The 72,089-nt window shown below is 31.6% G+C and overlaps 2 protein-coding genes, 1 long non-coding RNA gene and 1 other non-coding gene across 5 annotated transcripts; 2 read left to right on the top strand and 2 right to left on the bottom strand.

Moving 5' to 3' along the window:
- Positions 1-24,609: 24,609 nt before the first annotated feature.
- TRNAG-GCC (transfer RNA glycine (anticodon GCC)) lies at positions 24,610-24,680 on the top strand. The gene has a single exon. It is a non-coding gene; the product is annotated as a tRNA-Gly (tRNA).
- An 8,073-nt stretch (positions 24,681-32,753) lies between these two features.
- Positions 32,754-35,124, bottom strand: LOC125854966 (uncharacterized). Its single transcript, XR_007445438.1, has 2 exons — positions 34,982-35,124; positions 32,754-32,912 (listed from the first exon to the last, which is right to left on the bottom strand). It is a non-coding gene; the product is annotated as an uncharacterized LOC125854966 (long non-coding RNA).
- Positions 34,966-46,797, top strand: LOC125854964 (villin-2). 2 transcript variants are annotated; one of them, XM_049534576.1, is made up of 22 exons: positions 34,966-35,124; positions 35,308-35,407; positions 35,486-35,554; positions 35,633-35,869; positions 35,967-36,144; positions 37,170-37,302; positions 38,756-38,915; positions 38,991-39,138; positions 39,212-39,312; positions 39,399-39,557; positions 40,234-40,302; positions 40,377-40,445; positions 40,537-40,674; positions 41,716-41,844; positions 43,044-43,191; positions 43,288-43,298; positions 43,390-43,530; positions 43,614-43,739; positions 44,369-44,431; positions 45,000-45,294; positions 45,637-45,839; positions 46,316-46,797. In XM_049534576.1, the coding sequence occupies exons 1-22, from the start codon at positions 35,069-35,071 to the stop codon at positions 46,427-46,429; spliced, it is 2,847 nt and encodes a 948-aa protein (XP_049390533.1). In that variant the 5' UTR covers positions 34,966-35,068; the 3' UTR covers positions 46,430-46,797. The 2 variants fall into 2 exon arrangements, with proteins under 2 accessions (XP_049390533.1, XP_049390532.1); XM_049534575.1 differs by having other exon boundaries at positions 45,634-45,839.
- A 13,477-nt stretch (positions 46,798-60,274) lies between these two features.
- On the bottom strand, positions 60,275-61,914 carry LOC125854956 (uncharacterized). Its single transcript, XM_049534567.1, has one exon. It carries the CDS (start codon positions 61,865-61,867, stop codon positions 60,398-60,400), a length of 1,470 nt encoding a protein of 489 aa, XP_049390524.1. The 5' UTR covers positions 61,868-61,914; the 3' UTR covers positions 60,275-60,397.
- Positions 61,915-72,089: the final 10,175 nt, after the last annotated feature.

Raw genomic sequence — 72,089 nt, 5'->3', positions numbered from 1 at the left:
TATAATTAATGATAAGGGTAAATTAGGAACTAAGTACAAAATTATCAATTGATTTCATAAAGTAGACAAGTGTTGTTGCACATCTCAAAATAATATAGTGGACAATTATTGTTGAACGGAGTGAGTATTAATTAGACTGTCAAAGAATTATTATTTTTTTATGGGAAAATGCATAAGTACCCCCCAGCCTATGCCCAAAATCCCTGAGACACACCTAACCTTTACTAAGGTCCTATTACACCCCCGAACTTATTTTATATATAATTTTCTACCCCTTTTCGACCTACGTGGCATTATCTTGTGGGCCCAGCGTGTGTTGACAAATTTTTCAAGGATAGTGCCACGTAGGCCGAAAAGGGGTAGAAAATTAATTAAAAAATAAGTTCGAGGGGGTAATAGGACCTTAGTAAAGGTTAGGTGTCTCAGGGATTTTGGGCATAGGTTGGGGCTACTTATGCATTTTCCCTTATTTTATCATAAAAATTTTTAAAGTTTTTTTGAATTATTAACTATTGAGACTTATAATATATATTTTTTTTGTAATTTTAACCTTTATTTTATTAAAGAACTTTGAAAGAATTGATTTGGAGAAGGGCAACTTTGTCATTTTTGTGTTTTATCCCGGGATTAAAATGGTTCACGTACATATTCTTTATAGTTTCGGTGATCCTTTTCTTCATCTTTTTAACTCGTTTTTTCGATCTTAAATTTTGTATACAGTTAAGTATTTCACGTAAACAAAATTGAAGGAGTACAATTTACTTTTTTTCGTATAGTTTAAATGATTCTCTTGAAATCATCATCACCAATTTTTTTACATCTCATGAAAAGTATAAAAGAGAGAAAAAGAGTATTACTTATTGGTTTTTTGAAGTTATTAATTTAGCGATGGCTCAACATAATTGAAGGTGTAAAGTGAAACTTTAACTAAAAATCTAAAACCTAAACAAATTACTAAAGGTACGTTGTTAACTCATGTTATTTCGAAAATAAGACATACAAACAATATGAGCAAACAACAGAAATCTCAATACAACACAATTCAATACATATATATGTCAATCATCAGAATAACTACACACGGATATATGTAGTTAATTGTTTATTCAGAAAATAAGACAAATAGCATGTTATAGTTCGATGATCGTTAATGTTTCCCTCAACAACAAAATTCACAATTGGTGCACCCACAACCTATGCAACAACCACACATAAGTTGAGGCAACATTTTTCTGGACATGATATGATCATATGAAGAAGAAGAAGCAGCACTACTAATTGCAAAAATTATTATCAAAATTGTAACAAAAAGAAGTATAGTTTTTCTGTCCATAGCAAATGTATATTGTGCAACTATGATGAAATTGAGACCTACAATTTATAGTTTGTGTGATATCCCTTCTTGTATTTATTTAATTCATATTTTCTTTTATAAGCAACCAACTTGATTATAGTTTAATTAGAAAAGTTAATGAATTTATCACTTAGTCAACTAAATTGTTGTTTAATTAACAAGTTGATGATTTAATTAGCAACCACCATGTTGTTGCACATGAACCACGCACCGTCTCACTTGAATACTTATATTTAAAGGGACAACACATAAGTACCACTCTAGACTATAATTGAAATTTCAGAGACACGTCTTGACTAAACTAAGGTTCTATTCCCCTCCCCCCTCCCCCCCCTCCAAACTCATTTCTTTTGTAATTTTATACACCTTTTTAGTTTACGTGGCATCCAAACATCTCCCACGTGACTCAACTATATGGAATCACAGAATGTGCCTAAATCAAATGGTGTATAAAATTAAAAAAAAATGAATTTGGGGGGTGGGGGGAGGGGGGTAATAGACCTAAACTCATGGTCTAAGGGTTCAAAAAATGAGTTTAGGGGGTTAAAAATTAATGAACTTTTACATATTGAAGAGTGCCCAAGTTCAAAAGTTGAACATCAAGAGTTATTTTTTATACATTGTCAATTCAATATATATACACAACTTTAAAGGTTATTGAACCTATTGTAGATCCACCTTTGTATCATATCATCTAACATCTTATTTGGATGGTTATTATCTATTGTGTTTATCTTATTACTTTAAATATAATATTAGTTTCGATTGTTATCTAAATTTTATTCATCGAATTATTAAATTCGTTGATATGTAACGGTAAAAAGTGTTATTTTAATTGATTTGGTATTATTGTATCATTACCTTTTATTTTCCATAACGTACCCTTAACTATTATTTAGTAATTTTAATTTATCATTTATCTTACCTTTTTATAATAATCTACCTCATACCATACTTTTTCTTTAGATTGATGGTGTATAACATCATGAAACGATGGAAAACTATACAATCTATCCAAACAGTGTATTCATAACAAAAATATATATAGTATAATACAATATAATATAGGGAACGAGGTCTAAAAAATAACCGAACTTTGATCGAAAATCCCAAACTTTGGACATGACCTATTACCCCCTTCACTATTTAATAGTGTATTTTAAATATATATATATATATATATATATATAAGTGTTCAGCTGGACAAGTTACTATTTATAATGATGCAATATTTATAATGTCCACGTGGGCACCCTATATATCTTTAATAGTGCAGGGGGTAATAGGTCATGCCCAATGTTTGGGATTGTTACAGCAATTTCTATCAAAGTTTGGATATATTTCGAACCCTTTTCCCTACAATATAATACAACATGATACATTATGAAACAATATATAACAACCATCCAGATAGCTACATGTGCGTAGTTACTTGTTTATTCATAAATAAGACAAACATATTATATGAGAAAAATATAGGATTCTTAGTGCAACACGATCCAATACGATACATTATGAAACGATATATAAGAACCATCGAGATAACTACAGGTATGCAGTTGACAATTTATTTAGAAAATAAGATACACAATATGATCAAAAGACAAGAGTATCAGTACAACAAAATACAATATGATACATTATTATAAAATAAGACAGACGGACAATATTCAACAACTATGAAGATAACTACATATTGGTATGTATAGTTAACTATTTATTTAGAAGAAAAAAATAAGACAGACAACGTGTTACAGATCAAGAACCGTTAATGTTTCCCTCCATCACAACAAAGTGCACAATTTATGCACCCACATGGTAATTTAGAAAGTTAATAATAGTTTGAGCAATTTGTCAACTAAATTGTAGTTTAATTACTCTTCATTATTTATTTTTGTAACTCCCACGTTTTTCTTTTCATTATTTTCTTAAACATCTTGCTCAAGCAAACTTTTAAAATTATTTATTTGTGAGGGGGTATTTTATTTCATTTTTGAGTATTAACTCTCATTACTTACTCACACAACTATAAATAAGTAACGTTTTTATTTTTTTTTATTTTTTTTTAAAAAAGACATTTATTCTATACTCTATTTTTTGCCCGCCCTGAGGAGGGCAAACACTCTATTACAAATAATAATGTTTTCATCCAGCACAAGTAGTAATACAATCTATTTGTAATTATAATTTACAGTGTTATCATACGAGATATTATGAAACGATATGTAATAATAACCATACATCAAGATAACTACATGTACCACTACATTAAAAATAATCTTTAGCAGTAATTATTAATTAATGGTAATAATTTAATTATCATTAAATATGTTCTTATATAGGTGATTAGCATTCTTTGTAAATGTCCTTAAAGTCTATAGTGACATTGGATCCAATTACAATTAACTAATACCAATAAAAACCTTAGAACTCTTTGTTAATGTACATATTTATTGCCGCTAAAAGATATTTTTGTTGTAGTACTGTATATGCATGTAGTTAACTGTTATTTAGAAAATAAGACAGACAACCTATTATAGATGATAATGTTTCGATCCAGTACAACAAGTAACACAATAAATCTATAACAACGCTACAATATTATACATTATGAAATGATATGTAATAACAACCATACATCAAGATAACTACAAATATGTGGAATTAACTGTTATTTTGAAAATAAGATGGGCGACCTATTATGGACAATAATGTTTCCATCCAGTACAACAAGAAACACAACCCATCTATAACAATGTTATAATACGATACTGTTNTGTTGGTTTTGGAGCATTTTAATATTATACAATTATAGTTAAGATGCACATTCCATTTCCAGAATGTTAGTCTCTTTTGCATTATCCTTGGAACAATGTATTAGGAGGCTTAATTACATTGATTGTGCCGTTTCTGACATTTTCATTTGGTGCACATTATTGTGCCATTGTGCAACTCTACATTCTGCCCGTTAGTGGCATTCTTCATTCTGCCCGTTAGTGCCATTGGATGCACTCACTTTATTTCACACTTTATTCCCCATTATTCTTTATAAACTATGTAACTTCTAAGACCATTATCTCCACTATTTACTACCCCATTATCTTCCTATTCATTGCTAGGAAGACTTCTTGTAGTATAAATAGTGGTGGTCTTCATTTGGTTTGTTACACACAACATATAAGAAAAATATAGAGTGAAAGAGTTAGTCAAAAAGAGAGTTCTTATTAGTTGAAGGGAGGTGTTCTTTTTGTGAAGCTTTGGACTCAACTCTTGTCCAGAGTTGTTGAGTTATATTTTGTGATTAGGCTGTTGTATCCTGGAGGGGACAAGTCAAGAAGGACTACTGCTGGACCAGTGAAAATATTTGTTGCAGGGGGCTTGAATCTCCTTAAAGAGAGCGAGATATCCGCGCCTCAGCCTGAAGAGATTTATTTCTTCATTTTTATTTTCAATTGTAATCTTGTATTTTTGTTATGTTGTAAGTTTTCACTAACAATCAAACTTTCCATGTCATTGCTTAGGTGCTTGTTTCAAGCCATATAGGGATTTAGTAAGTTTACATACTTTGCTTTCTTCGACCAACCTAAGAAGAAAAAATTCAAGAAAAAAATAGTGGGGGTCAAACAATTTTTAAGGAGAATTCATCATGGCTACAATTGAAAAAAATGTGGATGTCAAGATGGGAGACCTTAACAAGCCATTTCGGTTCAATGGTAATCATTTTAAGAGATGGAAGGGTAAAGTACTTTTCTACTTAAGTCTTCTCAATGTTTCTTATGTGTTAACTGAGAAGAATCCTAATAAAGTAGACATCACCTCTATGAATGATGATGAAACTATTTCTCATCTAGAGAAAGTGGAAAAGTACGATGGTGATTCCTATAAGTGTCGGTATTATATTCTTAATTGTCTTTCTGATCATTTTTATGATTATTATGATAGAACTTACTCTAGTGCAAAGAAAATTTGGAAAGCATTGCAGAGTAAGTATGATACCAAAGAGGCTGGAGAAAAAAATATGCGGCTAGTAGATTTTTTCATTTCCAAATGGTGGACAACAAATCAGTGGTAGACCAAGCTCAATACTTTATAATGATTGTTGGTGAGCTAAGGTCTGATGAGGTAAAAATTGGAGATAACCTTATTGTTTGTGGCATAGTAGATAAACTTCCACCTTCTTGGAAGGAATTTCAAAAAACTATGCGCCACAAACAAAAGGAAACCTCTCTTGAAACCTTGATAATGAAAATCCGCATGGAAGAAGAGGCAAGGGGCCAAGATGCACTTTTACAAACAGAAGAGAACAACATCACAACGAAGGTAAATTTAATTACTTCAAATAATGCTACTCCTGAAACTCACAAAAATACTTCTTTGAAGCCTAAGAAGAAAAAATTCAAGAAAAATAATGGTAGACCTCCCAAGAAAAATAATGGTGAAAATAACCAAGCACAAAATCAACAAGTTCAAGACAAAGGACCGTGCTTTGTTTGTGGCAAGAGTGGGCATATTGCTCGATTTTGCAGATTCCGGAAACGTGGTCCTAACCCTCAGGCAAACGTTACCGAAGAACCTTTTGTGGCGGTGATTACCGACATAAACATGGTTGAGAATGTTGATGGATGGTGGGCTGATTCTGGTGCAAACCGTCATGTCTGTTATGACAAAGACTGGTTTAAGAAATATACTCATTTTGAGGAGCCCAAAACCATCATGCTTGGTGATGCTCACACTACTCAAGTGCTTGGAAAGGGAGATGTCGAATTGTGTTTTACTTCTGGAAGGGTATTAACTTTGAAAGATGTACTTTATACTCCTTCTATGAGGAAAAATTTGATGTCTAGTTTTCTTCTTAATAAAGCAGGCTTTAAACAGATTATTGAATCTGATCAATATGTAATAGTGAAGAAGGGTATTTTTGTGGGAAAGGGGTATGCATGTGATGGGATGTTCAAATTGAATGTTGAAATGAATAAAACTTCTACTTCTGTTTACATGCTTTCTTCTACCAATTTTTGGCATGCTCGTTTGTGTCATATTAATGATCGTTATGTTGGAATCATGAGTAGTTTAGGATTAATTCCAATGATTAAAAAGAATTTTGAAAAGTGTGAGGCTTGTAGTAAAGCCAAAATCACTAAAAGGCCTCATTTTCAAGTTGAAAGAAAAACTGATTTGTTAGAATTAGTTCATACTGATATTTGTGAACTTGGTGGAATTTTAACTCGTGGAGGTAATAGATATTTGATCACTTTCATTGATGATTTTTCTAAGTTTACATATGTTTACTTGATGAAAAATAAAAGTGATGCGTTTGAAAATTTCAAAACTTATCTCCATGAGGTTGAAAATCAGTTTGGAAGAAAAATAAAAAGAATTAGAGGTGATAGAGGCCGTGAATATGAGTCAAATGAGTTTAATTCTTTTGTTAGATCATTGGGAATAATTCATGAAACTACTCCTCCTTACTCTCCTTCATCTAATGGAGTAGCGAAAAGGAAAAATAGAACTTTGGTTGAATTGACTAATGTCATGCTTATTGAGTCACATGCACCTTTAAATTTTTGGGGTGAAGCTATTTTAACTGCTTGTTATGTGTTGAATCGTGTGCCTCATAAAAAATCTAAATTGACACATTTTGAATTGTGGAAAGGTTACAAGCCAAGTTTGGGATATCTAAGAGTTTGAGGTTGTCTAGCCTTTGTGAGGCTAATGGATCCCAAGATTACAAAATTGGATAAGAAAGTTTCTACTTGTGCTTTTCTTGGTTATGCTTCAAATAGTACAGCCTATAGATTTTTTAATCTTGAAGATAATATTGTGATAGAATCAGAAAATGCTATTTTTCATGAAAATAAGTTTCCTTTTGATTCTAAAAATAGTGGGGGTCAAAAGATTGAACAAAATATTTTGTCACTATCTAGTTCTTCTACTTCTACTTTAAAAAATAAAGAAAATGATGATTTTGAGTTAAGAAGAAGTAAAAGAACTAGAGTAGAAAAAAATTTTGGTCCTGATTTTTATGTGTTTAATGTTGGAGATGACCCTCTCACTTTGAAAGAAGCATTATCTTCACATGATTCTATATTTTGGAAAGAGGCTGTAAATGATGAAATGGAATCACTGATTTCTAATAAAACTTGGAAGTTAGTTGATTTACCACCGGATTGTAAAACTATTGGTTGCAAATGGGTCTTAAGAAAAAAAGTTGAAACCGGATGGATCTATTGATAAATACAAGGCTGGGCTAGTTGCAAAAGGTTTTAAACAACTAGAAGGCCTAGAATTTTTTGATACTTTTTCACCGGTAACAAGAATTATATCCATAAGACTTTTAATTGTTATGGCTGCAATTTTTGATTTGCAAATTCATCAAATGGATGTAAAAACTGCTTTTTTAAATGGAGACATAAATGAGGAAATTTATATGGATCAACCCGAGTCTTTTGTTGAAGCAGGCCAAGAAAGCAAAATATGTAAACTTACTAAATCCTTATATGGCTTGAAAGAGGCACCTAAGCAATGGCATGAAAAGTTTGATTCTTGCATGATTGAAAATGGTTTTAAAACAAATGAGTGTGATAAGTGGATATATCATAAGTCTTGGAATAATTCACATGTGATTATTTGCCTATATGTTGATGATTTATTGATCTTTGGCTCTAACATGAATGTTATTGATGAAGCTAAAAATATTCTTAGAAGCCATTTTGATATGAAAGATCTTGGTGAGGCAAATTTTATTCTTGGAATAAAAATAACAAGAACATGTGATGAAATTTTCTTTGACCAGTCATATTATGTTGAGAAAATTTTGAAAAAATATAACTTTCTTGATTGCAAGCATGTTGCTACTCCTTTTGATTCAAGTGTTCACTTATTTCCTGTTGAAAGTGAAAATGATGTAATAAATCAAAAGGAATATGCTAGCATAATCGGAAGTTTGAGTTATGTGGCTGATTGTACTAGGCCTAATATTGCATATGCAATAGGAGTACTTAGCAGGTTTACAAGCAAGCCAGGTAATGAACATTGGCATGTTGTAACAAGAGTTATGAGATATTTCATTGGAACACTTTATCAGGTGATTCATGTTCTACCACTGGTTATGTCTTTACTTTAGGTGGTGGTGCTGTTTGTTGGAGAACCAAAAAGCAAACTATAATTGCTAACTCTACCATGGAGGCTGAACTAATTGCTTTAGCTTCAGCTAGTGAGGAAGCGAATTAGTTCAGAGATTTATTATTTCAAATACCCTATTTTGAAAAACCAATTCCTCCTATTTTAATTCATTGTGATAGCACCGCTACGATTGGTAGAGTTCAAAACCGTTATTACAACGGTAAATCCAGACCTATAAGGAGGAAACACAATAATGTAAGATCATATTTGACAAATGATACCATTAATGTTGATTATGTCAAATCTTGTGATAATCTTGCAGATCTTCTTACTAAGGTCGTAACAAGAGAAAAGGTTTGGAGCACATCGAAGGGGATGGGATTGAAGCCTACAAATCCTTGAGTCATATATGAGGAAACCCAACCTGGAGACTAGAGATCCTATAACTAGGCTCAAAGGGAAAAACTAATCATATGATGATTTATTGTGAAAAAATGCACTATCTTTTTATTTCCCTCCCTATGATATGAGTGCATTGTTTCCTGTAGTTTGTGAAGGTTGAGTTGATAAAACTCTTAATGAATATCTGTAGCCCGTATGGGTGGAGTGTTAAGCTTACAGGAGCACTCTCGACAGATTTCACCTATGTGATGTGTGGAAGTAGGTCACTTCCTATGAGAATTGGGCTTATTCTCAAAAGCACTCATGAAACCGGGATAGCACATGACCATAACGTGTTGGCTTTAAAGCTCATGTCAACACCTTGATTATTATGTGTGAGCAGTGATCTTTTATTTTCCTTAAGCAGTCATAGTTCAAGTCTGAGACCACTACGACTCAGGAGTAAAAGTTATTGTTTCACTAAGTAGAGGTTCAATGCAGAGCACACCTTCATTATGCATAGTAGTCTTCCTTCAGTTGATAGACTCTCTTATCTAATATTATAATGAGTGGGGGATTGTTGGTTTTGGAGCATTTTAATATTATACAATTATAGTTAAGATGCACATTCCATTTCCAGAACGTTAGTCTCTTTTGCATTATCCTTGGAACAATGTATTAGGAGGCTTAATTACATTGATTGTGCCGTTTTGCAACTCTACATTCTGCCCGTTACTGGCATTCTTCATTCTGCCCGTTAGTGCATTGGATGCACTCACTTTATTTCACACTTTATTCCCCATTATTCTTTGTAACTTATTTAACTCCTAAGACCACTATCTTCACTATTTACTACCCCATTATCTTTCTATTCATTGCTAGGAAGACTTCTTGTAGTATAAATAGTGGTGGTCTTCATTTGGTTTGTTACACACAACATATATGAAAAATATAGAGTGAAAGAGTTGATCAAAAAGAGAGTTGATCTTATTAGTTGAAGGGAGGTGTTCTTTTTATGAAGCTTTGGACTCAACTCTTGTCCAGAGTTGTTGAGTTATATTTTGTGATTAGGCTGTTGTATCCTGGAGGGGACAAGTCAAGAAGGACTACTCTGGACCGGTGAAAACATTTGCTGCAGGGGGCTTGAATCTCCTTAAAGAGAGCGAGATATCCGCGCCTTAGCCTGAAGAGATTTATTTCTTCATTTTTATTTTCAATTGTAATCTTGTATTTTTGTTATCTTGTAAGTTTTCACTAACAGATACATTATAAAATGATATGTAATAACAACCATACATCAAGACAACTACAAATACGTGAAGTTAACTGTTATTTTGAAAATAAGATGGACAAACTATTATAAACGATCGTTAACAAGACACAACTGCTGCAAAATTCTTCTTGACATGTTGTGATCGATCATATGGAGAATTAGCAGAGATAGAGTAGCTGCTAATTGCAAAAACCATTATTAAAATTGCAGCAACAAAAAGTATTGTTTCTCTATCCATAGCAAATATACTATGCAACTATGTTGAAATTGAGAGCTACTATTTATAGTTCATGTGATGGTCCCTTCTTGCATTTATTTAATCCATATATTTTCGAGAATTGAAGTCTTAGCATAACTGGTAAAGTTAATTGTCATGTGATCAGAAGGTCACGGTTCAAGTTGTAGAAACAGTCTCTTGCAGACTACATGCAATAAATTCTTATGATTTGATCTTTTTTCCAATCATGCTCATACCGCAAGCTTTGTACACCGAGCATCTCCTTTTATATTTTTTCTTAAGCAATCAACTTGGTTATAGTCTAACTAGAAAGTTAATGATAGTTTACTCACTTAGTTTAACCCAAAGATCTCGAGTTCAACTGTCTGAGAATGAAAAAAATTATGTTGGGAGTGTCGTTCTTAGAAATAAGCCATTGAATGTGTGAATCCAAATTTTATTGAGCCTCAATACGAATACCGAACACTAAGTTAGAAAAAAAAATTGTAATTTAATTAGCAAGTTGATGAAGTTCTAATTAATCAAGTCTTAGATCTATCAAAGATCTAAGTATATTTTTACTCAACCACTTGTTGTTGCACATGAACCATGGACTCACTTGAAAACTTTCACTTTTGACATTTTAACAGTTTTTTTTTCTATTAGACACCTTAATCTTAATAATATATTATTGATTAACTTTTTAAATATGTCAATAAATTTAATTTAAACATTCAAAAATTATGATCTATTTTGATTGAGTACCTGAATATGTGATAAATTGTTCTTATTATAGATATTTTCAACTTAAATTTCAAAAAGGATATTTTGATATGCACATTAAGTTATTTCGAGATTATTCTATTTGAAAGGTGAGATAAATTAATTTCAAATTTGATATTGAATAAAATGGGATATCTAAAATTACTAATTTGATTAATAATTAAAAAAATTATCATAGAATATCTCATCTTATCACATGTATCAATATTACCGAAAAATTCAAAGTCACATATTAGATAATTACATGTAAATATTTTAATCCACACCTTTAACCGAGTATACAAAGTTAAATTTGTAGTTATTAGTAATGATGTCAATAAAAAGGAGGACTCAACGGTCTCTTTCGACATCTTTTTAGAGTAATATATGGGAGTACAAGCTAGTGTTACATATGGGCAAATAAAAAAAAAAGTGCATTTAATAATGGAGTGATAAGCATCTGATACTAATATGACGTATTGATTCGAATATCATAATTTTAAAATTTTACACGAGTGGAGAGGATTCATGTACTTAGAGTGCTTTTTTAGTCCTCAGTACTTTTTACATGTTAAACTTTAGTATTTGAAATACTAATGTAATATCAAGAAAAAAAAATATGCTTGATGAGCATTTCAAGTAAAATAATGATTTTCACTCTCATAAAGTCTTGATTTTTGTTCATTATATATTGATACACAAATATGCTTATCATTAACTCTTATCAAGTAAAATATGGTATATAGACACAGGCCCATCAGTACAAGCCCAAATTATATGCATGGTGACCTACAAAATTTTGCCATACATTATTAATAGTTGATTTTTGATTAGTAAATCCCGAATATCATATCGACATTTATTAAGTCGAAGTTTGATTTATCAAATCAAATTGAATTTTAAAATTTTGATATTTATTTTCAATAATTGATTATTAAATTATTGAATTTGAACTTTGATTACATATTAGGCATTTGAGAAAAATGAACATGCACAAAAAAATTCCAAAATCGAAGATGGAAATGTCTAATAGAAACACTTTATTATATGTTTATGTGCTCAATTGAAACACGTCATGATTTAAGCGTCCAAATGAAATTTGCCGATGAGTTTAATTAAAGGTTTCCTTGATAGCCTAATATATACCAACCAAAGTTATGATGAAATGAAAAAGTATACTTTCATCTTAAATCAAAAGTTTTAGATTTGAATCTTGCATATGAATCATTTTTATTAGAAAATCTTCCTATATAAAATTTTCTAACATGAATCTGAATTTAATCAAATACTAATACCGATACAAAAGCCGAATAGGAAACAAAATAAATGGTGTCATTCATGACGGCATCAATAAACCCAAAATTCAAAGCTAGCTTGTAAATCCATCTATTACTTACATTTAGTAAGCAATTTATTTTCAAAGAGATTGGGGCTGGACCCTTCAAGTCTTCTAACTACACCCAATAAGTAGTTTAGTGGTCATGTTTGAATAATCAACATCAGGTTGAAAAAACAAAATTAAAACTTGTTAATGTTTATAAAAATATCTTGAATTTGTGTGATTATAAAAGGTTGTCCTTAATAAAGGATAAAATGAGAAGTTTAATTATACATTATTTTAAATATAAAAATGAGTTATTCCTCTCTAGAACATATTAGTAAAAGAAGTAGTGTTACATAAATAAAACAGAATGGGAATTTTGAAGCCAACAATTAAAGTTATCATTGTATGATTAGGAGAGATCATTTTCAAGCTGCGAAACCAAATTCTTACAAAAATACAAGGTAAAATTATTAATCAATGTAGTCAGATCTTTTCTCGGATCCGTGCATAATGGTAAAAGTTGTTATAGAGAGATCTGATAGAAGTCATGCGTTCAAACTGCAAAACAACCTCTTATATAAATGCGAAGACTTATATGTGCATGAAATTTCTAGTGTGGTTCGTTCCTTTCCAAATTATACACATACCAAGAGATATTGTATCAAACTACCCTTTTAATTTGATAAGTCATTTATCTCCACATGATTTCCTCCATATAAAGGACCAATTGGTTGTATATCACTTCATAACCATAAATATTCAAATATAGCATATAGTTTCCACTCTCTTCTAGTGCCAAAATGAGAAGAATCACAATAGCAATTTTTGCCCTTTTCATTATCTTATCATCACTTTTCTTCAACCCAATTAGTAGCTCAAGGGATATTATTGTTGATAAACCAACTACACACAAAATCCTCTTATCCCAACAAAAAATGAGTAAGAGTGATAATTGTAGTGTTTGTGTCCCTCAATGTGGTTCTTGTACTTGTTGCATTGCAAATTGAAGCATTAATATTACTTATGTTGTAATATTATAATTATTGTGGCCAAATATGCATGGCTTCATAAATAATATCCCTTCCACCTTCTCAAAGATAGATGTAAAGTGTGTGTACACTCTATCATCTTCAGATATTTATGAAATTATAGTAATTTTATTGTTCTTGTTCTAGTTCTTGTTGTTGTCATAAATAAAATCATTTCTACCTTCTGAATGATAGAGATAAAATCTACATACACTTTACCTATGAGGTTATACACTAAGTTTACAGTTCTTGTTCTTGTTGTTATCGTTGTCATAAAAAAAATCATTTCCTTCTACTTATATAAATGTTGTTGTAATGACCCGGACCCAAAAGGTCATTTTTGATAATTTTGAATAGTCATTTAACTATAGTTAATTAATTTGCGGGTGATTTGTTTATTGTTAAAAATAATGGGCCAAGCCTAAAATATTAAAATAGGTTAGTAGGAAATTATTATTGTTAATACATAGTTAATTTAGAAAAATAGAAAAGAAAAAGAGGAGGAGCAGAAAACTAACCTGCGTGCGGCGTGAATACGGATCAACAGAGGGCACTGCTTCACGTAAGGAAAATTCAACTGATGCTTTCAAATTCTGCCTGCATTAATTGATTTTCTACCCTTTCATTAATTGTTGCACCTATATATAAATATATAATAATATTATATATCTATTTGGTTATTTATAGAACGATAATTAGTGATTGCCATTTTGGCTCTTAAAATCTAAACAACAAATCTATTTACGGGTTGTAAATTTTGATAATTCTAGAATAAGTTGTGATTAGGTACTGATTAATAATTATGGGATAATGTTTGGAATACGGATGACTGGTGGTTTCGGTTAGCGACTTAAGCTTTGGGTTCATCACTAATTTTAGGGTTCTTTTAGCTCATAAATCAAGTTTTAATAATATTGGTATTTGATTGTAGATTTGAGTGATGTTTTTGGGTCTAGATTAGACCTATAGTAATATGAATGTTGTTAGTTTTGGAAGCTTATTGTGATTATTTATTTGAATAGATTGTATTTATTTGGAAGTCCAACGAAAGAGAAAGGTTCAAGTCACTGAGTGATTGTTCGACTATTTGAGGCAAGTAGATTTCTAAACCCTTGTTAAGTGTATGGAATTCGTGTATTTCCTTGTAATATGTGTTTGGGGTAACGAGACTTGGTGATGGGTTGACTTGTCCACATTGATTAATTCTAATGATGAAAAAGGGGTAATAAAAGGCAATGTGATTAATTGTTTGTGTGTGATGTGTTGAGAATGGTTTGAAAGACTTGTTGAATCATTGTGGATGTTGTAGCATGATTGTGTTGTTGTGAATTGTGCAATGTTATGAAATTGGTCATCTATTAATTATTTGTGTGAACATGTCATTTGCATTGTTCTGAGACATGGTTGTGACAAGTGTTATGTGAATTGAGAAAGAATAAGAAATTAAAGAGGATGCACCATTTCGAGGGACGTATCGCGCGCCGCAATGGATACTATATTTCGAGGGACGTATCGCGCGCCGCGATGGTTACTATTATCGAGGGTCGTATCGCGCGCCGCGATGGATGCATGGACAGATATGTCCCCCATGGGTCCCGGACTGAGAGACGGCGGGTGTGTATCATTAGGTCAGACACGCATCATTATACTTGATGTTGCATTTCATTGCATTGCACTTCTTTATGATTGGTGAACTTGATTTTGTGTGTTATTGATCTTGTGAGTGCCTTTTCGTGGAACTTGTGACTGATGAATATTGAACTTGTTGTTGAAGATATGCAATTGTTAGAGTGTTGTTGTTGAGGATATGAAATTGTTAGAGTGTTGTGTTGAGCTGTGTGTTTGTAAATTGTGAACTGTTAGGTTGGGCTGGTTGTATACTGTCGCGTCCCGTTTTTCACAAAACAGGTTCTGGTGCACGACCTAACAACTCTTTTGGGCTTTGGTGTAATTGAAGAGTCGCCACCTAACGAATTAAGGCGCGTTAGGGCACCTATCTAACCTAACTAAGTCTAGCTAAGGTCAACGAACCAGAGATCAGGGTAAGGGTTCAAATTACCTCGAGGGGAAGGTGTTAGGCATCCCTCGAGGTCCACAAATGTGGGTCCCGGCCGTATCTCATACAATTTATGTGGGGGTTACAAATAGCAAGTATGGTCACTTCATTTATTATTTATTTTATTAACATGGTTACTAAGTGATAAATAATATTAAACAAATAAGCGCATTTAAATTACTTTAATTAGTTTATCATGCATAGCTAGGTGACAACATGAAATGAAGCAATTTAGGACATTTTAGTTATTTTAATTAATTAGCTAGGCATGCGAGACTAAATAATACTATAATAAATAAACAATAAAGAGATAAGCGAGGAGATAGAAATTACACAAATAGATAAGCAAACAGTTTTATTTTTATTAAACTACCCCAAGTAAATATAATAAATATGGGAGAAAGGAAAGGGAGACTCTAAAGGACTTTAGGATCAGTACTCGACTTCCTTTATTTCGGTCAGTTTCTCGTAGGGACAGACAAAACCAAAGTTTGTCATTTAGACCGAGTCGATGTCATCATCTCCATAGGGCCTAAACTACCCCTACCCCACCACCGCATGCTTTACGTCTCTAAAAGGTGTCTATCGTTCCCGCTTAAGGTCCAAGAGGCATTGGACTGTTACTAGGGTGGGTTTAGACAAAAGATAAAATCCTAATAGGCCCACCTACACACCAGGTCAAACAATTTGGACTAACGTTTAGCATATAAGTCTCAAGTTGGCCTCTAGACATGCTTACAAACACAAATAGAGTGAAGAGGATTCATGCTAAGTGTGTGCGAACAAACATAGCAATACATATGAACGGACGGTGAGCAACACAACAATAAATTAATGGGAGGACAAGTAATTACAACATAATGCATATTTTAGTTATAAACTGATTTTAAAGGTGGCGCAAAAATTATCACAGATCCAGGCATTTTTAGAGCAGTAGCAGGTCGAACTATATTTATTTTAAATAGCAGTCAATTTATTAAATGCAGAATTTAATTAGGAGCGAAATTTAAATGGCAAAGTAGCATGCAGATAATGATAATTAGTTGATTAAGAGTGACAAGAAAAATATTCATAATGCAGAAACTAAAATTATTTTAAGCACAATTTTATTAGTACAGCAAAATTAAAGTGACTGATTATGCAGAAAATAGTATATTAATACAATAGCAGATTATACTATTGTATGAAATTTGTTTTAAGTGCAGTTGGTGTGTAAATGCAAAAATAATTAGTAATTGATTTTAAGTGACAAGAGTTAATTATGATGTAGAGGATTATTTATCTCATGCAAATTTAAGCTGGGCAGATTAAATATTAATTAAAAAAAACATGCAAAAATGCAGAAAATAACTATATCAAATAAAAACGGTAGCAAGCACATGAGGCCAATTTTAATCCTTTTAGTTATCAACATACATAAGATAATTGAGAATCTATAGGCTTAATATATAAATGACTAACGGTAATAAAGTGATTAGCTAGACATACGGGAATTGTTAGAATATAATTTTAACAAGTAAATTTCTTTAGTCTTAATAACATTGAGAGAAGTTTTCCTATAGACATGATTTCTAAGTGTTTGAAAGATTGAAAATACTATAACCCCTATAGGCGTGATTTTCTAAAAAAAACCCAAATGACAAATAAAGTAAAAAAAAACTTTATGATCATGGTATTATTAAGAAAAACCTACAAGCGCGGTATCTATGTTAATTCCCAACATGCGACATATTTTTCTCGAGCAAAGCAAATATTTACTTTACCATTTTTTATACCCGAGAATTGTGATTCCAAACATGGCAACATAGATCAACTTGTAAAGGTCACACTTTAATTATTATTATTACATGCTAAGATTGTATTGTAACAAGTTTGTGACTTATTTAGATATAATTAGTTAACATGAAATAATCAACAAAGAACGTGTTTATAGCTTAAAGCAATTAAATATCGGCAAGACCATTTTAAAATAGATTTAGAGCAAAGAATGACCACACAATTAAATCACACTCCTATAGGCATGCTCTCTAATAAGTTATAGATGCGGTAAAGTAACAAGTAGCACGTAAATCCCCTCCCCTTAGCCGGTTCCCCAAATATTTCACATATATAATAGAGATTATACAAAATTATTACAAAACCGGATAAATAATAAATACAAATTCAAAATACATAAATTAAATAATCTCGACTCCTGGCAACTCTTCAGATCTTGATCTTTAAGGTCAAAACCCTGTTAAAGCAAATGCAGATGTAGCCAAATATATATAAGAGTGAACTTGCATAATAAAATAGTCAACCACACATATATAGTTCAGAGGATGCACACAACATTCGAAGAAGCGAACACCAATCCATACAAAGGATTATCATAGATAAGAGAGCGACAAAGAGAACTAACCTAGATGCTCCCTTTTAATTTGTTCATCCATTATGGACTCATGTATAAAACTAATAGACTTTGATGCAAAATTGGAAGTTTAATATAGGCAGAGAGCACTAACCTATTATGCAGTTTAATAAATCAGCAATGAAGTACTAAGCAAAGTTCCCACCCAAACAGCAACACGGCAAAAAGAGAGCCTCTTTCGTTTGCAAGGATTCTTCTTTTTTCTTTTTAAGTGTAGAGAGAGTAATTGATATTTGCTAAAGTGTTCAAGTGTCGAAAAAAAAATATGAGGGGAGGAGTCACTTTTATAGTAAATAGGAGGGCACATATTAAAGGAAGCGAACCAATTAAGGGCAATTAGCAGGATTCTTTCCTTAACTAAGAGAGTCAAATCAGTAAAACTAATTCTATTAGCTTCAACAAATAATTAGGCACGAATCTGTCCATATATAATTAAGGTAAGAAAGATCCATTTACCGAAAATCAATTCATTGACACAAGTAGACAAGCATAATTCATCACACATTATCAGACAAATGAGTAAAATTGGAAGGAAATATATGGGATCCACAAATATAATAATTTATTGGCAGGTTCAAATAAAGTTTTACACCATAGAGAAAACAATGACTAAATATAATAAAAGTGGCTCAGCAGATTATCAAGATTGGAAGAATCCAAATTACCAATTTTAAACCTACAAGATTTCTATCAAATCAACAATTACTACCAATTAAGGGCAATTATCAATTAAGGAGAGAGCTAAATCAACTGTTAATATATCATATGACATATTAATTTAAGGTCAGTCCAGATTTTGCAAATTGATTTCAACACAAAAGTCACATATTAGTTCTACCATAAAAAAAATAAAAATAAAAATTAACAAATTAGCTCTAACACAAATTAATTTTTAATAGCATGCTAACGAATTGCAAAGCCTTAATTGTACAAGAGTTTGGACACTAATGAACAAGCAACCCATACACCTAGAGATTAAAGTTTAAATGAATGCTCATACCTGGGACAGATCTGTAAAGATCTGTCCTTGTAAAAAAATGTCTTTGTTTTCAATTCTCTGTCGGAATAATTTGAGTAGTAATTCGTTGTTGTCATTGTTGATTTGCAGCTGCTATTTCCCTTGCTGGTGTTGCTGCCTGTTTGCCATCCTTGCTGGAGTTTCGCCATCTCGGAGCAGCGCTGCTGCTACTGGCTGCTGTTCTGGTAGCTTTCGCCGGTTGCCGGTTGCTGCTGTTGGTGTTGCTGGCTGGATCTGGTCGGAGCACTGCTGTCTTCGTCGGCTGCTGCTTCTTCGCTGGAGTTGCTGTCCGGCTGGAGCTGTCCAGCTGGTTGCTGTCCGGCTGGAGCTGCTACTGGTTGCTGTCCGGAGAAAAAGAGACGGAGCGAGGGAGAAGAGGGGAGATGAAGAAAAGGCGGAGAGGAGAGGAGATCGGCCTCCCTCTCCTCTGGTTCTCGTCGGAAACTCGCCATCGTCGGTGGAGTTGAAAGGAGAGGCGGCAGATCTGTGTTGGAGAGGAAGAAAAAGAGTGAAAATTATTTTAAGGTTGGGGTCTTTTGTTTAAAATAGGAACTAATAGTTTGGGTGCATCTGGACCGTCTATTTCAAAAGAGATGAAAGGTTGAGATTAAATAAAGGAGATCAATGGTTAGGATTAAAATATGAGGTATGAGATTTGGCTTGAGTTTGGTCCGATTTGGTTATAATTGTAATGAAATAAAAGGGCTAGAATTGCAACCAAATTGAAATAATAGGCTACACTTGAAAAGTGAAATTGCATAATAAGAGGGCCACGAATTAAATAAATTGGACTAGGATGAGCTATGATTTAAATAATTTATAGAAAGTTTAAGGGAATGCTATTCAATTAAATTACTACAAAAATACTATAATTAAAATTACTTAATTTTTTAAAGCATTTGAAATATTTCGAGTTTTACTAATAATTTTAAAATATTTTAATAGTATTTACAATAATTTTTTATAAAAGCATGCATACTAAATATAATTTTTTAGACAAAATCGATTAAAATTTTAAACTCGACATATATTTAAAAATACATATTTAATCGAATAGCATTCCCAAAAAGGGTTAAAGGTCGGTCAAAATTGGGTGTCAACATATACAGATTGTAGTTGTGAAGGTTTGGTTGAGGTGTAAGGAGTACTCGTATTCTATCCCCTTAGCTCGTGTTTAGAGGTTTACTTGCTGAGTACCGTGTGGTTTGGTACTCACCCCTTGCTTCTACAAATTTTTGTAGGTTACGAGCCTGGATTTTTGTGGTACTTGTCATTCTCTTCTTTTCCAAGGCTTCTCGTGGAGGTTTGTGAGGTAGATGTTTGTCATTTCAGCGGACCTTCTTACTCCTATTTATGATCTTGTTCTATTCTAGAAACAATGTCATTTTAGACTTGTGTTTTCTTTTGAATCAATTGTAATACTTTAGAGGCTTGTACATGTGACAACCAGATTTTGGGGGTATTTTTGAGTTGATTATAAAATTTCCGCATTTTATTGTAATGATTGAGTTTTAGGCTGACTTGTCTTGGTGGAATAAGACGAGTCCCATCACATCCATTTTCGGGTCGTGACAATTGTAATCCCTCTTGATTTCATCTTCAAATTAAAGAGATTCATTGCAATATATTAGTCATTTTATTCTTGTATGTGTTTTACTTGACATTGCATCTTCATTTCCCCTGTTTTTTACTTTCTTTCTTGAGTTTAACTTCTATCCGTTGATCGATATTTATTGTTTTTAAAAATATACGACCAAACCATCTAAAGGATAACTACATGTAATTATTACCGGTAATAATTCAATATAAAAAAATTTAAACCACCTAAGGAGGTTATAACTTATTCGAACTTTTCGATCATTTGAGATTTCATTAATTATTATAACGGTGTGACTTGTATGAACAAGTGACACTAGTGATCTAGTGGTAGAATAGTACCCTACCACGGTACAAATTTGGGTTTGATTTCTAGCTATAGTGCATCTACTTTCTCCTCTATTTTTTTTATAAGTTTGGATCAATAATTTTATTGTTATAATCGATTAAAAAATAGTTTTATGAAGTTCTAATTAAACAAGCATTTGATCTATCAAAGATCTAAATATATTTTTACTCAACAACTTGTTGTTGCACATGAACCATCGACTCGATCACTTGAATACTTTAACTTTGACATTTAAACAAAAAAAAAATCTATTAGACACTCTAATCTTAATAATATATTATTGATAATTTTTTAAATCTAGCAGCAATATTTATTCATACATTCAAAAATTATGATCTATTTCGATTGAGGTGAATATGTGATAATTGATTTTATTAGATATTTTCAACTCAAAATATGGTATATGGACATTTTATGGTATTCGATTCAATATGGAGTATATTAGTATCGTTCAATATTTGATATATTTTAAATAAATACATTTTATTTTATTTTATTTTTAGTAAATAAAGGTCAATAAGTATAAATATGGTATATGGACACAGGCCCATCAGTACAATCCCAAAGGCCCAAATTAAATGCTTGTGACCTACAAAATTTTGCCGGAATTTCAAAATTCAATTTGATTTGATAAATGTAACTTCCATTTATAGATCAACTATTAATAATGAATGGCAAAATTGGAAGAGGCTCCTCTCCGATACACTAATCTCTCCAGTTGGTGCGGTGCATATTTAATTTAATAACATCTGTCAATTTTAAAATTTAATGGTCCATATTTATTTAAATAAAATAGCCTTTAAACCATGATCAAATATCATTAACCATGGTTATTACTATTTCTCTTTCTCTCTCCTCTCTCATCTCTTTCTTTCTCACTTAATTCTACAACAAACTTTTTCTCAATCAACAAAGAATTTGCTTTGTTAACAACAAATCGCTTTTTTTTTCCATTATTTTCACATCGTGATAAAAGAAGACAAAATTCAAAGGATGAACTTGGGTTATAAAATTCAAAAAATCCAACCCATGAGACTATTTCTTTGAAGCTTGGTTCGATCACAATGGTGATCCAACTCTGTTGTCTTCTTTGTAACATCAATTTTTTCAATTTGGAGTTTCTGCAAAAGCCAACTAAAGGATCTGGAAAGGGCACAAAAAATGGGTAGGAAAATATTTTTTCATATACTTTTTTTTTTCTGGTGAAATTCTCCATTTATTTTTTGGGTCTTCTTTTCTTGTGGTATTTATAACTGTAATCTTTAATTGGGACTAATCACTCCATTTCAGTCTTTCTCTTTTGAGACTCTCCCTAGTTGTTCATATGTAAATGTAAGAACATTAAAATATTGATGTAATTTTAATTTTCAATTGTTTGATTGCTCTGTTTTTCAGAGAGTTTTGGAGGGGGAAGAAGTGTTTCTTTGCTGATTGAGAAAGGAATGAGAGGAGAGAGAATTACTAATAACCATTGTTAATGATATTTGGTCAAGAAAATTAATCTGGTTCATTAAAAATTAAATGGACACGTGTCAACTATATGAAATAGCACTGGGGGGAACTGGAGAGGAGCCTCGGTCCTACAAGAGACAACATGGTATTCTCCATCAAACTTCATGTGTTTATACACCCTCTCAAAATGGAGTTGCTGAGAGAAAGAATAGGCATCTACTTGAGACAACTCGAGCACTTTTGTTCCAAATGAAGGTTCCTAAACAATTTTGGGCTGATGCAGTCTCTACAACTTGCTTTTTGATTAACCGCATGCCATCAACTATTCTTGTTGGTAATAAGCCTTACAATGTTCTTTTTCCAAAATTGATATTTGATATCTTTTTTCAATAATCAATTATTTAATTCGGACTTTGAGTAAATAATAGATGCTTGAGGCCATGCACACACAAAAAAACAAAATTGAAGACAAAATGTCTATTAAAAACACTTTATTATATTTGTTTTTGTGCTCAATTAAAATACGTTATACTTTGAGCCTCTGAATAAAATCTACCGACGAGTTTAAAGATTTCCTTATAGCCTAGTACCAACCAAAGTTATGATGGAACCCAAAATTCAAAGCTAGATTGTAGATCCATTTATTACTTACACTTAGTAGGCAATTTCTTTTCAAAGATAGGGGCTTAGTGGTCATGTTTGATTGATCAACACAAAATTGAAGAAAAAAAAAAAGAATTTTCAAACTTACAAGTGCTAAAAATATCGCGAATTTGTGTGATTATAAAAGTATGTCCTTAATAAAGGATAAAATGAAAAAATTAAATTATATATTATTTTAAAATATAAAAATGAGTCATTCCTCTTTGGAATAGACTAGTAATAAAAAAGTAGTGTCACATAAATGTAATAGAATGGGAATTTTGGCGTCAATAGTAAATTTTATCATTGTATGAGTGGTCACAAACGATTCAAGCCGCGAAAATAATTATTTATAGAAATGTAAGATAAAATTATAAATCAATGTAATCAGACCCTTTCTTAGATTCACGCAAAACGATAAAAGTTGTTGATTGACCAGATGAAGGTCACACGTTCAAACTGGAGAACAACCTCTTATAAAAATGCGATGACTTATATGTGCATGAGATCCCTAGTGTGGTCCATTTCTTCCCAAACCCTACATTGCTACACATATCAAGAACTTAGTGTATCAAACTATCCTTTTAATTTGACAAGTCTTCTATCTCCGCAAGATCAACTCTATATAAAGGAGCACTAATTAATTGTATTTCACTTCATAATCATAAATATTCAAATATAGCATATAGTATCCACTTTCTTCAAGTGCCAAAATGGGACGAATCACAATAGCAATTTTTGCCCATTTTATTATTTTATCATCACTTTTCTTCAACCCAATTAGTAGCTCAAGGGATATTACTATTGATAAGCCAACTACATACAAAACCCTTTTATCCCAACAGAAGATTAGTAAGAGTGATTATTGTAGTGTTTGTGTCCCTCAATGTGGTTCTTGTACTTGTTGCATTGCAATTAACAAGAAGTATTAATATGACTTTATGGTGTAATATTATAATTATTGTAACCAAATATATATGGCTTCATGAATAAAATCCTTTCTTGTTCAGTCGAAGATCCTTCAAAAACAGTCTCATCTCTGTCTTTTAATGCTACTTATGTTGTAGTATTATAATAATTGTAGCCAAATATGTATGGCTTCATGAATAAAATCCTTTCTTGTTCTGTCGAAGATCCTTAAAAAACAGTCTCATCTCTACCTTGTCACATATAGGAATAAAATTCGCGTGCAATACTTTATCTGTTCAGACCCTACTAATGGGATTACACTGAGTTTATTATTGTTATATTGTTGTTGTCGTCGTCTTAAATAAAATCCTTTCCTTCTACCTATATATATGTTGTGCTCCCATTTAATTTCTTCTTCAAATTAAAGCGATACATTGCAGTACATTGGTCATTTTATTCTTATATGTGTTTTATTTGACATTGCATCTTCATTTCTCTTATTTCTTTCTTAAGTTTAACTTTTATCAATTGATCGATATTTATTTATTTTTAAAATATACGAGCAAACCATCTAAATGATAACGATATGTAATTATTACCGATAATAATTCTATATAGAATTTTTGAAACCACCTAAGTAGGGTAGAATTTATTCGAACTTTTTGATCATTTGTTGTTATTAATTATTATAACAATGATACATTTAAGAACAAAAGGCACCAGTGGTCTAGTGGTAGAATAGTACCCTGCCACGGTACAGACCCGGGTTCGATTCCCGGCTGGTGCATCTTACTTTATTCCTTTTTTTTCTTTAAAGTTTCAATTGATAAACTTTTGTTAGAATCGATAAAATATATTTTTTATGACTTTATTAATGTAGTATTATCTTTATTTAGTATTTTGTTTCCGGATTGTTAGTGTTGGAAAATTCATGTATTCTTGAAAATTTTGGAAATTGAATGTTAATACGGCGAAGAGTGTCACCTGACACAACTTTGTACAAAGCGAACTCTTAAATTGATACTCCGATAGTCCTTATTCCAGACTTTCTTACGTGTAAAATTGTAATAGTAGATCGACTATGTTGGCATAAAATAATGCATATGTTACTATCTGAATTATAAATACAATTTAAAAAAACATGATTATTTCTTTCCTTGTACAAAAGGTTTTGTTTTTGGTAGCAAGTTTGCATCAAAAATATTTTCAATACTTATACTAAATTTTACACACTTTCTGCAAATAAATAGTGGATAATATTATTATATTATACACCCACTGATTTAAATTCTTGTCCCAAAAAAATAAAATAAAAACTTTGTATACTGCTTCAATATAATAAATATGGTTGATTAAAACCATTTAAGGCTGGATTTTTAGTATTCTCTTTTATTGAAATTGATGGTTGTGTTGTACTTGTCAGCCTAATGTGGGTGGGGAGACTATATATAGTGTATGGTAGGGCACTTTAATGGTACGTGAGATGGATAAAATTTTTTCATTTATAATTAGATATCTCGAGTTCGATTCATGACATTATCAAAAACATTAATTATGTTCTCGTCAGAACACCATTAGAAATATGAAATTAATTTTTCTGACGAGAAGTATGTCGGAAACATTTTCGACAAGACAATTTTTGACAAAATACTTAATAGTGTGGGTATTAAAAAGAAAGTCTTGGTCAGAAGCGTATTCTCTTTAACGAATTTTACGTAAAACTAGCAAATCTAAATTCATTGAGACCCTAATACGGATATAAAAAATCATATGATGAATTAAAAGAAAATATATAGCAAAGTGGTGAAGGGGGTCATGAGATGCATATATGAGACTTTTCAATGTTTACTAGAGATTTCAAGTTCAAGCGATGATACTACTAAATAATGTGCTTTAATGAACGCTCTCATCATGACATCGATAAAATTTTCAACGAATACATCAGTCGAATACGTTATTTGATAAGCTAAATTTCGACAGAATGTTCCTAGACATAGTATAGTGTGAGTATGAAAAAAATCATGGTAAAAATTGAGTCATCTCTAACAATTTTTACACGATACTGAAAAATAGGGGTGTAAAAAATGAACCCAAACATAGGTAACCCGCCTAACCCGTCCAAAATTTTAAAGGTTGGGCTCAAGATAATTTGAATTGGATTCAATTTCAACTCATTCAAGCCCAACCTATTTTAAGAGAATCCTCAATTGAGCTCAATTCAATCTCCAATTTCAACCCGTTTTAAAACTCTTTATTAAGATATGTTCTTATATTAAAGGTATGAATTATTATCTATTTAATAACTCTTAGGATTTATCTATCCATTTATATATTTTTTTTAAAAAAAAATTGAGTTGAAATTCAAATTGTGATTATAAAAGTTAAATATTACTATGTTAAAATTATTGAGATTAAGCGGGTCAAATTGGACGGGTCAAGACCCAACCCGTTTTTTAGCCCATTTGAGCCCAAAATAAACTTAGGTGGGTCAAGACCCAACCCGATTTCTATTTCAACTCATTTTAATATCTTCAATTTCAACCCAACCCGCCAATTTGACACCCCACTGAAAAACATCATGATAAAAATGGAGTCATCGTCTTTAATGATATTTATAGGACACGACTTCGAGATCATGACTCCAATACTGATATCGAAGACCGAATGACAAACTAAAAAAAAGGTAAGGGTGTGGGGGTGGGGTGGGGGGTCCTCATTTGCTTTATTACTCCTATCTTTTATTACTACCTTTTTGGGATAATAAGAAGCATGCACTGTAAAGCTCTCTTGGCAGACAATACTGAAAATTCCTCTAAAGTCCATATTTTGTTCCCTTATTGCGCCAGCTTTTTAATTTATTTAATTTTTCAAAAAAGGAAAAGATAATAGATAAATAAAATTTCTTTTTAGTTTTTCAAAAATAAATTTAGGGAAAAAAGGTTTCCATATTTTTGTCCAAGTTCAGAAAAAAAAAGTAGTAAAAAACTTATTTATTTTTAATGATAACTATGTTTGTTCAAATAACAAATCATTTAAAAACTTAATCTGTTATGATAAAAATATGTTTTATATATAATTATGTCTTATTAATATATATGTATAAAAAAAAGATATTTCTAACTTAAGAAAGAATTATCGATGTAAATAAATATTTAAAATTTTGAATTTTTTTTTTTTAAATAATGGAAAGTTGGAAATAAGGTTTGGTAAATGTGAAATTTATATTTCTTACTCTAAGTATTTTTTTTACTTTATTTTTTTGTCACAAAGAATGGTGTCAAAACTCACAAGTGTCACTACTTAATACTCCTAGAAGAATGTTTAATTTTTTTAATTATCAATATTTAATTGGATCCTTTACTAATAATTTACACTTGGAGGTTGAGTTTTTATATTTTTTTAATTAATTGGTTTTTAAAATTTTGAAATGTCAATTTTATTCATATGTGGTGTGCAACCGGCCAAGCCGTCCACTTCATTTGGAGTTTTATATTATTTAAATTCCTAATCATATGAAAGCTTTGTGAGAATTATCTTAATTTTTATAATTTAAATTTGAAGTATTAGTAAGATAATTGTCTATTTTTATTGACTTGTGTATGATGTAAAGGTGTTGGTCTTTTCTTTTTCAATCCTAGGATGATGTATATTTTAGGTATTTAGTATTTAAACTTTACGAATTTGATTAATTTGAATTTAGTGGAATAGATTCATCGAAGAAGTAAAGAGTTTCCTAATATATATTTTATTCTAAAAATTTTAAATTCAAACTTATTTATTATAGAAGAATTTCAACTATCATGCTATATTTCTCTCTAATCAATAGATACATAATTATCATTTCATCGTAGTAAATTGGTCATTAGATTTGGTGGCGGTAAAGTTTTACCGTATTGTCATTGTGGTGTACGTAACGAAGAAATCAGAATTTGAAGTTATGAGTTTGAAACTCTAATCGTTTAAAGTTATAGAGTTCTAAATTTATAATTTATACATAATTAATAGATTTTTAAAAATATAAATACATAATTTGTATCAAAATTATTGTATTAGCTGAATTCATAACTGAAGGTTAGCTCCGCTCTTGAATTTAAGTGCCAATTGTATATTTATTAATATACACTTAGCTTGTTACATATCTCTATAACTACAATCTATTACGACTAGGCGGATAATTTTGGGATCCCTTTGTGCTAAGTGAAAAGCTCATGGGTAAATTTTTTTAAATTTAGATCTTGGTGTTCGATAATACATTGAAATCCAACTAAATTTAGATTTGCATAAGAAAGTCACATATTAGGGGTAAATCACTCTCTAACAAAAACGATTATGTACTCAAGGGGATTTGAACCTGAAACTTCTTGATTAACGATAAATGAGTACTTATCATTCTACTACAACCCTCATCGGTGGATAAAAGTTTTAGTTTGACCAGTTGGAATGATTGGAAAAAAGTTTAGTCAAACTTATTCAGTTGTCAAAGGATCTCTTTTATTTAAATTAAGCTCTACTTTTCATGGATCAAAGTTTTAACTTCAAGTCAATTGATTTTACTTTCCTTTTTGTCTTAGTTGAATATTCATACTAAAGTTTGATAAATATAAATGTGTGTATTATTGAGCTCATTTAAAAGGTTATATTTTTATTATAATATTTTTTATATTCAGAGTTTGAATTTGAAATTCTTACTTAATAAATGTGAAGAAATCTCAATCATCCTATGATAATTCTAATAAGTCAATTTACTTTACTTGAAATTACATAAAGGAAATAACTTTAATTTTAGTTTACTAATACACCACCTTTAATTTAAAGTTCCCAAGGAGTTCTTGATTATCTTTTCTTCAATCATGTGCAATATAATAGTAAAGGATTATATGTATCGAGTATTTATATCAAGCAAATCAATGCAAAGTTTGTATTTTTGTACGTATATATTTTTTAACACTTATCGAAATTAAATAATATGCATTTTCAGTTAGATTTATTGATCTTAAGTTTTAATTATTTAATAAAATACAACTTTAAACGTTGGTGCATATAAATATTTGCAAATTTTATTGTAACCTTTAGTTTTTGTCAAAATATTTTGTATGTTTGTTTGATTTTTAAAAATATGTAATATTGATCTTGTTCTCTGTCGATGAATATTTACCATCTTTAATAATAACTTTAAAAAGAATAATTGGTTGTACAATCATAATTATAGCAAAAATAATTCTATGCAAATTCTTTCACTTTTTTTTGTTTGGAGTATAATCATTTGGTAGCTGACTTTTACTGACCTAATTACTTCATATATGTACCTCGCAACACTAATAAAGGAAACACACTTACTATTTTTTTATTTCCACAACTCGAGACCTTTATTCATTATGTCATACTCTTTTATGATCTTTAAGATCTTCTTTTCATCACAAAATTAGCCCCTCGTCCAAATTTACTATTTCAATATTTTTGATATAATAAAAACAATAATCTGAATAAATGATATCCTTATAAAGGTTACACTATATTATCAAAAGTTGCAATTATACCCAAAAGTGATTAGAAAATAATTTATATCTATGATTTTTTTTTCTTTGATTTTGTAATGTTTTTAATATCTTATTTAAAAGTCTTTTTCTTTAAAATCTATATAGATGGGCAAGGACGAAAAGTCGGTTGGATATCCGTTAATGGAAACCAACCACTTTTGGCCTACTCCAAGGTGTCTTCCAAAAATATTATATACAAAATCCAGTCAATTATGTATAGTTAATTTATTTCTAACTTATAAATAAGTTGTATTTTCTTGAATGTAGAATGTACAAATTTAAAATCTCAAATCGGCCTTTAGAAAGTTTTGAGCAACTCTATGAGTCGATTTGAGACGAAAAAAAAATCTTGCAACAATAAATAAGATTAGAAATATGATTGTTCAGTGGATATTAATATGTAGTTCTGATGATATATGAAATAATCTAAACAATCACATTAAAAATCTTACTAATGAACAAATTTAATCGATGAGGAATAAAACTATTCTCTAATATTGTGTATTTCGATTCCAATCCAACTATGAAAAAAAGAAAAAGGAAGAAAAAAAAGTACCAACATTAAACAAAATTCACATGAAAGCACCATGTGGAAGACCAATTTATTTAATTTTTGGAGTGAAGAAAAAGCATGTTTGTGACATTGATAGAGTTCCTATTTCATTTTAGGGAAAAAGAGAAAATGACATAAACCAGCCATGTTTTTGTGTTTTTTTTTTTCCCAATCAATTTTCATAAATCAAATCCAAAACATATTTTGTAAATTTGAATTTTCAGATGATTTTTGTTTAATTATATTATATTTATGTTTTTTTTTTCTTTTTAACAAATATATTTAAGTATATGCGGTCAGTAATCCAAAGCAATGAGCTGATTGATGTTAATATATCACACATCATATTGGAGTGAGATGAAATGGAGATTTGTATCAGTTATTTTATATGATGAAAATGTGTCATCAAGACTTAAAGGTAAGTTCTATAGAGTGGTGGTTAGGCCAACTATGTTGTATGAGAAGGAGTATTGGTCTAGCAAAAATGAGAATTATGAGATGGATGTGTGGGCATATCAGGAGAGATAAGATTTGGAATGACAAGATGAGAGTGACTATGTGAAAAAAGGAGACTGTGATGGTTCAAACATGTGCAGATGCCGTAGTAAGGAAGTGAAGGCTGACCATGGTGGCCCTGAAGAAATGGAGAGGTAGACCTAAAAAATCGTGGTGTTTAAGTAGGATATGACTCTACTTCAATTTACCGATAACACGTACCTTGATTGATGAGTGTGAAGGTTGAATATTAGGAGAGGAGAAAGTTGTCGAGCGTATATCTTTATCATATCATGAGTATTAATATTATTTTTACTTTTGCTTATTCATTAATCTTTGGTATTTTACCTGATTGTTTTTAGTATTATTTTCATATTTGCTTAATCATTGATCTTGAGTATTACTTGATTGTTTCTTTCACTTCGTTTATCTTATTATTTTGTTATTGTTACTTTTTTTCCATCTCTTCTACAGTCGATGATCAATTGAAAAAAATCTTCATATCCTCATAAGGTAATATATATATGTACACTTTATCCTCTTTAGATTTTATATATGAAATTATATTGAATATATTAAGGATAGGAGTCTGAAAAATACCCAACTTTGGTCGGATTTGCTATTGCGATACTAAACTTTCATGAGGACCTATTACCCCCTAGACTATTTAATACCTTATTTTAAACATATACATTTGCCCACATGAACATAAAAAATAATGCAAAATTATAAATAGTAATGTGTCCACGTGGGCACATATATACCTTTAAAATACACTATTAAATAGTTCAAAGGGTAAAAAATATGGTATTAAATAGTCTAAGGAGGTAATAGATCCTCATGAAAGTTTAGTATCGCAACAACAAATCCGACTAAAGTTGGGATATTTTTCAGACCCTTATCCCAATATATTATTATTATTGTGATAATATATTTACTATATTTAAAAGAGAGTATAAGAAAGAAATTGGAAAAAACCTTGAAGGATGTTGCTGACCTAATTACTCCAACTAGGAATTATAATTCTTGAATTGATCTTAATAAAGAAATTCAAATATAATTTTCCTCATTTGATTTTTTTTCCCTTTAAAATCATGCCAAGCCAGGAAGACTATTTTTTAAAAATGTTTAGTTTAAATTTGATTTTTGAGTGAGAAGACAATTCAAAATTGCATTTGACTTCACAATGTTGAACATAATTTTTGACTAGACCATATAATGATTTTTATTTTCTTAATATTACTTTTCTTGAAAAATGTTCTATGACAAAAAAAAAAAAAAAGGGAAGAAAATATTGTTGAATAGAGTTATTTCATACTTATATTCACGTAATAAATAAGTATTTAGAAAAATAGTACTTAAGACGTACATAAGCTTATCAGAACATTATCTTAGACACAAGCATTTTGTGTTAATGCATATTTCGAGAAGGATCACACTCAAGATATGTCACGTAGATAATTTACTTTAACACAAACATCAATAAATGATTTTAATACATTATTTATACGCCTCACAAATATAATTTCTTCGTTGCTCCAAAATCCATTTTCAAAATTCGGAAAAGGGCCACATCCTTTGTCCCAAAAGAATATAATATAGACAATCTGCTCTGTCGCAAATATCAATGATTGATTTCACGACTCAAATCTATGACTTATAGATCATATGAATATAGCTTCAACATATTAATATAAACGAATAACAACACACAAAAAATCACCAACAACAGAACAAGAAGTGTAACTATCTATGCTTCGTCGTATTTCCTTCATGCTCAAGAAAATAGTCCTACACCTAGAAGTGTAATGTAGTCAACGTAATCTCGACAAAAGTATTTCGCTAATGTTATGACTCAAATAAGATAAATATAAATTACGTAATAACAACTTTACCATTTCTCCAAAGTCTCGATTAAACCCTAATTTACCAAAAAAAAAAAAAAAACTAAAAAAGAAAGTAGCCAAAAAAGAAAACAAGAATGGCCGGTGCCTCCCTTCTTCATCTGTCAAAGACTCAATTTTTTTCATCATTTCAATATCTTCTTCTTCCACAGTTTCTCTCTCTACACCTATCTTCATAAAAATATATAAATTTATCTGAATTTCTTCCTCTTTTTGTTCTTGATTTTCGTATATATAGTGTCTCTCTGTATATCTGCAAAAAAAAGAGAATATCAAAAATTGAAAAAAATAATTACAGCACAATCATTTTCCAGGCAAAGGGAGAAAAGGGGAGGTCCAAAATATACAATCTTGGAACCCCATTACTCCAATTATTCACTTCCTTTTTGGTGTACCCCTTTTTCATATTTGGCCAGCTTTGCATAACCCCTTTTTCTTCTGTGTTTTGAATACCCTTTTGGTTTTTCTTCTCTGTGGAGGGAGAGTTTTGCTGCATAGATCTCTCTGTAGAGGAGGAATAGGTGTGTTTTCTCAATCATTTTGAGGGTTTTTGATCATTTGGGGTTTTTTGATTGTCCTTGCCCAGATCTTGTTTTTGTGAATTGAATTGATGTGATGTGTTTATTTTGATCTAATTGTTTTGTTGTTGTTGCTTTTGAATAATCAGATGAGTAAAGATCTGTGCTTTAGTTTAGTTTTGAGGTATTGAGGAATTTGATTAATTGATATGCTGAATTTTGTTTGATCTGTTCATTCTATTGGGTGATTACATATGAACTCTTTTGTTTAAATTTGTCAAATGGGGTTTAGGAGAATGGTCATTTCACTTTTTTTTGGTTAAAATGTGTGAATTTTGGATGAGTATGTTTGATTATTAGGTGATCTTACAAAAGATCATTACTTTCTGGTGTATGTTATGTACGAGGAATTTAGATGTTTTTCATGAGTCTTTTTAGTTTCAGTGAATCCCTAATTTGTGTTGATGAACTGATTATTGAGTTTTTGAATGGAGCGGAATGGCTATTGAGGATTCATGTAGCTGATCCCAGCTTAGCTTGGGATCAAGGTCTACTAGTAGTTGCTTAGATTGGGATATAGGGCAGTTCAGTTAATAAGCATGCAATGTTGCTGATGTGACAATGCTTCTCTGCATCCTCGATACTTTGTCTCATTCAGAGCATAGCTGGTTCAATGAGCATAGAGGAAGATATGTTAATTGAGGATGTTTGTTGTATTTCTTTTACTGGTTTCTCAATTGTTTGGAATTTGTAGTGAATTAATGTTGGTGATGGATTTACTGTTAGGATTATTTCAAACAGAGAGTTCTATAGGAAGTTACCAAAAGCAGAAGACGGAGGAACTGTTAAAGAGTATAAGAGAGCCAAAGGAAAACTAAGAAGGCTATGAGTAAAGCTCGAGGGGAAGCTCAAGATGGCTTGTACCAAAAGTTAGGGACACGAGAAGGGGAGAAAGACACGTTTAAACTAGCATGATTGATTGATAAAAAGGATAAGGATTTAAACATGGGGAAGTGTATTGAAGATGATTCTCACCAAGTGTTGATAGTAGATAGGTCAACTAGAGATAGAGAGTTGATCACTTGTTCAACTCGAACCAAAAGAATAACATTTTGGACCTCCACACATCTGTGCACGATAGAAACTGTAGTTACACTTGTAGAATTAGGCCGACAGGGGTAAATGATGCCATGAGAAATATGAGGACCTTTTTTTTTTAACTTGGTAACTTTGTATTGTATCACAAGACAATACATGGGTTGTATTGAAACCTTATATACAAGAGTACTCCTCACTTCACTTCTCTATGGTTAAATTGAATGAGAAATATGAGGACTAGAAAAGCGTGTTGGCAAAATAGTATTCCCACATGGGTATGGAAGTGTTTTGGAGAGGTTGGAGTATAATAACTAACCAAGCTATTCAATGCTATACTAAGAAGTGGTGAATGCCCAACGAGTGGAAAAAGAGTATTTTGATTTCAAGGGGATGAGGTAGATCTAAAATCACATGGAAGGACGTTGTCTCAAACGACTTGCAATTTCTAGAAATAAATGCCGACTTAGCTAAAGATTGGTTATAATGGAAGATATAGATCTCTATTAGTTGAGAAAAGGTTTTGGTCTTGTTAGTATGTTGATTTTGAGCTTATTGCTTTTGTAGGATATTTGACCTTATCATAGATTTATTTATATATAATTTATTTCTCTTTTATTCTTTTGGTATGGTGATGACATGATTTGAGCTTAAACGGGAAAAAACTTGGTCGGTGAGGATTCATAATGCTGATTCCAACTTGTGTGGGATTGACACGTAGTAGTAGTAGTAGTACTTGTAGTATGATTTCTAGCTTCTAAATAAGTTTTGTGGAACAAACATTGGGAAGTTGAAGAAACTGTATCATGGCTTCAATGTGAAGAACTTTCTGTTTGAGGATTGATTTGTTCTTATGAAGATTTCATTCTGATGTGTTACTGTAAACATGAATTTATTTCCTAATTTTGTTGCATTTTCAATTTGGTCTATATTCCACTAATACTTATTACTCTCATTTTCCATTGTACAGTTGGTTTTGTGAGAACTGAGAATATTGAGATAGCTGAGGTTAGGAGCTTCAGCATTCCAGTTCCCTTTGTTGAAAGAAGTGGTAACAAGGAGGACTTTGCACAATGTCTAGCTCTGTGAAAACTTTGGATCCGGCATTTCAGGGTGCAGGTCAAAGAGTGTATCCTTAACTGAGTTTGGTTCGTTGGTATTTCTTGAATTCGTACAATTTACAGGAAGCTGTAAGGTGTTTAGTTGCGGTCTAACTGTTTAGTAGTTCTTGTAATTTTATCTTAATTATTTATAAGTTAAACTTGGTCTGCTCGGAAATTTTGAAGTTCAGTTTCAACTTAACTTTATCTAGAGGGACTGAAATTTGGAGAATTGAGGATTTCCAACCAGTTCCTTTGCCAAAATCTGATTATGGTAAATTTTACTCCGGAGATTCATACATCATCTTGCAGGTACATATATTGATATATAAGTTTTTGGTTTATTTTACACTGTGCTATCTTTACGGAATGTTTGCATTTATATTTCAGACAACTTCAGGAAAGGGTGGTGCTTATTTGTATGATATACATTTCTGGCTTGGAAAGGATACTAGTCAGGTATGAACTCAGTTTCATTCTTCCTTATAGATTTAGCTTATGTTATTTTTCTGTTTTTTAAAGTGGATGCTTTGTTAGGATGAAGCTGGAACTGCAGCTATCAAAACAGTGGAACTTGATGTGGTCCTTGGAGGGCGAGCAGTACAGTATCGAGAAGTCCAAGGTCACGAAACTGACAAATTTTTGTCATACTTTAAACCATGTATTATACCTCTGGAGGGTGGTGTTGCATCTGGGTTCAAGAAACCAGAGGAGGAAGAATTTGAAACAAGGCTGTATATTTGCAAGGGTAAACGAGTAGTAAGGATGAAGCAGGTACGTCTTAACAACTTGTGTGTGAGATCCTCAGGACTGACGTAGTTTATTTGAATTGTGGTTGAATTGATTATAACCGAGTTGAAAATATTGTCAGGTTCCATTCTCCCGGTCCTCTCTAAATCATGATGATGTGTTCATTCTGGACACTAAAGACAAGATATATCAATTCAATGGTGCAAACTCCAATATCCAAGAAAGGGCCAAATCATTGGAAGTTATTCAGTTTTTGAAGGAAAAATATCATGAGGGGACATGTGATGTTGCAATTGTTGGTACGTAAAACCCATGGAAAATTATACGAGAAGTGGATCAAGTTGAATATATTTCTGCACTCTCTTTATCTTAATTTAACTGGTGTTGTTTGAATCTGATTGGTGAAAGGGTTATCTGCGCTTAGTTCTGGTATATTTTGTTTCTATATCTTGCAACTAATACTTAAGCATTTGGTAGCATTTCAAGCTATGTTGCTCGGACTCTTCAAAAATGTCCCCAGGTGAGTGTCGGATCCTTCAAAAGTAGTTTATTTTTGGAGGATTCGACACGTGTGCAGCAACATATTTGGAGAGTCCGAGCAACTTAGATTTCAAGTGTACTTTCATATGAAAAGTAACTGCCTAATATCATTCTTAACTTTTGTTAATTTGACCATCAAAATCAAAGTAGGACGCTGATATCGGGATGGATGGAGCAAGTACTATTTTTATATAATATTTGAAAGTTTTCTCAAATGTGTTCCGAGATACTATGCTTATAAAAAAAAATGTGTTCCTAGATATTATGCTTAAAACCTTTGGTGGAAAGTTTTCAGATAGTGTTCTCCATGGAATGCTTCTATGCTTTTAAGCATATTATGTGTGCCGCAATTGATTTGATTCATGAGAACAATGAATAAAATATTTCAAAATGTGCAAAAGATGTGATTAATAAATTTGGGCGATTTTTTTTTACGTGAATGCTTCTTCTTGTGGGAGAGAGTAATTTTTTATATCTTTGCTAATAGATATTGTGGGAGAGAATCATTTGATTCAACTAATAGGTGGAACTAAACTGCTTACATCCATGAAAAAGATCTGATCAACCAAGATAGGGAACACACATTAAAACTTAGAAAGCTAAAGGGGGAATAATCTATCATTATGATGTCAATACCATGCAGATTGGGTTGGATAGATTCAATATGTATGTTTATCTGTCATGTGTGGTGTCAAACATATCACTCTTTTGTTACTTCCCTAAATTTTTGCGAAATAACTCTGAGTTTGACTACTCCTCCTTACTTTTCTTATGTATATCTCAGATGATGGAAATTTGCAAGCTGAGTCTGATTCTGGATCATTCTGGGTTTTGTTTGGTGGATTTGCTCCAATTAGCAAAAAGGTTATTACTGAAGATGATATTGTTCCCGAGAAGACACCTCCTAAACTTAGCAGGTATTGTTGCCTCCTTTTATCTTATGTTTGTTATTAGGTTGGTGACTAAATTGTTACTTGTTAGTAATTCATATTGGCAACCTTGAGTCCCATTTTTTTTTTTTTGGGGGGGGGGGGGGGGGGGNGGGGGGGCAAAGGACAATTTTTAGTTCTGCACTCAACATGTGTGGGTGTGGCTTAGTGGTCAATGAGGTGCGTTGAGACCCATGAGGTCTCAAGTTCAAATCCCAGCAGGAACAAAAATACTAGGTGATTTATTCCAATCTATCCAACCCTTAGTGGACAAAGTTACGTGATACTCGTGGTGGTAGGAGGTAGCAGCAACCTGTGAAATTAGTCTGTCGAGGAGCAGGAGAGCTTTGAGTTCCTTGAGTGATCCATAGTTGATTTAGGAGCAAACTATTTATGAATTTATCTTGTTAGATTTAGCATGTTCTGGATTGTTGTCTCTTACTGATATTATATTTGTTCTTATTTGAGGGAAATGGTTTTAGATTTTTCAATGATGCTAAGAGGTAAAGATTAGTCATACTATAGAAGTAGTATATACCTAGCCTGGATCCTCGGGGCTGATTACAAACCGGATGAAGTGAAAGAACTATGAGATGAGATCATTTGCGTTCAAATTCAATTGGTTCTTACATATTTGGAGTGATCAAAGCTAGCTGGTTAATGGTCGAATTTGGGATAATAGTTATCAAAAGAAAAATCACTAGCACCACATCTCCTTGATCTTGGTTTATGTTGTTGGGCACAAAAAAGAAAAGAAAGAAGATAAAATTTGAGAGATGTGTCTTGTGTTCAGGCCTTGAAGACTGGGGATGACATTGGACATTGGAGGAATTTCCTTTCTGATTTGCATCCCTTATCACCTCATGTGCATGTGAAAACTGAATCACTTTCATTGATGAGCGTAGTCAAATTTATGGTTGATGTATTCTTGCATGGTGCTGCTTGCAATCATAGCTGGACATCTCTTAGAGAATATCCCTGTTGGAAGATATTGAAGAGGTTGTTTTGTTGGGATTTTGTGGGGGGTGGAAGGGATGTAATGGTGGAATGTCTGAGAGGAGCTTGAATGTTTTGGACTTGGGAGTAGTGAGTACATAAATATTGGCCGGAAAAATAAGCAAAGAAATGAAGATGCATGATGGGATATTTGGAATTTTGTTTCGTCAGGTGCATGTCGTGTATTCAGTGTCAAGTTCTATATATGGTTTATGATGATGCATATCAAAATTATTTAACATCCTTGATTGACCTTGAACTGCTGAATATGACTTCTTAATGGTAGAAGATCCTTACACTGAATCGCTCTAATTAATTCTCTCATGTTTTCCATTTCTATGTCAATTGCAATGCCCTTATGCTTGCTACTTTCTCATCACTGAATTTTTTATATCAACCTTTTGCTGGTGTTGGTGCTGAAGCTGATTGCTTCCTCATTTTGCAGCATCACTGATGGTCAAGTCAGTCCTGTAGATGGTGAACTTTCAAAGTCTAGCTTGGAAAACAATAAATGCTATCTTTTGGATTGCGGTGCTGAGGTGTTTGTTTGGATTGGCCGTGTCACTCAATTGGAGGAGAGGAAAGCTGCCATTCAAACTGCAGAGGTAGAATTGTTTGGTCCACATGCTAGTTATTTGATATGATTTTTAGTGGCTAAATATGGCTTGTGATATCCCCAGGAATATCTTGTCTCTGAAAATAGACCCAAGGCAACGCGTGTAACCCGGGTTATTCAAGGTTATGAAACCCATTCATTCAAGTCCAACTTTGACTCTTGGCCATCAGGATCTGCACCTGCCCCTGAAGAGGGAAGAGGAAAAGTAGCAGGTATATTTTTTCTCTACTTGTGAAGTGTAATGTTGTTTGTTGCCAGTAGTTCTAAGTTGTCGCATCTTTACAGCTTTGCTGAAGCAGCAAGGTGCTGGCGTCAAAGGTGCCAGCAAAAGTGTTCCTGTAATTGAGGAAGTGCCTCCGTTGCTTGAAGAGGGTGGAAAATTAGAGGTCTGATCAGCACCGTTATTTCCGTTTCTTCAACAATGTGTGTTGATATAGCCAGCTTGTTTTACTAAAGATATGAGATTTATTAGGTATGGTGCATAAATGGTAGTGCAAAGACACCTGTCCCAAAAGAAGATATTGGTAAATTCTACAGTGGAGATTGCTATGTGGTTCTCTACAACTACCACTCTCATGAAAGGAGAGACGATTACTATCTATGTTGGTGGATTGGAAAGGATAGTATTGAGGTAATGTGGATTGTCACTGCAATTCAAGTGTCCATGCATTTTTCCCCATAATTTTTTGATAATTAAGTTGATATGCCATGCATCTGAGAATTATAGTTTTCATTTATCTTAACTTGCTTGTGAGCTAGCCCTTCATGGACCTGGTGAAAAAAGGAAATGAAACCACTAAATGTAATGCAAAGGAAACAAAACCAAAAAATGTAATGCAAAGGAAACAAAACCAAAAAATGTAATGGTACATAGAACTTCAATTGTGTAAATGATTCTCATATGTCTGTACTTGTGAACTGTTCTTTAATTTGGCCAGCATGGAGATTGTTATAAAAGGAGGTCTTACCTAAAAAATGATTTATTACGTTAGAGTGAGGTAGATGCGATCTTAATAATAGATAAAGTGCTTTTAAGTGAGGTATGTAGTAAGAATGTCACTTCAAGGAATAAGTAATTTACTGCAATAATACTATTTGGTTTTAGTTTGAAATGGTTGGAGATTCTGATCTTCTCCACCAGGGGAAGGGATCAAAGTAGAATTGAAGAAACTAAAAAAACCAGCCATGGCTTTCATCTAGTACCCTTTCTTAGTTTGTGTACCATCTTTCTGCTTTGTTGGAGATAGGTAATGAGTCTGAAGGACTTATCCAGTTTCCATATGTGATAAAGTTGCGTCTTGATACAGGAGGACCAAATCACAGCTGCTCGATTGGCCAGCACAATGTGCAATTCACTAAAAGGAAGACCTGTGCTGGTATTACTTGTCACATATTGGTTCTCTCTCTCTAAAGTTGGTAAGGTTTTAATTCGACACTTAACATTGTCCAGGGTCGGGTGTTTCAAGGGAAAGAACCTCCACAGTTTGTTGCAATCTTCCAGCCCATGTTGGTCCTTAAGGTACCTCTTCATACAGCATAATACAGGGTGCTGTTGCTACAGTACTTGATTTACATCGTCAATAGCCCTGATGAATTTTGATTTTCCTCAGGGTGGTTTGAGCTCTGGCTACAAAAACTATATTGCTGACAAAGGCTTGAATGATGAAACCTATACTGCTGATTCAATTGCACTTATTCGGTTTTCTGGAACTTCTGTGCATAATAACAAAGCGGTTCAAGTGGATGCTGTAAGCTTATGGACCTTCAGCTTTCTTCTTCTTCTTTTGGTTTAATAAGGTTGCAGATTATCTTAATTGTTTTAGTATTTGAAGCAGATAATATCCTTTGTTCCTACAGTACCTGTTCTCCTATGTACTGTTCTTGTTGATGTTACTTCATATGATGTGCGAACCTGTTTTTAGATAGACGAGTAGCTACTCTCTAGGTTGATATAATCTTTCTTCTAGTCGTAACACCTCTTTTTCTATCTGCTGACTCAGTGTGGGGTTTTTACTACCTTATATAGTGATGTATGTCTTTTGCTTTTGTCAAACATGTCCTTTGCATGCATTATAGTAGTAGCAAAAGTTTGGGAGAAGGGAACCTGAGTTATGCTCCTTTTTGTGGGATTGGTTTTATAATATATTCTGATGAGAAATTATTAGGACTTCTTTCGGCCTGCTAGATATCGGGATAAAGATTAACATGTTTTTAATCAAATGCTTCAATCCCAAACTAGTTGAGATCTGGTATTAGTCCTCAGTATCCACCCCGTTGTTCTCGAGCTTATTTTGCTTCAATACTAAATAATGTTTTTAAGGGCAAATTTTCGAATTTTCTACAACTAGTGGTTCTCTTGATCTCACAGTTATCCTCTTGGATGTTAAGTATCTTTTTTTTTTAATCTGTAAAAGGAACCAGTAATGCCAGAATGATTCTTACATGGACATTTATGTTCTCAAACCAGAACAAAGAACTCTTTACAAACATCAGACTGAATATTAGTGTAGTACAGCTACTAAGCCTTATTTTCAATCGTTGACATCTACTATGTAGATCTTTTGTAGTTTTTGCAGTTATGATATCATTGAATTATACTTGATTGTGTTGGTAATGATGAGAGCTCATTAATTCTAATTCAGACAACTTGTCTGGCTTTGTCGATGACTGTATTCTCTGATTAGTTAAAGTTGCAGTTCTCTTAGTATACAAATTACTGTGAACTTACAAAAATAAAATTTTCTACGGGGATTGCTTATTTTTATTTTTTTCTGTTTTGAAACTGTCAGGTGCCAAGTTCACTGAACTCTAATGAGTGTTTTCTTCTGCAATCTGGCTCTTCATTATTCAGTTGGCATGGTAACCAGAGTTCTTATGAGCAGCAGCAATTAGCAGCAAAGGTTGCAGAATTCTTGAAGGTGAGATGTTTATTGAAACTGGAAAGACTTCTCACCTTTTTCCCATCATTCTCTTTATAACTAGAAGGGCTCAATCTTTTAAGTACTCTGGGAGAAATTGCTTACGGTTTTGCTTTGAAATATTCAAAGACTTGTGGGGAATTCAAGTTTCTTTTCTCATAGGCAGATCCCCACTGAGTTTATTGTGAGTTCCTCTAGATATAGAATAAATAATAATGAAAATAAAGTATATAGTTGTCTACAGCAAATGTGAGTTTTTTATGGTGAAAGTTGCTTGAAGTTGTATCTGGCAATTCTCATCATTTTGAGTGCTAGCATGGAGGGTGATAATCTACTCTAATTGGACAAAATGTCATGTTTTATCCTGCTTAAAATTTTGGTAATATTTTCTTGGCAAATGTCTCGAGCAGATCCCACTGAGTTTATGAGAGTTCCCAAAGATTATATTAAGTGATGTAATTAAAATATATACATGTTATATTTGAGTTCACCTTGTGTGACTGGTTGTGGTTGACTGCTTGTATGATAGTATCATTATGTTTGTGCTTGATGAAGGATGCATTCTATTTTCATTAGTCATAAATAAATGTCTCTGTATGCATGAAACGTGATTTCTTTAACTTTGATGCTGTAGGACGATTTTAAATGCACTTTGTACGAAAGCTAAACCATCTTAAACTGCACTACTTGGGAGATGATACAGTGAATTTCATAAACCTACCTTGATCAAATTGCAGTTGTCTGTTAAGATGTACAACCACGGTGGTGAAATTTTAGCAAAATATACAGCATTATAGCTAGAAATGATTGCATGGACACCTCTTCATCTTCATTGGTTTTGACTAGTGTTTCAGCTTTTCATTTTTACCTGGAATGAATATTGAAATAATCAAGAAAGTGGTTGCCAACCTCAAATTTCATATGATTGTTCTTGCCACTGACTTTCCGTTGCAATCACAAAAGACTGAAATTTCCTCACTTAGTTTTGTGTATATTAATCTCAGACTTTTATGATTTCTATCTTGTAGCAGATAGGGCATAGCTTTGATTTGTGCGTTTTACCGGTTGTGTAGTTTAAGCATCCACATGCATATTGACATCCACTCTGAAATTGTAAAGAAGATATCCCCAACCGATATGCGTCATGTGTGTCTTAGTGTGTCCTGCATTGGACTAATGTATCTTTTATGCAACTTCAGCCAGGAGCAACAGTGAAACACACTAAAGAAGGAACAGAGAGCTCCGCTTTCTGGTTTGCCCTTGGAGGAAAACAAAGTTATACCAGCAAGAAAGTGGCTCCAGAAGTCTCCAGGGATCCCCACTTGTTTGCTTATTCATTTAATAAAGGTATGTCCATTATTCTATAATTCTTTTGATTTTTTATTTGCTTTCATCTGCTAACGATCTTTTTAATGATTTGCATGTTATCACATTGATATCCAGGAAAATTTGAGGTAATGTTCTATACTATAAATCTAACATTTCTCACTTTCTGCTCCGCCCTTTTACTGTGTTTTTTTAATTTGTTCTCTACTCAATTGATAGGTTGAAGAAATCTACAACTTTGCTCAAGATGATTTATTGACCGAGGATGTCTTACTACTCGACACACATTCTGAAGTGTTTGTTTGGGTTGGTCAGTCAGCAGACTCTAAAGAAAAGCAGAGTGCTTTTGAAATTGGACAGGTAATGCACAAGTCTATCATAGGCATTTACAATTATGGAAGCATGTTTTTTAATTTACATTTTAATCCATTATATGATTACAGAAATATGTGGAGATGGCTGCATCTTTGGAAGGATTATCACCAAATGTTCCACTCTATAAAATCACAGAAGGAAATGAACCTTGCTTCTTTACAACATTTTTCTCATGGGATCCTGCAAAAGCCAGTGTACGTGACTTAAACCTCTCGTCTCCTTGTCATTATGAGTCCTACTGGCATGAACTCGTAGACACTATGTTGATGCCATAGTAGAGTTCCATTAGTCATCCTTTATTTATACATTTCTTTTATGATTTCGGAGAGGATGGGGAGATGAGGTGCAATTTTACATGGAACTGATAAGTTGTACAGTATTGTATTTGCCGGCTGAACTCAATTACCATTTCAGCTTTGATGATGACTACACCTGCAGTATTTGTATATATGTTTTTGACCAACGGGTAACGACAAACTGACGACATATTTGGATACCTGTTTCTGATCCTTAAACCAAAATCATGCAGTTATCATAAACCATCTTGTACAAGATACTGAATGATCTCTCTTAGAGAAGATCTCAGACAATAGCTTTGAAGTAGGGACTAAACAAACATATTGAAGCTTCTTCTTTCTCACTGTTGAAGGCAAAGTTACTTTCCTTGAGGGTGAAATTTTTAATTAGTCATTTTAACTGTAATTCTGGTATTCCACAATATTTGTGGTTGTAACTTATTGATTCGTCAATTATCCTACGTTGTTTTTCTCACCTCTAAAAGTTCTATATTCTGTATATTGCACTAACCTTCCTATTTAACCAGGCCCATGGAAACTCATTCCAGAAGAAGGTTATGCTACTCTTTGGGGTTGGTCATGCTTCAGAGGTAATTTCTTGATTTCATTTAAGCAATGATGGGTTTATGCTCAATTTTTTTCGTATTTGCAAATGTTTTCTCATTTCTGTAATCTTAAGACTACTGAAATCTGTTAATCATGTAATTTATGATTCCTTTCAGAGACCAATGTATAGCATATGTGACTACTTTTTCCTGTCTAAGCTGGCCATTGTAGAATGAAGAAAATCTTTTCAGTTTGGCAAGTGTCATATCTCTGTGTGGGTTTCCTTTAGTATCATAATATAGAGCCCCCCCTCCCCCTCCCTCTCCCCTTTGGGGTGGGTAAATAGAAAAACTAAAAGAAGATGATATTAAAAAAAAGAACGTGGAATAGGAGAAGGAACCACAATTGCCAAAGAATTAAATGGATATTTAGGTATCAAAATGTTACAGATTAAGAGAATGTACAAAAGTAAAATATTCCGTGTAGATATCATGGTTATTAAGCAGTAGTTGTTAACGGTTGACTCTGTCATTATCAATCAAATGTGGAATGCGATAAATCTCAGATGTTCAAAAAAATTTCAATGTGCTAATAGCCTGCTCTATATTTCAGAATCAGCAAAGGTCAAATGGGGCAGGTGGGCCAACCCAAAGGGCTTCAGCCTTAGCTGCTTTAAACTCGGCTTTCAGTTCCCCATCTCCCCCAAAATCTGGTTCTGCACCGAGGCCTGCTGGAGCAAGTCAGGCTTCTTCACAAAGAGCAGCTGCAATAGCTGCATTATCTAACGTTCTTACAGCTGAGAAAAAGCAGTCGAGTGAGAGTGGTTCTCCTGTCCAATCAAACAGAAGCTCACCTGTCCGATCAAGCAGAAGCTCTCCTGTTCGATCAGTAGACTCTGGCCCTGCTGGTATTAAAATCTGTTTTGCTCTTCCTCTTGCTATTAGCTTTTGGTGCATTCTCCATTTGTGAGTTGCGATTATTGTATCAACAGATCTTGTGCCAACTTCAAAATCTCTTTTTTTCTCTTAATCTTGTGCTTTTAATTCATATTTTAAGTGCTTGTGCATGCATTACATAAATTATTGTGCTTATGCTATCAGTTGATGTTATTGAGGGAAGTTTTGGCTGCATGAAAAGTGAAAGTTGACTGTTTCTATGGAAAATCGAATCATTCTACTTAAAATTACCTTTAAGTTCAGCTCTTTAAGTGGTTTGACATACCTCAATGTTTACTTTTCCACCAAAGCAGAAAGTGATCTTTCTACTGCTGAGGTCCAAGATTCCGAAAAAGTTTCAGAACCTAAGGAGATTGTTGAGCCCGCTGAGACTAATGGGTCAGAACCAGAGCAGGACGAGGGTGGAAATGAAAGTGGTCAAGCTATATTTAGTTATGAACAGCTGAAGGCTAAATCTGACAACCCTGTCACCGGGATTGATTTTAAGCGGCGAGAGGTTTGTAGCTCAACCATTCTTTGGCATTCCTCATATGATGTAACTACCCCATACATATTACATAGCAAATGATTCTAACAAATCCATAAAGTCGGTCAAATCAGAAGCCAAAAATTCTTTGTGCTAATACAATAAATACTGAGTACTTTTTAAGGCATAATGCATAATCAAACATTCAACTTGGTCTCAACTGACAACTAAACACTCCAACTCGTCCCTACTATATCTCATGGACACCTGATGCTAACGTGACACAGAAATTGCGGAGGCGTCTAGATAATCATTTTGTGAGTTGGTGTTCAACTGACACTGTGGAGTGTGGAGATGAGTTGAGGTGTCTAGATGTGCATACTTGAAATTGGAGTGTTTACTTGTCAGCTGAGGTCAAGTTTGAGTGTGTGTTTATGTATTATGCCTACTTTTAAATCCTACAACATTGTTGAGCTCCATCTTTCTTTTATGATCGTCTCTTCCAGGCCTATCTATCGGATGAAGAATTCATGTCTGTACTTGGTATGAAAAAAGAAGCATTCTACAAGTTGCCTAAATGGAAACAAGATATGCACAAAAGGAAAACCGATCTCTTCTAGACCCTGCATCGGAGAAACCAAATGGCCTCTCGGTATCTTCTTGTTGCAATTCTCGACATTCGTTCCCATGTTTCTTGCCAGGGCAACCTACTTTTATAGGTACATATTGCCTGGATTGTGTATGTAGCATTTTTTCGTTTGCTTCTCTCAATGACCATAGCTCTTGGTAGTTTTATTTTTTCGATTATGTGATGCCTGCTTGAAGTTTGTTTTTTTTTCGATTGGAAATCAGCAGTCAGGTTGATTCTTTGATTTGATCAGTGTATCCGAGTTTGTGTTCATTGAAGTCATGTATTTTGTTAATTAAAGGGTGTATACATTATGTTGTAACCTATACAAAAAGGAATATAACATTTGGGGTTTGCCAATTGCCATCAAGAGACCTACTTGGCTCTGCTCTTGTTTTCATTTTTTAAACGGTTGTATCCTAGGCCAGCTTGCATGCAACTCGACTATTCCACCGAGGGGATGCTTTTGGTTCTGGTACTGTTTTTAAGTTCACATATTGGCCATAGATATTTCATTCACATGTATTTGAGGTTTGTTTGGGTGCTAAACCAAAGGACATTGGATCAAGAGTTTAATCTTTTGGTGGTTTGCAATTTATTATTGGAGAGTTTTGTTGAACAGCTTTGTTCATGCTTAAGATTTATATTTATAATTAAGTGGTGCTGTTTGTAATATTTTTTTAAATTTTTTTTATTTTTTTGGGATCAAGTATTATTGAGCTTTGTGGAATACCTCTATTTTCTCTTTCCCTTAGTCGCTGGTGCAGGTCAGACTACAAGGGTCTATTGTATGCAACTTTTCTCTTTGGCAGTCTTTAAGCTATGCCTCAATCCAAAACAAGATTCGAGATTGTATAAATCATCACTGATCATGTTTTTTAGTTGAGCTTTCAACTCATGTCATAATAAAAATATTAGTAAAAATCAAGATAAATATGTATAAAGTTATAATAGTAATAGTATTGTAAGTTCATGTATTTGCCATTAAAATATTCTTAGAATAACAATGTCCAAAACCAATGTGAGACTAAATTTTCAATTCCGATATATCACCTATATAAATTTCTTTCATTCATTATGTCTTATCTTTAGTAAAGTCTACATTGATTTCAAGAAAATGAAAAAAAAGATGTAGCACTTTCGAGACAAGTTCTTTACATGTGATTTTAAGTCTATAAAAGTTTCTTTTTAACACTTTCACTCATCATAGTTTCGTCTCGTAGAGAAAAAAAACATTGAAAAAAAGAAGATTAAGCATGTATAATTTTCTTTTAGAATCTAACCAAAGTATGTTGTGACATGATAAAAGAAGATGTTTCTTGGTAAACAATATGGACAAAACATCAAATAGAAAAATGAAGAAAATGGGGACTACAAGGGGAGAAAGTGCGTAATCTCATAAGTAGAGTACATAGTTTTACTCCTATTTTGTCAAGATGTATGTAGAGGTAGATTTCGATAGAACCTCGACTCAAATAACGTATCTTAAAATCAAGTATGAAAAGTAACTACAGTAATAATAAAGAAGTCGTGCTAAAAATAAAGGAGAAGAGAGTGGTAGTCTACATGTAAAGATGGTAAAGGAAATAATAGCAAAGAATAGGAAAGGAAAATGATAGTACTATAGAAAAGAACTCTTTACCGATTATGCACTGTAAATTTAAATTAATCAAGCTTTAATGTGAATATCAAATACCAACCGGATGGAAAACAAAAAAAAGGAAAGAAAAGAACTCTTTACCTAACAATTATTCTTCTATAACATCTATTTAAGGTTCTGGTCCATGTATTACATCATTGTTATGTTTTGTGCTTTTATACTTGTTCTTCATCTCAAATTATATACTAATTTCTTATGACTTATCCACAACAGCTATCATTTTTGGATTATTATTTTAAAATGCAAACTAACTTACACAACTAAATTATTGTGGGCTCTCTATTGTGACAACAATATCATATTCAGCAAGGTCTAAAGAGGATGATGTGTGTACGAAGTCTTGTTCTTACTTTTATAAAGATAGAGAGATTGTTTTTAATAAACTCTCGGATCAAGAACAAAGTATCAAAATCAAGTAAAAGATAAGAGAACAATAGCAATAAGCCAATAATTGAAATGACACGACAGCTGAAGCAATATGAAATATGATAGTAGGAGAGTAATAACAACAACAGTAATAAATAAAACTAAATAACACTCGATTATCTACTAATCGTCCACCTTAATCATCGACTTTTATATCCTCTTATTTAGAAATTAAAAAGTTATTAACTCTAACGGGGAATACAGTATTATTTTATTTAAAATATTTCACTACAATTAAAAATTGTACACGTCCTTTTCTATAATTTGTCCATTACAAAGGCCAAAAATAGTTTCATATGAGATGGCAACACCAAAATTTAATTTATTTATTTTTGTGATTGCTCATATGTCCACGTTGGCTAACTTTAATATAAAATAAAATCTCCAGAAATTTCATCAATTATTTGATTTAAGGTAGGCCAGATACTAAATTATGTGGCTTTTGTATGATTGATATTCATTCAAATATTATAGAAAAATATTGAGAATATTGTAAAATGAGAGTAGTAGTATAGTACTAGTAGAAAACACTACATCCTCAATCATCATCTATTGGCAGGTAGGTGTAGTGTCGTGGAATGATAAGTACTTTTTTTATTTCTAATAAGAGGTTTCATAATTAAATCGTATTTCATAAAAAGAGCTTTGATTACCTTCAAAGTGGGATTTTCGATTTTCTCGCCTCGAATGTAATTAAGTTATTCCTAAAATGAGTATCACACGCTGGATGAGAAACAAAAAGAGCCGAAGAGCTTCATAGAATACTCGCAAATATACACATTTTTATATATTTAATAGTAAAAGGCATATTCAAGATTCAAAATGAATAAAATCGATCTTCAATTTTTTTAGTATTAAACTCATTATACTTATAAAATTAGCGATTATAAAATTTTAATACTAACAAAATTTCATTTTTTTTATTCAATTGGTTTTAATTTGTCATTATCAGCAAGGTCTATTAAAATATTAAAATCTTGTGGTCACATAAAGAATTTGGAGTTTTGTTCATTATTCAAATTATTGTTCATACTCCAATTCATAAAAGAAATTCTCATATATAGTTATATATTCTTCATGTGCAAACAAATTATATATATTGGAGGCTCAAAGATACCTATTTTTTTTTGGATGTTTATCCTTCTCTATCATCACCCACACCAAGAGAATTTTTATTTTTTAAGTAAAAAAAAATATAAAAAAAATCCACTAAAATGCACAAAATAAAATGGAATTATGAAAGGGTAGGTAAATTGTCCCATGTATATGTACTTGGCAATGGTTAACATTTTTTTTTTTATATAATAGAAAAGGTCATGTTTGAACTTCATAGCTTAACATTATATATATACTAGAAATAGGTAGCCTGTGCTCTGCACGGGCCTAATCACTATTATTTGAAATTCGTAATTTTTATTTATGATATTTATAATTTTTTCCTACTTATAATATCAACGATCTAACATTAACATTAGAAATTAAAGGAAATTTATGGATAAAAAGATCGAGAAATAATAAGCAAATGTATTACTTAATTAATAATAATAAAATATGATAGAATTTTGGATAATTAAACCAAAAGTTTAAATTTAAATCATAAGTATATTTACTACATTTTAGGCAGTACTTATTTAGCATGATTTTTTTATAATGTAAAATAAGAAACATGCATAATTAATATATGTATAAATTATAAAAAATTATACTCCATATTATTTTATGTAAGATAGAAGCTGGAATATTAAAATAGAAATAAGTAATAAATAAATAATTAAATTTTCAGGACTAATATTTACTTGAAATCACATAGTTAGCATATCAAGGTTTTTTTTTTTTCATATTTTATCCTCAACATTAATTATTGATTTCAAATTATTTTTTAAAATATGTAATTATACATCAATTAATATGAATATTGCAATGAAATAGTTATATTAATAATTTAAAAGGCATATAAATTTAAAATGAACAAATGGAATAAATTGCAAATATTCACTGAGTCCACAATTGCAAGGAAAATGGACAGTATTCAAGTGGCTCCAATATTTTTTGCTATGTAAAAATATGTATTACTATATAAGATTCAAGTGGGCCCCAATATTTTTTGCTATGTAAAAATATGTACTAGGAGTACTATATAAGAAATACAATTGCAAATAAATAAGAGTGGGCCAATTTTGTTTGAAATGTGAATAAGCAAGCAAGCATGTTAACGGAGTGTTGCTTGCTTATTCACATTTCTTATATAGTAATATATATATATAGAAGTGCATAAAATATAAATAGTTGTTTGGAGGATCGTTATTTAAAGAAAAAGATTTAAAAAAATGAATCCTACGAAAGCCAAGATTGAAGTTGTCGATATTGACTAAATTTTAAATAGTTTTTTAAAGTTGGATATTCACACGAAAGCGTTTTACGTCTTATAAAAAATTATATAGTTCGAATTTAAATTAGTCGAGTAAGTAGATTATACGTATCATATCATATATATATAAAGAGAACCCTAGACTTGCCTACGTGGCGCCACCACAAACAAGGATTCTCTTTTAATTTATTTTATTTCCAAAACTAGCATTTCCCTTTCATGAAAAGTTGTGATTTTTATGAAAAGTTGTGACTTTTATGAAAAGTTGTAACTTTTCCAATGAGTTGTGATACTTCTAATAAGACCCAAAAACATTTGTTCACATGACTACCCTTTGTTGTCTATAAATAGAAGAATTTCCTCTCATTTTAAAACAACAAAAATTTTGAATTTCTTCTTCTTCTTATTCTTCTGAACAATTAAATATTTGTGTACTTTGCTCCTGTTGAATGACTCACTGACACCATTGTTTTTGTATCAATACACTGGTGAATAAAATTGTTCTATCATGAGAGGATCAATTCCTTTAAACCTCGGGTACTAGAGGGGAATAATTTCCTTAAGGGGCACTGTGCATTCAGTGGGATCGATTTTTTCCATTGTGTTTCATTCTATTGTTACAGATCCTGGTATGTTTTTTACCGTCATTAATTTATGCTTATATTATTAATTGTTATTTTTTAGTACATTCTTTAAACTTTGTTGTTTATGTTTCTGAAAAATTATTGTTATACGTATTTGTTAGTACAAATTAAATAACAAACGTTAATTGAGTATTCAGGCAAGTTTTCTCTACTGGAATTGTTGAAGGTACAATAAAAAAAAAGCCCTTACAAATCTCTAATTTCTCCACCACCAACGTCATTCCTTCACATACAAGGATGAGATTTTGTGTTCTTTATAAAAACCTTTGACGGTTAATAACTTTGCATGCCCATATTTTTGGGGTTTTATGTTGTTGTTATCTATTTTTACTAAATTTTATCATCGGATATTATTAGTACGTTAAGAATTGAAAGTTGATTGAAATGTTAATCAATTTTTTGAGGTATGTTATTTCAAAACATGAGAACTTTTCTGGTTAGAATAATTTGTTATCATCATTGAATATCTCATAGTTTATTCCCTTTTGATGTAAGTTTTTTCTCGTTGTTTTGTTGTCTCCTTAAAATTGTATTGATTATTTTTCGTTATGTACTTGATCTCACTTGGACAAAACTTTCGCCCTTTTAATGTTTTTCTTTTTTCCTTCACATTCGGCTCTTCTAAATATTTTTGTTGTGAGCTATGACTATTTTTGGCAAGCTTAATTTGAAGGATATGAAACAAAACCTGCTCTAAATAAAAGTAATATCTTAAGCTACAAAAGATATGTCTATTAACATAGATTTGTTGTCATTCATGTCCCAAGTCATTGCTGAGCGTTTGAGTTATCTAGGTTATACTCATTTTTAGTTTTTTAATGTTCAAGAATATTTATTTAACGTAAGTCTAGAATCCAACATTTTGATCTACTTGTACTTTCATAATGCAACAATTATACATACATATTTCTGAAAAAGTCGTAAAGTTGCATTGATGAAGCATCTAGAAGGGCCTTCAGAGCAACAATTTAATGAAGAATGAATTTCTAAAAGGTCAACAATATTATTTTGCTATTGTTTCAAATTTATTTTTCTCCTTCTATAAATATTTGTAGAGTAAGAAAGTAACAATAACGAAAAGTGGTGAACGTTTGACCTAAGACAAGTAGATTGTCTCCAAAAAAATTTATTTATGTTTTTGTGGTGTACATTTTTAACGGTCTTAACTTATTTATAACTAATATTGATTATCGAAAACTTTCACATAATTTTTTTTTCACAAGGAGTTATTCTAACAATAAAATTATCTGATTCTGTATTTTTCATGTACAAAAAATAGAAAAAAATGATGTTTAATCGCTACATAAAAACATCACTAAATTTTAACAAGACACTTATATCATCAAACATATATTATGATAAATTATGTAAAAGATAAAAATGATTAGATATGAAGATATTTTTAATCATTCATTATATATTTACAATTCTTGAGATATGTGATAATGTTAAATCATTTAATTTTTGTTGAAATGTTTTTAAAATCTACTAAATTTTTTTTCTTATAACAGTCGATTATTGAAAAGGTTGTTCAAAAGCTTAGAAAAATCATTTATACCTACGCGAAGCGCGAGTAAATTACCTAGTCGAATAATAATAGAACAGAGATACGTGGCGGTCATCAAATTACATGCAATCATACAATCAATTAAATATAATAAGGACTTTGGTATTACGTATTAAAATTCTCTAACATGGTAGAAAGAATCTTCTTCCCAAACAATAAAAATAAGAAAATAAAATCAATAATCATCTCTTTATTTTATATATATATATATATATAATATGTTATGTCATAATCATGTATCAAAATCAATATTTAAAAATTTGATAAGTACGGCATTTGATTTGAAACTTAAATCATAGGGCTTAAACTATATGCTATTTTTTCTAAATTTAATTGAAAAATTCTGATTAACCTGAAATTTAGTGGATCCGTTAGAAAAGATTTGATGACCAATATTTATCATATTCGTCATATCAAATATTGTTTATTATTGTATTTTGGAGTCATGAAATTCAAATTTATGAATTTGTTTTTTTCCCATGTGTATTAGTATATGTTGATTTTTCTGAATTATGTTGGCGACTTGAATTAGCCTGAAAATTACTAGGTCCATCAAAAATGGTCTGGTGATCAATATTTATCATGTATATTTGACGTGACTAACATCAGTTATTTAGTCATTTTGAGTCATGAAATCCAAGTTCATACATTTTATTGTTTTTTCGTGTGTATTAATATATATTGATTTTTCTCAACTTAGTTATCGTACTTTAATTGACTTGAAATTTAGAGTATTCATCGCAAATGGTCTGACGATCAATACGCACCATGTTCGTAGTGACAAATGTTGTGTATTTTGCCGTTTCGGAGTCATGAGATTCGAATTCATGAATTAAATTGTTTTTCATGTATATTAACATGGCAAAATATTATTGGTTCCTCCAATAAAATCTTTTAAAAGATTTATTTAAATTTAAATCTATGACGTGTCCATAGTTAGAACCAATATATAATTCAACTAGGACTGCTAATTAGAATTATTTTTTTATATTGTTTTTGTTATTTATTTCTTTGAATGTTTTCATGTGGGGAAAGCCATATAAAATCTTTACGATTCTCAATTATTTGAAGCAAAGTGGGACATAAATTATTTTTTGTAGTTTACTATAATAATTTAAAGGGAAAAGGGTCAAATATGCCCCTAAACTATTCGAAAAGGTCTAGATATAGCTCCCGTTTAAAGTTTGGCTCACTTGTGCCCTAGCAGTCCAACTTTTCGCATAGATATGCCCTTATGGGAGTTAGTTGGTCTGCTAGACATATCTAGCTCATTTTCCATTTCTTTAAATGTCAAATGGAATTGCCACGTCATTTTTACATTACCACATGACATTTATATGAAAAGGTAAAGGAATCAATTATGCCCCTAAAATATTCGGACCCATAAACACCTATCCGACCCATAACAAAGGGGTCAATTATGGCGACCCTAATCTGACCCATAAATCAACCCCTCTTTTAAATAACTTATCCGACCCGTATCAAATCCCTTCTTCATTACCATCAAATTAGCACGATTTCATTTCAAAGCTAGGGTTCTTGAGTGTTCTCAAAATGAAATCAATGGGGGTAATAAGGGCTCTCAAGAACCCTAGCTTTGAAATGAAATCGTGCTATTTTGATGGTAATGAAGAAGGGCTTTGATACGGGTCGGATATGTTATTTAAAAGAGGGGTTGATTTATGGGTCGGATTAGGGGCATAATTGACCCCTTTGTTATGGGTCGAATAGGTGTTTATGGGTCCGAATATTTTAGGGGCATAATTGATCCCTTTACCTTTTCATATAAATGTCATGTGGTAATGTAAAAATGACATGACAATTCCATTTGGCATTCAAAGAAATGGAAAATGAGCTGAATATGTCCAGCAAACCAACTAATGCCCATAAGGGCATATCTATGCGAAAAGTTGGACGACGAGGGCACGAGTGAGCCAAACTTTAAACGGGGATATATCTAAACCTTTTCGAATTGTTTAGGGGCATATTTGACCCTTTAAGATTATTAATTAGCTAGATTAAAATCCATCTTTAGTGCAATTGCAGTTCAGTCCAAGCGGTTGAAAACTTGATTAATGCAATATCTATATAATTAAAGTTCTCGAATTATGGTAGGATAATTAAGATTTTTTTTGTCTTTAATTAAAAATATCAGATATACGAATCCTTACTTTTGTTTAAGTTCAACTTGAGTCAACTTTTAAAAAGGGTAGGAAAAATGAATTAACAACACATTGTGATAACTTGATTATTTGATAAATTTTAATTGAAGTCCTTGCAATATTTTTAAATATATTGAATTTTTTTAATTAATTTAAATGTGCAATTTTAATCCCTTGTAATTGCTAATCATTTTACCATTTGATTACCCATATGTGATATAAAGTGTGTATTATTACTCCACATATAGGAGGGTAATACAACAAAATAACAGTAATTACAACAATAATAACATATCAAGCGTAATTTCATAAGCGAGGTCTAGAAAACATAGAATATACGCAAGTTTTATCCTTACCTTGGGAGGTTGAGAGGTTGTTTCTTATAGATACCCCCGACTAAAGGTAAAACATTTCAAAGAAGTCCGGATTATTTATTTTTTTAGCAAAAGTAAGAATCCATAGCAAAATATTATAGAAAGCATGATAAAAGATTCCGCAGAAAGGAGCAGAACAAAACAATATGATAATTGATGCACAACAAACCACAAGAGTAATACTATGACAATTAGCTAGTATAGAAAAATAAGCGAGATAACGTACTACTACATACTAACTTCTATCCTAATTCAATCTCTTGCAATAATATACTTTTAAGAAACAATCCAAATATTACATATTTCCTACGTAAAGAGACCAAAAATACTATAAAAAACATGACAAAGCATTCTACAAAAAAGAACAGTGACTACAACAAAATAATGTGATAATCAAAACACAACAAACTACAAGAGTAATACTACAACAACTAGCTAGTATGAAGGAATGAGCAAGATAACGTTCTATTATCTACAAACTGTCTATCCTAATTCAATCTCTTAAGATAATATACTTTTAAAAACAATCCAAATATAACATATTTCCTAAGTAAAGAGACCCAAAATACTATTCTCCCAAACAAAATTATGAAGAAAGATATGTTAGGGACCATTATTTGTTCTCTTCTTGCTCAATGTCAACTTCTTTTTTAATCCACTCAAAAAAAATCAAAACTTTTTTTGAAAAATCTATTTTTATCCCAATTTCTATGGATGATGTCTCACCCAACCAATAAATCTTCCTCCTCAATATTTCCCACTTGGACTAAAAGTGCCAATAAAAGAATTAAAACAAATTGGACCCCACCAATTACATGCACACTCTAAAAAGCCAAAAATTATAAAGTGTTAATATTCTTTTTATTTTATTTTATTTTTATTTTTATTTTTAGTATTTATCTTTTATTATCAATTGAGTGTTTGAAATGTGGCATAATTATGACTGTCGGTAGCTATTGGCTATTTTTTTTATTTCTTGGATATAAATATATATCATGAAGCACTCATTAGATTTGGCATCCTAGGCCAACACTTTAGGAAAGAACAAAAATAATAATCGAGCAAAAGAAATATGACAACTAATTTAGAACTTGGAAAAATTTCTCGAATAGCTTGTTTGGATGACTATTACGTATTGTTTTATAGCATATGATGTCATATTATATTATATTATATTTATAGTATTATTTTAATAAATATAAAACATTTGAATGGATTGTATCGTTATTCCTCGTTTCATAGTGGCACACACCAATAGTTTGAAGAAAAATGTTCAATATTAGAAAAAGCAGGGGACGAGGAAAAAAATGAGAGTAAAGGAGGAAATACAATTATTAAATAATGAGTAAAAGTAAAATGTGAAGTCAATAAGGTAAAGACGCATGAACTCATGCCAGATCAACCGTTCAATACTTTTCTTTGTTATCTAACAATAAATTTAACAATATGATATAATAAAATGTAAGTAACAATAAATAGATAATGTATTTAAAGTAATAATAGGACAATAGTACAATATATAACAAACATCCAAACAAGTTATAAATCGGTGAATAATGAGTTCACTTCTTTATTCTTTTTATTTTAATATAATTTTTTTATTTGTAGTTCGATTCGAATTCATGATGTGTCCTAGCGGGTGATATAGATAGATATATTTCAAATTTAATCTTATATATAGTGTGTGATTTTTCGACGAGGGGAGTTCAGATGAATCCCTTCCACCTCCGGCCCTAACCTTAATTAGTGCTTAACTAGTGCTAATTAGCCATAAAGGTGTTTAACAATATATTATTATATTTCCTTCACTTCTTGTGATTGTAGTTTGACCTAATTAGCAACATATAGCATGATAAGCATCATTTATAATATTAAAGTTTGTGGGATCAAGGAAATAGTTAAATTAATATATTGAAAGTTGACTTGGGTTGTGCAAAGATTTGATCAGTAACAATTAGTATTTTAATTTTCTAAAACTTTAAATAAAATATATTTGAGATGCAATTAATTTAATAGAGTTTGCGTAATCAAGGGATAATTCTTTTGTTAATCTCGATGACTAAATAAAATAATAATAACAATAATTTAGATCATTCGAGGAAAGAGAGATCAGCATAGAGAATAGTGAAGTTTAAAAATACAATTTATATATTTTTTGTTTTACTTATTATTTTTTTTAAGAGAAAAAGGTATAAATAAATTATTCCACTTTTAAATTTGTCACTCGTAAATAATTAGGATCTTATTTACTTTGTCATTATAAAAATAAGTTATATATGCCCTTATTTCTTAAAATATATATTTTCATCTTAGATACTTAATCATAATAAATTAATAAAATTTTATCCTTTCTCTTTATTTAATTTCCTATTTTTCTTAAATAACTAGCAAGCTCCTTTAAATTCTCATTTTATTTCTCAATTGCTGGGCAGTTTGAAAAAACAATGAAACATTGGATTATACTCTTAAAAAAGTAATTTTAATTATCCGAGTATTTAAAATTTCATGTTAAAAATAAAGAAATCTCATTCATCCTTCCTCGCTCCTGCATCCCTTGATGGGGGTAATAAAGTCTTGTTTGTTTGGCTGGATAAAGCTGTAAAAAGGTATGAAAATTAAATTAATCACGTTTACTCCATTATTTTTACCCATATTATTTTCTTTCTTTTTCTCCTTTAATACATTTTTAGTCAAAAAAGTGGGGAAAGAAAAGGAAATAAAGAGGGGAAAAAATAGGTGGATATGTGTTTACATAACACATGGTTTCAATTAATGTATTTCCCATTTCCCAATCACCAAAGAACCTCAGCTACCTCACATTCCCTCCATGACTTTTTTTTCTGCTTTTCGAAACGATATTTGATTGGATACAAAATTTAATAATTTAAAAATAAATTATTTATAATTTTCAATTTATTGTAATCATTTTTTGGTTGTAAAACTTTATAATTAAGAGTAAAACTAAAAGATTAAAGTAATTTATTTTTTATTATGATAAAAAGAAACGAGTATAACGTAAAATGTAATTGAGGGAGTAATTATTTTCAATTTATCGAATATTGATATAAATGCTAGTACTTATTTTCTAAAATGTCAAATATATTTGAAAATGTTAACTTTATGTTAAAATCATAATCTTATAAGTAGAATAATTTCTAAATTTTTTAGGATGTTTTAAAATTAAAAGTGATATTTTTTTAATTTATTTTTTTAAGTTTTAGGGGAAAGGGCAACAATGATTTTTTGAGTGGCGGGAAACAGTCATAAGTAGTTAGTTAAATTAGTTTTTGTAAATCCATGATTGAATCATGTTATAGAAAAAGAATGGTAATTATGGTGTTGATTAATTTTCATGTATTATCATTTGAATGTTAATACCATCCGCAAATAATGTAATGAAATAGTTAGAATCTCTACACTTTTATTTAGAATTTTAAGGTTCAAGTTTCAAAATGATAGAAGACAAACTGATGAAATGAGTCAAGGAGAGTGCACATGAAGTCTTAGGCAAATTCCTCATATGAAAGGTAGTGAAAAGTGAAAATGAAAGACTGGGCATAAATTCACATGGTACATATACTTTTGAATTCGACGATAGCATAGCCCCAAGGAAAAAGTTCGTGAAGACTGTTAGAGTGGGTAAATGTCTCACATTAGTTGCAGAATGAACTGGTAATCTCCTTATATGAACTTGAATAATTTTCCCCTCATGAGCTAGTTTTTAGGGTTGAGTTAAGACCAGATGTCATATCTTTATATGCTATCAGAGTCAGGTTCATCCTCGTTTAGACTCTCGATCCATACTCCAATTGGGTCTGGGTGTGAAGGGGGTGTTAGAGTGAGTAAAAGTTTCAAATTGATTGGAAAATAAAATGGTGATTTCCTTATTTGAACTTGAGCAATCCTCCCCTCACGAATTAGCTTTAAGGTTGAGTTGAACTCAAGTATCATATCTTTACAAAAGCATGTAGGGCTAAAGCTAGCGAGACAATATGTGTCATGAAGTTGGATAAAACAAAAAGCCTCGAAGTAGAATTAAAGCTATAGTTAGAGTTCTATAAAATGCTAAATACTTAAGACTGTCCCTCATTAAGAATAACAGCAGACTTTCTGCCAAAAATAATAATTTATAAATGCCAATGCATTTAATGGAAGTAGTTCCCTTCACTAAATTCTGCAATTACTCTGTACATATTGGAATAGTTAAATTTCTTCTCTAAATTAATTAACTACCAACAGAAATTTCCAAAAAACAAAATAAATTATAAAAACAGCTGGTGTTATGCAAGTCCTAACCCTAAATAACTAAATTAGATCAATTAATAGCCAAGCGATCTGATTAGATGTGTGGGACAGAAGATTCATAATACCTGTTAGAGAGACTATAAAATAAAATAGAAAGAGTCTAAATCGATCCCCTTTTCTTTATCGCTTCCCACAAGTCACGAAAGTGTCACTAAGTAGCCTGTCTATCCTCTCTATGAGAGTGAGGACGAAGACACTCGCTTTCAAAGACTCATTTCAGTAAAAATTTTGATAACATTACTCATAATATCGCTTATTTTTTTCTCCTTGTCTTTCTTCATAATAATAAGTAACGTAAGAGAACAAAAAAAAGTAAAAAAGATATTACAAGTTCAACACTAAGATCAAAATATTATTTAACAAATTGTATTATGAACAAAATATTACAAAACCTCTCCAAAAAATACAAAAAATATATATAAACCTAGGATATTTTCTCTTTTTCTTTTGACTACTAACAATCACTATAAGCTATAGAATCCAAAGGAGTAGAACATAAATACTTCTTAAAAACATAACTAATATCCAAATTACTATTCCCACGCCTAACAATAGGAAATTTCGAAATAGAAAATGAACTCGATTTCGAGTTCGAGTTCATCAACCCGGTGAGTGAACTCAGTTCATGAGTTGACTCACCCGATACGATCAAATTCACATTCTTCAACACAAACTCATTCGAAACGAGTTGGTTGAACAATGTTGACTCGGACACCAAGTTTCTCTTCTTATGTTGCGTTATAGCTCGAACGATTTCCGTTAACATCGCGTTCGCCAATCGTCTCACTCCACGTACCCCACCGAATACGAACCCCGAGTTAACGGGTTTTTTCTCCGAGTTCTTTTTTCGAGTAGGTAATGTGGTTAGTATAACGGACTCCGGACTACGATTCTTGAGTTGGCTAAGTGAGTCACCGAGTACGAGATGTTCCTTTACATCTACTAAAAGGACATGTTTGTAATTTCTCCGCACCCGACCCAATAACATCGGGAAACAAGCCCATCTTCTTAAACTCATTGGAACATGATCCAAGAACCCGGATAACGAGTTCTCCGGGTCAAGTTCACCCATATCAAAACCCACCACCGAGCCATAACTCATCCGAGTTAGAGTTAACTTGGTTGAGTTACCAAAATCCTCATAAAGCCGGATTTTCTTACCCCAAATGGGTTCTCCACTTTCCTTCTCTTTCTTACTCGAAATCACGAACTGGGTCGGGTCAAAACTTGAATTCATAAATCGGGTCGGGTCAGAACTTGAGTTATAATTCTTCTTCTTTTCCTCCTTATTGTATTTGTAGTAGCCATTGATGAGCTTCAAAAAGGACTTGTTCTCTTCAACAATGGCGTGATCAAATGAGCTTGATTTCGATGAAAATACGAATAATATATCTGACTTTGAAGTGATTCCGGATCTGTGCAGTAGTCTGAGGAACATTTTCAGCTCGATCTCCGTTACGGATTCGATTACATGAGCTACGATTAGGTCATTCATAGCCCTTGTTCCTCTTCGATACAACGAACCCATACCTTGCAATGCAGGTGGGAAAATCACTTTCTCTTGGAATTTAAGATTTGGGGGTTTTCGTTTTTGATTTAACGAATTTGTGGGTTCGAAAGTTGAGAGAGTGAAGAGTAAAAGAGTGATGAAAATCAACAATACGCAAATTGAAATTGTGGATTGTGCTTTTGAGATGAGATGAGATGAACTTGAACGATTACGAATTGCATTAATCGATTTGAATGAAAATGAAGGCAACAATGAAGAAGATGAAGAAGAAGACGAAGAAGAAGAATTTGTGAAAGAGAAATTGGGGTTTTTCTCTTCTTCTTCAGGGAAGAATATGAAGAGAAAACCCATTCCCCAGTTTTCACTATTATTGGTGTTGTTTACTTTGGATTTTGGTGTAAATCCCATACCCATATTATCACTTTCTCTCACATAAACTCTCTCACTTTCTCTCTCTAGATTTCTCTATTTTTCTCTCTCTATAAGTTGCTTTCAATCTTCCACCTCCATGTATATATATATTTATGGAAGTTATGTCTATGAAGTTTCTCTATTGTCTCTTTCTACAATGGTGTAATTAGTGATGGAAATGAATGTAGGGACTTGTAGGTGTAATATTTATCCGATTTAGAATTTGAAGTTTATAGATTTTTAGATTAATATTACTCCAATTAGAATAGGATTCAAAATTTAGAGTCCTCATATTTTTTTTTTGATTTATTTTGATTCAAGTTATATTTAGAATTTGATGGCAATAGATTTCTAGATTAATTTCTATTAGAGTAAGATTCATAATTAAAAGTAAAGTTGATTTTATAATTGGGAGTTTTTAGATTTCATAATTAATTTTGATCAGAGTCGAAATCATAATTTAAAATTTGGAGGTTACTAGATTAATTTTGATTGATGTTGAATTTAGAATTTGAAATCGGTAAATTTCTTGATTAATTTCGATGAGAGTCGTATTAAAATTTTAAAGTTTATAAGTTTCTAAATCAATTTCAAGGAGACTCTAAATCATAACGTGGAGTCTATAGGTTTTTGGATTAATTTCTATCAAAGTTGAATTCAGAGTTTGAAGTTTATATATATTTTTAAATTATTTTTGATCAACCTAAATTCAGAATTTCAAATTAATCTTAGAGTAATATTAAATAATAAAAAATTTACTGTTATATAATTTTAAAATATTTTTATTTATTTTTTAAAAAATTATATATAAAATTTTGAACAAAAACTATCAAATTTTCCAATTCATGCCTTACTTTTGTAGGGATCTATTAGGTTAATAAAATTTCTTTTCCACTAAAAGTAACATATTCTATAAAGTTTTGGTCATATTCCAATTTAAATATGGTAAGTATCATAAAATTAATCAATAAAAGTAACTTGGATGTTGTTTTATATGAGGTAACGAATTAAATTATTTGACATGATATCAAATAGTTCAAAGATTCTAAATTCGATCTTTACTGTCATCTATATATCAATAAAATATTTGTATGTAATCCACATGTTAAAATTACTTCTTTAACAAAAAAATATATATTTTCCCCCTAAATTGTTGCTAAAAATTTCATTTGACTTTTGAAGTGACAATTTTGGACATATAAGTTTAAAAAAACAATATTTTTATTTCAAAAATCAAAATTAACATTTTATTGAAAGAATAATTTGTCAAATTAAAATTTTAGAAAGGACAATTGTTGTAATAATGAGTAAACGGTGGGGCTACTATTAAAGCGTCGGTGGACAGAAGGGCAGATTTTAATAAATGAGAAAAATATGTGTATTAATGTTAATGAGTCCTAAATATAGAGGGGCTAGCCTATAGTTTGTTGACAAATTAAAAATAGTTTTTAATTATTATACATTATTATAGTACTATTTCTACTTCTGCTGCTTTAAATTCTATCAAAAGATTTACATGTTGTTATTGGTCAATTTAATTTATATGACACGAATTCGAATTAATTTGAATTCTAAAGTGAATATTGAATAATGGATAAAAAAAAAACTTATGTTTCCATATGTTGTCCTTATTTATTGATACTCGTTATATGAAAAATATACAAGTAGTAAATTCTCAGGTTGAAATATTGATATCGAGAATAATGAGTTTTTTGGTGAAAAGAATGTTAAAATTGTGGATTATATGTAAATTTGGTACGTAACATGTTCAGATATAGAATTCTCCCATTAACGCATGCCGAAAGGGAGAAACAAACAAGTTTAAATTAAGAATGGATGTGTACTTGTTTATTGGATATCAAAGAGTCATTAATAAAATTAAAATTTTTACTGACATTAGTTAATTGTCATTGGATCTAATGACGTTTTAGAATTTAATGACATTTGCAAAGAGTATTCAGTGTCACTTAAAAAAAACATATTTAGCGACAATTAAGTTATTACTGTCAATTAATTACAACAAAAATAAATGAGTCATCTAAAAGTTTAGATATTTAAGAACATTTAATTTATGCATCAGAATTGTCGTTCCCTTACATTTAAATAATAGAAGAAATGTTAATAGCCAGAGAATTATTTCAAGTATTTGTTTCTACCTAACATTATGGTAACACTTCTTTCAAATCGAGGATCTACTCAAAAACAATATCTCTATCATCACAAAAATAAAAATAAAATCTTACATACATCATATTTTTCATATTTAGTCGCGAAATTATACATGATTTGTTATTGTTGTTTCTACTTAATTTTTTTTTCCAAAGAGATCCACAATGTATGTGAGAATCAAACTGAACCTCCCATTATAGTCTTTGTCCCAATAAAGCACTTGTTTTTTTATTATTGTCAAAATGTGAATTATAAATGGTGATAATATAATGGAACTTTCCATGAAACATGTGCTAAAGTAGCAGCTACAGCTATAGTACTTTGGCAATTAGTTTTCACTGCACAATGCACATAATATGAGGTCCTTTCTTTGGTTCTTGGAACTAAACAAACACACACACATATATATATATATTTGATTGTCGTGTGGTGGTAAGTATCTTTTTGTTTCTTAACTAGAGTTCTCGAGTTCAAGTCATAGGAATGGACTAGAGTTATTACCTTTTGGTAAGGAGTGTCGGCTTTACCCTAAAGTATTGACAGTGCTTCTCAATGCAAAACTGTAGATTTGTTCCAATTGAGGTTGATGTGTGTATATAATTAAAGGAGGTAATATATTTCTTTGTGGTTAACTTATAAAGGTTTAAGAAGTACTTGCAGATTTTTTTCCTTCAAAATTTGAGTCACAAATGTCTAGTTGAATGAAATATATTATCATGTGTTTGTTCAATTAGAACATGTAGTAGTTCGAGCATCTAAATTACAAATTTTAGCAAGTTTAAGGGGTTGTCGGTGTATTCTATTACTTTTAATTAAGATTTTCAGTTTAAAATCTGAGAACAAAGTCGTCTTTAATGGTCAACGCTAACTTTATTTAGTGATATATTGCAAAGACCCCACCTACCCAACTTTAACTTCAATGACATTATGCTCGGTTGGAGGGGAAATTATATTGTCCTTCATATATGTCTACTCACTTCTAATCAATGGATGAATAGTGCAAAAAATATTATTTTTCATTTAATTTATTCGATATTCGATATTCATCAATTTATTTATTTTAAATTTGTATTATGGAGTGTTCAATAATGTCACGATCCAACCCATCGGGCTGTGCGAACACCTACTCTAACATCTAAGTAGGAGAACCCTTGATTCCCAATAATTAAAACATGCAGAAGATTAAGAAAACTAGCAGATAAAAGGAAGTTCATGTAGTATTTTTATAAAAACAAGAGTTTAAAACGACTCAAAGTTAAGACTTGTAAAGTAAATTAACTCCCCAGAGATCTAGTCTAAACAGGTACAAGAGCTACTAAAATTACATGACACAAACGCGATAACAGAGACACAGCTCCCACCATGCGGAAGGAAAATAGAAGCTGCTAGAAATTCTCTTCGTCTTCACCTAATGAAACATCACCGATTTGGATCTAGACTATGCCAAAAGGCATAGTAAGAGTAGTATCAGTACAACCACATGTACTGGTAGGCATATCGATCAACTCGAATACCCACCGCATAATACAAGAAATCAATTGGCGAAACATGCAATATGACCAATCGCTCCTCCACCTTTATATTTTGCCTATTCTTACCATTCCGGATATTAACATCAAGCTAGTTCACTTGTCTCTAACCCCTCCCTTAGTGGAAAAACCCAATTGACAACACTATCACTAACCACCACCCCGAGCCTCAACAATAATGTCCATGCCCACATTCTAATTAACAAGGATAGCACCCGGACCCTTAGTCCCCCTTTTTACCATACTACAATCTGAATTGAGACTCTACCACTCACAATTCATTACACAACCAAATATCTCCAATTGACTTACGACATCGTAATCCCTTCCTATAAGAACATAATGTACAATCCACTAATCATTCAAGAAACATGCCTAATCCTACATGATCAATAATACGAGCAATTACACATATATGACAAGTCAATGGTCCTCTAATGGAACCCAAGCCCAAACTGTTAGTGTACCGGTACATGGTACCCGTTTCAAGTTAGCGTGCCGGATCGTGACACTCGTTCCAATATTTATATCGGTACGTGGCAACTGATTCATGTTTATGTCGGAACGTGGCAACCAATTCAAGTTAGTGTGTCGGAACGTAACATCCGATCCATTCATCAAGCCACAATCACAATCACAATCATAATCACAAATATATTCTCATAATCATACAATCAAGTCATGATTCATGGCATTCGATTATTCATCTATCCTCATTTAAGACTAATAATTCAACATTCGCATACATACATGTATCATAATGAAGCAAGAACAAACATATATCACATAACAAGAAATCACAACCATCACCTACACGACTTACAACATACAGTCGAATACTCAAGTCCTTGACATGCATTGTTTTATGATCAATTCTGTAGGTTTGCTACTACCGTTACACTTTACTTATACACACCCATATCATCTAGCCACCTCTTAACAACACCCCACAAAATAGGAAATCACAACTACTCCCAAACCCTAACTCACGAAAGATAGGGACTTTTGTCTACGGTATACGACTAATATCACACTTAGGAATATACGTATCATCAACCCTTTTTCGGTGCACAAAAAGCGTATACATGGATTTTACCGTCAATTTCAACATACTACGCAGTGAATAACATATTTATAACTACTCAATAAATAAACCTAGCCTACCTAGGCGCTAAGATGCTGCACAGATTTATAGCTTCAGTTCAGGTTTCTGGGCGACAAGACGGTGAATTTGGCCAAGAATCCGCAAGTCATCGATCTCCTTACGCTAGAACTCTCTTCCTCATTCTTTCCCAAGCCTAGAGCAGCTTTTGGAGGGTTTCTGGGGTGAATTACGTCTAAATTAGGTGTTTTTGAAAGAAAGAGAAAATAAGATTTTGCGTTATTTACATTCTAACTCGCCCATCCCGCTCTAGCGGCTACTTACTGTTAGGGTTTTTCCCTGATTTTCTTACCTTATTTGAAGTTTATTTTTTCCTAAAAGAAAAGACAAACCATTACCATAAATGTTTTTACTTTTTTCTGAAATGAAAATATAATTTTCTTCCATATTTGGTTTATTCTTTCCTTAGAGGAAAAATTAGGAGATCAATAAATTGAAGACCCCTCTTCTCATATCAAGAACACAATAGCTTCTACAATGTAGACGTTTAAGAGTTTAGTTTATGGGGAGATTTATTCTCTCAATAGTTTTAATATTTTTCTCTTATATTAGTTTTTATATAATAATAATATGTTTTTAGTATAAGTTTTTGCCGTCTGATTTATCAACCATACGATTTGCAATTGTACGCTTCCGCATGACGCCCTAATCACCCTTCAGAACCCAACAAGTGGTATCAGAGCATATGGTTCAATGATCCAATGGTTCAACAAGATTGAAGAAAGACTCAAGTGGTTTCAAATCAATTTGCAACAAATTTGATGATAATGACAATTTTTGTCAAGCTACAAGTGGAGAAGAAGTTTTAACCATATTTCAACATATCTGTTGCTGCAATTTTTAAAAATAAAAATGAAATATTTTAAAACCATTTTTAACCCATATATTTTAAACTTTATTTTTAATCATGGCAAGTAGCAGTGATGAAAACTATGTGAAGAACAAAGATTATCATGCAATTGAAGAAGACAGATCAAGTTTTGTCAAGAAAATCCAGCCAAAAGGGGAAATTTGTTAGGGTTTTGTCCTGATTTTCTTACCTTATTTGAAGTTTATTTTTTCCTAAAAGAAATGACAAAACATTACCATAAATGTTTTTACTTTTTTATGAAAGGAAAATATAATTTTATTCCATATTTTGTTTATTCTTTCCTTAGAGGAAAAGTTAGGAGATCTATAAATTGAAGACCCCTCTTCTCATAACAAGAACCCAATAGCTTCTACAATGTAGACGTTTAAGAGTTTAGTTTATGGAGAGATTTAATCTCTCAATAGTTTTAATATTTTTCTCTTATATTAGTTTTTATATAATAATATTATGTTTTTAGTATAAGTTTTTGTTCGTCTGATTTATCAAACATATGATTTGCAATTGTACGCTTCCGCATGACGCCCTAATCACCCTTCAAAACCCAACACTTACCCCGTTGTGGCATTGCCGCCCTAGCGGCATCTGGCCCACCCTGACGGGACAATGGCCCCAACATTTTCTCAAAATTTTGTTTTTCCTAAATAACGATGATTCGGATCATTACAAATAAGAGGAAAACGTTTCAAAAAAAAAATCATTCCTAAAACTCTCACAAACACACTTACATGATTGTTATAACATGTAGTGCGGTGAAAATGAAATGATAAATATCACTTCATTATTTATCAGATGTTTAAAATTTGCGTTCTGAGAACGTAAACCTTTTCATCATCAAGAGCTAACTAAACCACACTCCTTAATAATATACTTCTTATGACATAAATTTAAATTAGTCAAATCATTTTTCAATATTGAAGGAAAACTTTCTTTTAACAGTGTAAATTTAAATTAATCAGATCAATAACTAATCACCAATCGAAATTCTTGCAAAGAAAAGGAATTGCTTTCTAAGGTTTTATGACATAAATTCAAATCAATTTGATTAATAATAACTTTTATATCTTCTATTAAAAATCTATGATGTTAATTTAAATTAGTCGAATCGGAGAAAAAAAGAACTTTCTATTAGGAATTAATTAGGACTTAGGGAATTATATGATATATTTTTTTGAGATAATATTTGGCCACTGCTATTATGTAGTTGAAATAGTAAATATTCCACCTATAGTACAACCAATTATATTGTAAGCAGTACTGTTACAATGCACCTTCCGCTCCTTTATTACTCTCACATAAAAAGTCACACTATGTCTACACAGTTTTATTATTTTTCAAATTCGATCTTTTTGAAATTAATTAATTAAAATTAATATTAAAAAGATTACTTGAGAGTCAAATTATTTTCTTTTAAATAAAATTATATTCAAAACTTAAATTTGAGACTCCGACAAAAATGGTGACTAAAATTTATTTCTACATCTCAAAAAATGTACTAAATTTGTACTGCCAATTTCTAGCCATTTAATTCACACTTAAATGGTCCTACGGTAGTAGGCTCTGAATAAAAAATTTAGAATCAATATGTTCAGAATGAGCTGTGTATATTAATTATATGTTACAGAATTTTGTATTATTTTTGGACATATAAATGTATAATACGTAATTCGAGAGTTTAACTATATTCACAAAATTTGTACTTTATTTGTGAAGCTTGATTCATCATGTTGACACCCTCTAGTAATGCCATTGAGAACGAATTATATCAGATGATTTATTTATTTATTATGAAAAAATAATAACATAAAAAGAACTATCACTTAAGAGAGCGGTGTAATATGAATTTCTTTTCTTTTTTTATAAAACGATTCAAATATATTAAAGTCTTATTTTACATGGACTCGTGCACTTGTTTTATTGTCTATGCAAATTAACTTTCTAGGAAAGTGTGTGTATTTATATTTTTATTATTTTTCGTAATATATAATTTTATTTTATTTTAGTAGATACCCCAATTTTCCCCATGAGAATAAATGCTAAACATACAATATTTATTTTTATTCTATTCTATTTTATTGACTTTTTTCACAAAGAGGGTGAAACAATACAAAATGCTCTAAATGGTTAACATTAAAAGACCCCATCTTTGGAAAAAAAAAAGATTATGATAACGTTAGACTTGGTTTTAATATTTTTATATATTAAATAAATTTATAAATAAAATATTAAATTATTATCTAACATTTATAATAACTTACACAAATTTTAGATATGATCTAAAGATTTTCAATCTGCTCAATATAGATCTTTAAATAATAGTTTAAAGGTGTATACGTTGCGAGAGAAAAAAAAAATGAGAATCATTTACTAAACAGTTTTTTGAGTACTGAAGTAACCGGTTAAAATTTCACTCACATGAACCCATGTAGCGTACAAGCTAGGTTCCTTACTAATTCATGATCTGGCATGTACAGAATGAAAACTTCATTCTCGATTCTACGAGAATTTTTATGAACGCCTTTCATTGGCTTCTCTTCGATGGAAGTTTGATTTTCCCAGAATGTATCCTAATTTTTGGCCTAAATCTTCTTCTGATGATCAATTCAACCTCTGATAAAAAAGATATACCTTGGTTATATTTTATCTATTCAACAAGTTTAGTAATAAGCATAACAACCCTATTGGTGCCTAACCTATGGTGCCTATGTTTACTCCTGTTCTCAAGCGTTTTATTCACCACCTCAAGCCTCTTTTCAGCATTTCCAGCAGTATCAATATCCCTCCCAACCTATGGTGCCTATGTTTACTCCTGTGCAGCATCAACAATTGCTCAAAATGCTGGATCAAACCACCATTCATGACTCTCATGGTACTGCAAATATGGCAGGTAACCTCTCTCTGCCTCAAGGTAATACTATGAAATGGATTGTTGATACTGGTGCATCTCATCACATGATTGGTGATTCTCATTTCTTAAACCATAAAGGGTCATTAGATAATGCAGGTCATGTTCAGCTACCTACTGGTGACTCAGCCAAAGTGACACACATTGGAGATTGTCATATTGGGGGAGGTGATGTTCTTAGAAAAGTACTGTGTGTGCCTGATTTTCAGTTTAACCTTCTGTCAGTCTCTCAGGTGACTAAGGATTTAAACTGTTCTGTTACCTTTTATCCACAATATTGTGTTTTTCAGGACCTCTTGTCTGGGAAGGTGAGGGTGACTGGTAAGGAAGAAAATGGCCTTTATACCATCTGTTGACAGACACATAAGGAGGACAAGATACCACAGAGGTGTTTGGCTGTAGCTCAGACTGCTGATCCTGCTATTTGGCACAAGAGGTTGTGTCATGTTCCTATGAGTGTACTTAGGAGAATTCCTATTTTTCAGAAACTAGGCAATAAGTTTTGTTTAGCAACATGTGAAGTTTGTCCACTTGCTCGACAAACCAGATTACCATTTCCACTTAGTATTAGCAAATCTACATGTATTTTTCAACTGTTACACATGGATGTTTGGGGGCCTTATAAAACAGAAACTTTTGATGGAATGAGATATTTTTTTACTATTGTGGATGATTTTTCAAGATGGACTTGGACTTTTCTTATACGACTAAAATCTGATGTGATTACTATACTCAAGAATTTCTTTACTGAAATTGAGAACCAGTTTGATACAAAAATAAAGAGAGTCAGATCTGACAATGGTGCTGAATTCTTCAATAATAATTGCAATGTTTTTTTTCAACTTCATGGTGTCATTCATGAGAGTTCTTGTCCTTACACACCTCAACAAAATGGTGTGGTCGAAAGGAGGCATAGACATATTCTTGAAACTGCAAGGGCAATCAAATTCCAAGCCAGCTTCCCTGATAGATTTTGGGGCCTATGCATTGAATCTGCTGTCTATGTTTTGAATAGAATCCCTTCGACTGTGTTGGCTGGTGTTTCTCCCTATGAGAGATTATATGGTAAACCACCTTCTTTTGATCATCTGAGAATCATAGGATGTTTATGTTTTGCCACAATTCTCCCCAAACATGATAAATTCAGTCCAAGAGCTGTGAAGGCTGTTTTGGTAGGATATGGTGCAACCCAAAAGGGCTATAAATTGTATGATTTGGAAAATAGGACCTTTTTTATTAGTAGAGATGTCATGTTCAAAGAAGAGGTCTTTCCTTTTCAAGGAAGCATGGCTGCTCCGCACAGTTCCAATTCCAACTTGTTTGCTTTTGAAGATTTGGTTGCTCTTCCTGATGCTCCTATTGTAGTTCCTTCCAATGTTATTGTTCCTGCACTTGGTTATGGGGACGCTTCTTCCGACACTCATTCTTTACCAGTAGATACTGCAGTTCCTACTATAAGGAGGTCCACTAGAGGTGTCAAGCCTCCTATCTGGCATAAGGATTATGTGACCACAACTAGTTCTACTAGATGTTTATATCCTATTGCTTCTGTTGTCAACTACTCAGGCTTATCCCCTAAATATCAGAGTTTT

This window comes from Solanum stenotomum, chromosome 2 (genome assembly GCF_019186545.1).
Source record: "Solanum stenotomum isolate F172 chromosome 2, ASM1918654v1, whole genome shotgun sequence".
Lineage (NCBI taxonomy): Eukaryota > Viridiplantae > Streptophyta > Magnoliopsida > Solanales > Solanaceae > Solanum > Solanum stenotomum.
Note: the sequence above shows the minus strand (reverse complement) of the source record. Positions and strands in the feature narration are given on the sequence as shown.

Bases quoted from the DNA above. Each gene is read 5' to 3' on its own strand.
- LOC125854964 (XM_049534575.1), top strand. From the start codon at position 35,069: ATGTCTAGCTCTGTGAAAACTTTGGATCCGGCATTTCAGGGTGCAGGT. The intron at 39,558-40,233 runs GTAATGTGGATT...GTCTTGATACAG, and splicing joins TTGGAAAGGATAGTATTGAG to GAGGACCAAATCACAGCTGC. The intron at 45,840-46,315 runs GTTTGTAGCTCA...CGTCTCTTCCAG, and splicing joins TTGATTTTAAGCGGCGAGAG to GCCTATCTATCGGATGAAGA.
- LOC125854956 (XM_049534567.1), bottom strand. From the start codon at position 61,867: ATGGGTATGGGATTTACACCAAAATCCAAAGTAAACAACACCAATAAT.